Here is a 59,412-nt window from a genome sequence, read left to right as displayed (position 1 = left end):
AGTAACTGCAGATTTATTGCCTTTTAATCGTTATATCTTTCAAAATACAGGTTCCTCATGCACAAAACAAGATATAAATTCACTAAGTTTGCTTGTTTGCACAACTGTCCAAGACCTGCGCCTCCGCAACATTGTCAGTTTTTGATTGTGCGGAGTTTTGTGTTCCATATATGAAGACTGAAGAGTGTGTTTGCCGACACGTGGAGTATTACTCCACCAGATGGCATCCATGACAAACAATCCAGCATATACAAAACTGTTCGAGTGCAATGACTGACAACTTTATACGTCTGCAGCGACAACTATGGTCAAACAATTTGTGTCACCGAAATAAGAGCTGAATATACCGCAAAGTTCATACTTCCCTTACTCTATTCTACAAAACTAAGCAGAAATCTTTGTTGTAATTGAACATAACGTTCTTGGAATGGTTCCCCTCAGTCCTAGTAACACTGCATTCACTGAGCGGCTGGCAACTGTTACATTCCAATCTGTTTTTATTCTCAATAATTTGTATTGCACCTAATGCCGAGTGGCTTGTCTTACAACCGTCTGTCCTAGACAAACACCTCCGACTCATTATCTTAAATTGTTGAGTTACTGGGGGAAATGTGGTAAGTAACCGTCAACTGGGGTTGTAACCAGTTCTTTCAATCGAATTTTATAGATGAGAAGCTGAAACTGAATAATTTGATTAAACGCCTATTTTTATACAATGATATATTCAATGGCGTTGTACATAATAATAATAATAATGATTATAACAATATTAATAATGAAAAGGTACGCCCAGACGAGCTGCATATTGAGGTTCAAACCCCCGGCCCGGTTAATGGTGCTATCATATACCATTTAAGAAAGAAATACTACACACTGCTCTACCCATAGAGCCTTACCAACAAGTGTGTTTAATTAAACAAACCTTGGAAATATAAATGTTGAAATGTAAAACCTTAACAAACATTCAAGAACTATAACCTGCTGTTATAAACAATTATCAAAAAATTTAAAACAATGCCGCGAAATCTCTGAAATACAGTGTCTTAACATTTTTTTTGGATGTGTCAAGTGATTTACTTTTGCGTAGTTCTAACGGCAGTTCATTCCAAAGTTTTGGACCAATAGTACAGAAACTTCTATCATTGAATGTTTTGCACTTGTTGCATGGAACAACATAATGTTGTTAACGACATTCAGAATTTTCGGATGATCTCAAACCTTGTCTACTAGGAATATACTCTGTAAGCAATTCTGTTAAATACAGAGGTGATCTGCCAGTGTGACAGCTATACATGAAAGAAAGTATCTTGAACTCAATTCTTGCTTTCACCGGCAACCAATGTAAGTGATACAATGCTTGTTTAGAACTGTCAAATTGCCTCCTGTTAAGGACAAGTTTTGCGCACGTTTTGAATACGTTGCATCTTAAGCACCTCAGTTAGCTACACCATACAGTATGACATTGCAATAATCCAGATGTGAAATAACTAGAGACAAAATTAAAATTTCAGTGGCTGCTTTTGTTAAGTATTTTCGGATGTTCTTAATTCGTAGGTAATTCAACATGGCTGTACGACATTTACGATGTGCATGATCTTTAAAGTTCAAGGTTTCGTCAAGAAATGCACAGAGATATCTAATTGTGCTTTCACGTTTCACATCATCACCAGCAGTGTTAATGGAATTTGTACAACATTTGTTCAATTGAGGTCTGCTACCAAACATATTAAATTCAGTTTTTGAAGTGTTCATTTTCAGTTTGTTTCCATGCATCCTGTCATTGATTATAACTGCGCACCTTTCAAGGTCTCCGATCGCTTAAACAGATGTAGGACGAAAGCTTTTATTTGCTATATGATCATCAGCAAAACCGTAGAATAACACAAGACAAGGGCACAGCATATTATACAAATAACATAAGGGCTGACCGTTTGCTGTACCGAAAAGTCACGTGGGTTATTGGGAATAATTTTGGCGCGTTTCTTTTTTAGTGCAGTATACATACCTTGACTAGTTCTCGATTTGAACAAAACCGAAAACAGGACACAGTCAGCAATCATCGAACCGGTTCCTAGGAAAACGAAAATAAACCAAACGGTTGGATTTACTGCATCATTTTCAGAATGCCAGGTTCTGACGCTTGGGTAAGAGAGTAATCTTTTAATACTCTTTCGTAATAATGCGATGTTTTTCTTTTAACACTATTTGTAAGTGGTGCAAATAAGGATTAAACTTTCACGTCCTGTTTAAAGTGGGTGGGTGGGGTGAATTTTATTTCTACACTTTTTCAAACGGTTTGTCATGTTCTGTATTGGTTTAAAGGCTGCTTAGATTATGTTTTATATACAGGTTACTTTGATTATTGTTGTCACAATGCTTTCAGAGAGGTACCAGTAGATTTTTGAAATCAAATTAGATCTTTCAAAGACCATGCTGGAAAGGTTTGTTTACACGAGTTGGTGTTGTAAGTGGAAACTATTAGATGGTGTGTTCAATTTTATAAATAATCGATTGCAATCGATTATTTTCCAAAGTGGTCAACTTTATCATCTGTCCGGGTTTATCATCAGTACCAGTACATGCATTAAAACTGTAAAAGAAAAGAATAATTTTATTTATCAAAATGGGTAATGTCTGGCATGACATTTGTAACAGAACTGTACCAGTAAAGCAAATAAATTAAAACACAGGATAAATAAACAGGTATATAGCCAAGGACCATAACTCTGTTCTGGGAAACAAAACTCCAGGGCATCAGGATAGATGGACAGAGTCTATGGACAAGGGTAAATCTAGTGGAGGGAGCACGAAAAGGAAAATAATTTTATAATTTTTCATGAAGGTTCACATTAAGTTCAATGCAGTCATGAGTCAGCTAATTACACTGTGATGTGCAGTTTCTGTATGCATTTCAATTTTTCATATTTGAAACTAAGCTTGTGAGCTAATACCGGTAGTTATTTTGATAAATATGGCAGTTCTGCACTGAATCATATGCGACAAGCTGATGAAACTTTCAGTATGGGGAACCACTCATACTGTGCTGGGCTGCAAACATGTTTTGCAGGTGTGGTGATATTGAAAAATCAAAGCCTTGAAATGTCTGATGGTTGCAGTTTTTTGGTAGATTTATTTTCTGTTTAAATGCCAGTCTATGAATATACATGAATGAGAAACAAATACAAATTTAATGTGCCTCATATCTAAGTGGAACTCTGCTTGACCCAGCTTGTGATGTAACCATGGGCCAGAATACTTTATCATTGATAGATCTTATATAATCTAAATGGTCAGTGCGAGTGGATACAGGTTGAATAAGAACTGCTTGTTCATTGATAATTCATCTGCATTGTTCATGAATGGGACTTTTTTGTGTAGCACTTGAACATCCTTCGGATGTGATTTGGAATCAAATAAAGTTGTAAAAGATGCTTTGATTACACTTTAAGTTTGGTAGCGGGATAAACCCACAACAAAAAATTATATGCATTATATTATATGCAAAAGAGATCTCTGGTAGCTGTTTTTTTGTACTGGTAGCAAAGCTTTGCAAAACATTTTCCCTCGGCCAGGATATACCTAACAGCACCTGCAGCCAGAGACAAAAACTATTAAAACAGCATGCCTCCAGATGAAATAATCTTTCTTTAAAATTGAAGTTTTGGTCATATTATGAACATTAGAATATGAATTTTTGTTTCTAATATATTTTAAAAATTTTAAATCAAGAAAAAAAGATGACCGCATCGGGAATCAAACCCCGGACCGCCGCGGCAATAAAGACATTTTCTGTCATCCTAATCAATAGTGCTATAGCTGAAGTAGTGAATAATGACTTCAAAATACAGGTATTTATAATCGCGACAGTTTACCTGGAGTAAAAGCGTGACAAACGCTTTTCGATTTTCATCGTAAAAAGTAGTAAAAACAGCAAATTCTCATGTGTTTCCATAAAATAAAGTTTGTCAGTACCGGTAATTAAGTTTTAAAGCTTTCTTAAGAAATATATAGCATTTATTTCAAGATACCTTAAAAAAAATATTTTTGTTGTCGAACAATCTGGAGGCATGCCGCTTTAAAATCCACTTATTATTTTTCACTTTGCAATAACTTTGAATCTATTTATTTGGTCTTGTACATTGACAATGATTTCAACTTTCAAACTGACATTAACTTTAAATCCATTAATTTATACTGGTCATTCACATTGACATTAACTAAACCCACTTATTCAGGGTGCATGTACCACGTGACTTTTTCGCTAATCTGGGGTGCCAAAAACATGGCGGATACCTCGGTAAAAGTAACATTTTCTTAAATATCTTTTCACCAACCTCTTTAAATAAAAGGAAACATAGATGAGTGCCATCTCATATGAAAATCCGACACTTGGCTACAAGTTTTTTGTTTCTAAGTCCGTTTGTTTTCTCTAAAAGTGCAACCGCGCAACTGAAGTGAACAAATTTGATGATGTTAAGACGGGGGACATTTTTGCAAGTTTAATTGATGAATCCTTTAAAAGGCCGCAAAAGACTACTTTGCGACACGGATATTTGTACGAGTATTGTCTTGACATATAGACTTTAAGAAATTACAAATTAAGAGCCTTCAATAGCTTCCGAGACTGGATTTATCAAATTGCTAAGCAGGGGTCCGTTTTTCTTGATGCTAAGACGGGGGCTTGATTCAATGATTTGGTAATGGAAGTCTTTTGTATTTCATTAACCCGCTTCATTTAAGTTTGTCCATGTTTATACTGCTTACTATAAGAAAAATCCCGTTGTATGTATGTTAAAATTCAAATGGTCATGACAAATGAAAGCTTTTTACCGACTGTGAACTGTGAAAGTTAACCTAAGGTGAAATACTTAATTTGACTAATTTAATGAAAAATTCACCAACTTTCACTCTATGGTGTCGGCCCGGTAAAGTTTCTCCTTTGCTGTATAGTAAAACAAGCACTTTTGGACATGGATTCAGCGGCGAATTTCACAACAAATTTACAGCATTGAGAGCTCTGTATTGCTGAAGATTAATAATGTCCTAGTCAATAAATCATAAAGAAACACTATCATATGATCAACAATGAACTTCTTTGCTACATATCAAAGTATTCAGTCACTCTTTATGATTTATAACCCACATCTGTCATGGCCGCCAGTCAGGAATAGTTTTTAATCCTTCCGCACAGAAATGTAGTCCTGAAAAAAAAAACACAGACAAAACAGCTGTTAAAGACATAGGAAATGACAAAAAAATGTTTAACAAGTCAAAGTAGAGATGGCTTCAAATCGGGAACTTCAAATTTCAAAGAACTGTTTCCTAGGATACAACAACCCGGAAGTACTTCAATACCTGGGTGACACCCTATCTTAATAGTTTTATTACATTTCCAGGTAGGCTTTGGAAAAATAGTAAGCCTGTTTTTACCGCATTCGTTTTGTCTTCATTGTTTAAGTTAGTTTGCTTCTTTGGTTTAACTTTCGATAACTCTAGCTGAAACAGGTCTCTAATTATAAAAATGTTAACCGTTCTTACTTTTGCTTTGTTTCTTAAGGCAACCACTGAAAATGGTCGAGAATCTGCACAGCAATGTTAATCTCAATTTTTTTTTCTTTTTAGATCATAATTGTGTGCTGTTTTTATCGCTTTTGTTGAAATATATATATCTGAACTGCAGTTTGAAATAAATTATCATACTTTCAAAGCCTTAAGAATGTTATTTAGATACATGTATTGAATTATCAGTCTTATGTGCCGGTAATTTCTTCACATGTGTAGTGAAATCATAGCAAATGTTCGAAGGTTAAAGTTTAAAGAACTTTCTCTAAACCATTGAATTACCACAGAAGAAAACATAATTCGGAGCCAATATTTATCATAAAACACATTGCAGGTTTGATAGACGCAGTGATCATTTTGATACTTAATCATACTATAAAGAGGTCGACCGCCTCAATTGTCGAGTTGTAAGATCTCTCTCACAGACGACCATGATTCGAAGCCCGAAACCGACTATGTCTCTTATGAAAGAAAGTGGACATTTTTTTTAAGAAGATCTGAATATGGTGCCGGTTCTTCCCAGGAACAATGTTAATAATAAAATGTTCGATAAACTGATCACAATATAACTGGCGTTAAATTTCATAAAATGAAAAATAAATAAAGACATGTAAGTTGTGAGTAAGGTAAAATTATTTATGAATGCATGCAAAAACGTTGACACTATCAAGTTTCTCAGTACGTTGTTGCAAAAACAAATGACACAGAAAAAGAATTTAAGCCTACATGTATATCAGTCGGTCTACAAAAAAGATAGAATCGGTTTCGAGCGTATACATCGCAGGCCAGTCCTTCATTCAAACGACTTGGGGCATTTAACAGGCTCAGTAAAGTGATATTCTGTGGGGTTTTTAGGCTATTCGATACAACAAAATGAGAAGTTGGACACCAAAGCATACTGTATGGGAATGATTTAAGGGTCATTGAAACACAGGACCAAAATATCCACCCTTTACGGTCTCCTGCAAACCACAGCATATCAGCTGTGAAAGATGTAAAGTAATCCACATTATGATTATAGTCAAAACAATTTCTAGAAGTAAAAAGGAGATGGACAAAATGTGCAATGCTTAATATGTGCCAATGTAAGATCGTAATATACTAGTAATAATATTATTAGTCTCACCGGGAAAGACGGCCCGCCGCAGTTATAAGGTCCAAGATTTCTGTCACCTCTTTCCCGAAATAAAGCCAAGCAGAAGGCTTTTTCTGGAATTATATGCCTTTCCACATTCCTGGTACACAAATGTCTGAAATGTAAATGCGCTTTAGTACTACATTGGTAATAATATTTCATATTTTTTTAAACCAAAAAGGACATTCCGAACAAAATGTCTTAAAATAAGATATCTGTAAATAACATACACATTTTATGACCAACGAAACCAGTACAAATTCCGAGTTCTTTTGACAAATGTTACTGACGCTCATGTCAGATGCGCAAATGTATTCCATTCAGCCGAAACAAGAATTCAAAGTTAACACGACTGAAATAGAATAAAATATAAACTATTGCTTTTTCAAAAACTTAACAGTATTTGTTACAAAGAATGATATAGACATAATATTTTAGTCGACCTAGAAATGTAGTACATAAAGTGAAAGTTGGTGCATTTTCAATAAAATCAGTCAAATTAAGTACTAAGTAGTTCACCTTAGGTAAAATTTCACAGTTTACACTCGGCGAAAATCTTTCATTTGTCGTAACCATTTGAATTTTACTACACATATAACGAAATTTTTCTTACAGTAAGCAGTATAAACATGGGGAAAACTTAAATGACGTAGGTTAATGAAACACAAAAGACTTTCAATAACTAATCTTTAAATCAAGCCCCCGTCTTAGCATCAAGAAAAACGGACCCCTGCTTAGCAATTTGATAAATCCGGTCTCGGAAGCTATTGAAGGCTCTTAATTTGTAATTTCTTAAAGTCTATATGTGAAGATAATACTCGTACAAATATCCGTGTCGCAAAATAGTCTTTTACGGCCTCTTAAAGTGTTTATCTATTGAATTTGCGAAAATGTCCCCCGTCTTAACATCATCAAATTTGTTCACTTCAGTTGCGCGGTTGCACTTTTAGAGAAAACAAACGGACTTTGAGACAGACAACTTGTAGCCGAGTGTCGGATTTTCATATGAGACGGCACTCATCTATGTTTCCTTTTATTTGAACAGGTTGCTGAAAAGATATTGAAGAAAATGTTACCTTTATCGAGGAGTCCGCCATGTTTTTGGCACCCCAGATTAGCGAAAAAGTCACATGGTACATGCACCCTGTTATTGGTCTTTTTCATTTACAATAACATTAATGGTTGACAATAACTTTTCAACCACTTATTGGTCTTCATGTTGACAAATAGCATTACAACCAGTTATTGGTGTTTCACAATGATGATAACAATAAATCCACTTATTGGTTGGATCTCGTTACTGGTGGACTTTGGGATCAGAATGGCTGCATTGGTTTATACAGCACCTTTGAATACCGGTATATGTTTATCATGAAAAGGATGCTATTTAAGTGTGGTACAAGTCTGTAATATATAGTAATACATGTACATACATGTTTGTAGATGAAAAGAAAATGCACAGGAAAGCACAAGGACAATAATGCTCTTACTTGAATAATTATAAAACAAAATTCCAGGTTGAAAATCAAGGATACAGTGAGCAATATTTTATACTAGTAGTTCTAACATTTTCAAACAAGGCTGAATCATTTTAGCTCAATTGAGATATTGTGATCACCCTGTGTTGGACACAGTCTGTCGTCGGTTGTGCGCAGTCAGTTGTCAACATTTTAGCTGTTAACACTCTAGAGGTCACAATTTTAGCACAATTTTGTTGTCAGAAGCTTGGTCAGAAATTCGCCCAAACTGTGTCCCAGGCGAGTACCGTCGCTTTAATGAGTCATCTGGGGTCATAAACTTGGTCACAAGGGCAATTAATAGGAAAACAAAGTTCACATTTTCTGTTTGATCTTCTTTAAACTTTGTCAGAATATTTGTCTCTGTGAAATATAGACTAAGATAAAATCTGGGTAACATGAAGTGAGAAACTAGATCACTAGGACAAGTTGTGTTCAAAACTAGGTAACCTAAAGGTATTTAACTAGGTCATTAGGTCAAATAATTGAAAAACCTTGTTAACACTGGTCTCGAGTCACATTTTCTGTCTTGATCTTTATAGAAGTTTGGCAGAATGTTTGTCTTTAAGTTCGAAACTTGATTATGTTGGTCAAAAACTAGGTTACTATAGGTCAGATCTTAAAGAAAGACATTGTTAAAACTCAAAGGGTTGCATTTTCTGTCTCGTCTTAATGAGACTTGGTCAGAATGTTTGTCTGTTTAAAATTTTGGATACATTTGTAAATGAGTCACTTGGAAAAGACAGAGTGGCAAGGTTAAATCATAGAAAAACTTTGTTAACAGTTTAGAGGCCACTTTTTAAATTCGGTCATCATAAATCTTTGTCAGAATATTTGTCTGAAATATATGTCAGGGTCAAAAGTGGGGAACCTGAGGTCAGAAACTCTGCCACTAGATCAAATTATTAAGAAGCTTGGTTAATGATCTACCTGATTTACATAAAACATGGTCAGTATGTTTGCCTCTTTGAAATCTGGGCAAAATTACATACTGGTTTATCTGGGGTAAGAATAGATGAGCGATACAGGGCCTTTGGTGCCCTCTTGTTTATGTTACCTCTAGTTTATTTTGAAAAATTGCAGGAGTATGGATTTATCACTATTCAAAATTTATATTGCTGAAAAGTTATGGTAAATATATTTAAATTTAGATATATATATATATATATTTAAATTAAATGAGTATAACTACTGTACCATAAAGTAAAAGTAAAGGCATTTAATCTGATCAGGTCTGGGCCAATAGAGAATTGACTTAACCATTGAATGAAAGATTAAACATGATCACTTGTAAAAACCACTTAAAATGTTTTATTCAGTAACATTTTATATCTTTCAATTACTGTTACATCCTTAAAATAGTTTTCATTTCCATTCTAACAGTAATTATTTCTGTTCGACAGATCAGAGGTTGTAGGTCAATTTCAATGTTGTAAGAGCCAGTTCTTTCTCTACAAACACAGCATCTGTAAAATTTCATCAATAGGTGAAAATCCACGGCCAGTTCCTACTAAGCAGGTTGTTGTTTTAAGATCCAAATCCTACAAAAAAGGCCATTGTTTGAAGACAAATGTCTGTCATAACTTGCCTCTGAATGGGCTTAAAGTTTCTGCTCAAGAGGCTAGCGGATTGGAAGAGTCTGCTAAAGAGGCCTCTGACCCAGTTTCTTTTTAAACAGGCCGATGTCTACAGCTCAGTTCCTGCTAAACAGACCATCATGATAGTCAGTTCAGTAAATAAATGGCTAGAATGTACATTTTTAATAATTAGGATGTATCATTTTGACTGATGTTGATATATAACAGATACTGAAAGAAGTGGCACGCTTAATTTTCTGTGCAGTATACAGATTATACTGATCACTGAAGTTATTTATGTATTCTATCTCAAGGTCACTGAATCATACTTTCACTTAGGTGTAACCTCTGTCAGCGGTGGTATTATATACATAGGATAATGAGTAGATGGTTACTTATTGTAAGTATTGCTGTTATTTTTTTGGGAAAGAATTGAAGTACTGTATTGGCAGGACAACCAAGCATTTGATTTAACTTTTTGCTTAAACCTCATGGCCATGGTTCATTTTCATGCTGTTACAGGCCAAACCAATATTCCCTGTGTTTTGTGTAACATGTAGAAAATTAAGTATTTGATAATTACATTTGTATATTATTTGATGTGAGAAATCCAGTACTGGTATTATTTTACAGCCATATGTGGTATGGCAGTGTTGTCACTGCAGTTTATTAGGATCAAGATCAGAGTTGGCTGACAGTAGATTATCATAATATATATATTGTGACTTATAACTTTGAATTAAAATGATATTTCAATAGTTTTCATACTGCTATAAAACTATTAACTTAATATCTGTAGCGAAGTCAAAGTGGGGGCATTAGGGAGCTGGCCAACTTAATTTAGCCAGATTTTCCTTGGAAATTTTCAACCCCCCACAAAAAAAAAGAATAACACCCCCACCCCCCCAAAAAACAAAACAAAAAAAAAAACAACATGAAATAAACATTCATTGATCCCCCTTTGTGACAGTAGACATCAGATCAAAAGCAGTCCCCTGCACTGACCGCCCCCCAACCCCTTGTTCTATGCCTTCAGTATCTCATTTTAAAGGCATATTATATATAAAGTCATATAATACAATAATATGTGTGGAATGGTTTCTTGCATTTATATATCTAGCATTACTCAATAGGAATATTGGAGAATTGCTTCCAGCTAATCATCAATTTATCGAATATTTAGGGTAAAATGCTGGACATACTAATTAATGATAACATGTGCATCAAGATCTATTCTGAAGTACAATATTACCACTGTATGGGATACCCTAGGGTTTACAAATTTTGTCTGCCACTATGTTAAACTTATGTGTATATAGTTTAAATTGGCCCAGAAATTTGGCATGTTTCCCCTGCAGTGGTTGCCATTGACCATTTTGCAGCTTCTGACTATAGCTGCCAAAGATTTTGATATAAATTTGGAAGGAAACACTGTGACAATTTAGGATGTGTCACTAATTTAGCAAGAAGTTCTAGTTTCACAACCTTCCATCAGTGGTTCCTAGAGGCACAGTTTTCTTGCTGTATTGTGAAAGTTTGCTTCAGTAAAACCTGAGTGATGGCCCTTGACTTTGTCAAATTGTAGCACATTATAAGAGGCTTTATATGCTGTGTACATACACCGAAGATATACTGGCCACTGGTCTTTGATTTAATATGGGCAGGCCTACCATTTATTATTTGGTGTCTTCACTGAAATTTTACTGACTGAATAGTGAACAGTGCAGACAGAGGTCAGCCTGCATGGTCTGCACTGGTTGCAAAGGCAGAATCACTTACCACCAGCAGGCTAAAGGTTTAGTTCCATTATGGGCTTGATTGGTCAAATAACATCACAGTTATCAGGGGCGTCGGAAGGTGTTTGATATTGGGGCCGCGAGGGCGAGGGGGGTGGTAGGTACGGGAGGGGGCATCCCCCTCCTGTAAGGGGGGTAAGGGGGACCTCCCCCTGAAATTTTTTTAAAACGGGATCATAAGTGGCGAGTTCTGATGCATTTAAGGGTACTGAATCGCATCTCAAGTCTCCAGTATTTTCTTACTATTTACATGACTATAAGCAAAATAAAGCTTAATAAACTCTTTTAATTAATAATGTATAACGCAATACAAAGAATGCATGTATGTTTTTTTTTTTTTTTTGTATTTAATGTATTGAACAATAATCATTCATGTTACATTCATTTCTTATTTTTGTTTGAAATATCATTTTTTGAGTAAAACCAATTTATGTAATTAATTCCTTACATCTTAGCGGTGTGATAAATCTTAACACTTACCTCTTTCATTAAATAAAAACATGATAAATTAATTATTTTTCTGAATTTTTTAAGTTAATACCTTAGATCTTTGCGGCTAGGTATAGCTTAAACGTTATATTGACTAATGACATGCCAATTAAAAACATGCTGATTTGTTCATGCGTAATTAAGTTCAATCACGGACACGTGTGTATGACTCCAATTAACACCCCCGATCGTGTCACCGTCACCACGGTAACACACTAATCTGGACAGCGTGTATTGTTTAACGCGAAGCAAAATTTAATATACTATACAAAATATTGGGTCCGCGGACCTGCGACTCCAACTTATGAATTTACAAAAAATCGTTGTTGGGCAAATTATTGGGGCCACGGTTGCGGCCCCTGCGGCCCCACTTCCGACGCCCCTGGTTATGACTGTTGAACTAGTCAAAATTGCAGTATTTCACTTTGCTTTCACAAAATGAGGTTTTGTTTTTGAAATTCTCAGATATTGCTCATAAAACTTGTGTTGTCAATATTAAGTTTACTGTATTTTGCTTATTTGAATACAAGCTGTATATGGTGATAAGATCAAATAGACAAAATTGCCTAATGATGTACAAGTTATGGCCCTTGATCTGGTAAAATATTGCAAAAATTTCACTTAGATACAGAAAACATGCAACATTCAAAAGTTCATTACTATAACAAAAAAAAAGAAGATAAAAGATTGTTTTAAATACAAAAGTAGTCCATTTAAATTATTCTCATGCCAGTCAATCTTAAACAGTTGGCAAATATGAAGTATAAACATTAATAATTTTAATATTTTTTGTTAAGAATTTAACATAAGTATGATATAAGTAATAAATGCACATTTTACTGTAACACAATTTTTACACTATTTTACTACCGCTCCTAATAAAACTCATAAAACCAATTTCTTTTCTACTGCATTTATTACTATCAAATATGAAGTGGACTGTGAAATCCAAAAAAGTTTAATGCTCTGTTAAACATGTGACATTGTGTATGAAAGTCTTCCCTTGTTTATCTGCAGGGTATCCCAGTGCTGGTTGGGACAGCTGTCGTGGCAACAACTGCTGTGCTGGCCAAGATGTTCTTGTTTGGAGACAAGAAAAAGAAGAACCCAGTTACACTACAGGATCCTACTATCAAATATCCACTTAAACTTATTGATAGAGAGGTAAACTGTTTATATTTAATTTCAGCTTGACTGTGCAAAGAATAAATAGAGCTGTCCTACTCACCATGTCCACATTTTGACAAAACCTTTTGAGATAAAGCTTTGAAACTTTCAACACTTTTGCACCATCACCATGTCCAGTTTTAACTTACAAATCTTGGTTAAGTTTTTTGTACCAGTTCATATTTTGTGTAAACTATTTGGCATGTGGCTTTGAAACTTTAAACACTTGTTTATCATCATGATTTCCATCAGTAGGCAGGAGTACATAACTCTGTCAACTATTTTGGCTGAATTATGGCCCTTTTTGAACTTGGAAATTGGTTCAGTTTTCGTACAAGTTCATGTTTTGTCAAACTTTTCGATATGTGGCTTTGAAACTTTGAACACTTGCTTATCATTATGATTTCCATCTGTAGGCAAGAATACATAACTCTGTCAACTATTTTAGCTGAATTATGGCCCTTTTTGTACTTAGAAATCAGTTAAATTTTTCATACCAGTCTATATTTTGCCTAACCTGTTTGCCATATGGTTTTGAAACTTTGACCTCTTGTTTACCATCATAGTCAACATATGCAGGCAAGACTAGGACAAGGACGTTAGTTCAGTTATGGCCTATTTTAGCTCTACGTTTCAAAGATAATGTAGAGCTATTGCACTTGCCCCTGTGTCGGCGTTGGCGTTGCCGTTGGTTAAAGTATTTGATAAAGTCAAATATATCTGTTACTATCAAAGCTATTGACTTGAAACTTAAAAAAGTTATTTACTATCAAAGTCTACACCAGGAGATACAATCCCCATAACTCTGTTTGAATTTTGACAGAGTTTAGCCCCTTTATAACTTAGAATTTTTGGTTAAAGTTTTTGATTGTCAGTATTTCTGTTACTATCAAAGCTATAGACTTGAAACTTAAAATAGTTATTTACTATCACAGTCTACATCAGGAGAAACAAACCCCATAACTCTGTTTGAATTTTGATGGAGTTATGCCCTTTTTTAGCTTAGAATTTTCGGTTAAAATTTTTGATAAGTCAAATATCTCTGTTACTATCAAAGCTATTGACTTGAAACTTTAAATAGTTATTTACTATCAAAGTCTACACCAGGAGAAACAATCCCCATAACTCTGATTTGAATTTTGACAGAGTAGTGCCTTATTAACTTAGATTTTTTTGTTAAAGTTTCTGATAAAGCCAGATATCTCTGTTACTATCAAAGCTATTGACTTGAAACTTAGAATAGTTATTAACTATCAGAATGAAAACTTGTAAAAACAATCCCCATAACTTTGATTTGAATGTTGTGAGAGTAATGCCCCTTTTTAAGTTAGAATGTTTGTTTAAAGTTTAATAAAGGTTTTACTGGCAAAGCTCTAATTTTGAGTCAAGCACAGAGAAAGGTCGAGAGCGCTGTCTTACGGACAGCTCTTGTTGGACATAGAAATTAGTTGTCAAAACTGTTTGATATATGGCTTTGAAACTTTGAACACTTGCTTGCTTTTCATCATGGTCACACATTGCAATATAATGCAAGACTTACTAAATCCAAAAATGCGGTTGCATTGTTTTGTCTGTTTTTCTTCTTTCGTCTGAAAATCTCTGCTAACATTTTGACCCAATGCTACCATCAGTTCTTCGAATAGTCAAGCATGCTGTCTACAAACAGCTTTTGTTCTTTATTAGAGTAATGCATGTCTGTTTGTCCATCGATAATTCTTTTCCTGAGGCAGATAACCAGTTCTATGTATTTTAGAGTAACTGCACATAAATATTTACTATGGTAATACAGGGAAAATTAGATATGATCAAAGTCACTTTCATCCAAGGACTTGGAGGTCAAAGGTCATACAATTAAACTTCAAAGCTGCAGGAAAATTGTCATAAAACTACCATCAGTTGATTGCTTCAGCAAGACCATGTGCAGAGTGCACAACTTGGGGTCACTTGGTCAAAGGTCAAGGTGTATAATTATTAGACCTGAATTCCCTGGTTAGAAACCAAATTTGACTTGCTTTGATCATGCCCTAAACCTTTCCTTACATAGGATAACACTGGTTTGAAACCTGGATAAGTTGTGAGAACTGTTGCTACAGTTGATGTAAAATAAGATTGTTTCATTAAACTAATTGTTTTTTTTCTCTAGGAAGTAAGCCATGACACAAGACGGTTCAGATTTGCTCTTCCTTCTATGGAACACATTTTAGGTTTACCTGTAGGTAAGTGTTCTTTATTCTGTGGAACACATCTTAGGTTTACCTGTAGGTAAGTGTTCTTTCTTCTGTGGAACACATTTTAGGTTTAATTGTTGGCAAGGGTTCTTCCCTCTGATGAACATAATCTAGGCTCTTCCCTCTTTGGAACGCATTCTAGGTTTAACCTGCCCCTGTGTGGAAACCATTCTAGGTTTACCTTAAGGTAAGTGTTCTTCCCTGTGGAACACATTCTAGGCTTACCTGTAGGTAAGTATTCTTCCCTGTGGAAGACAGTCTAGGTTTTACATGTAGGTAAGTGTTCTTCCGAATCCCTGTATGGAACACATTCTATATTTTACCTGTAATGAAGTGTTCTTTTCTGTGTGAAACACATTCTAGGTTTCTTGTGCCCCACTATGAATGGTGGGGGCATATTGATTTGGTCTTGTCTGTGCGTGCGTCCGTTCTTCAGTCCATGCATCCGTGTGTCAGAAAAGTTTGTGACACGCCTAGCTCAAAAAGTGTTTGATACAAACTGATGAAACCTTGCACGAGTCTTTATCATGATATGAACTTGCGCACCTCCTATTTAACGTCTGGCTCCGCCCCCTATTTCCAGTCATGGCCTCTGAAATAGCCAAAAATGCACATTTTCACCTTATGATGCGCTGTTTTTCGCTCATAAAATAAGTTTAGTGTGTTCAATATGAAATACAGTTTAGCAATAAATTTATATAGTTATATTCACAGAGTTCTATCTTGTATCCAATAATCATACATTTCAAATTCCTGAATGATTTATTAAACCACATCTATTAAATGTTACTTCTGCTTTTGACCAGAAGGTATGTAAATATTTACAACAAAGGTTGAAGTCTTCAAACTCATTACAATATTTACACAATGGACTATTTTCAATGTTCCGCTGAAACAGATTAGCATCTGTTGCTGTTATTCTATGTATAGTCTTATATTTTATTAAATTGCTTTATTTGATTATCTACTACAACTTTATTTAACACATAGTAAAAGGATTCCCATTTGATATTATTTGAAAATAGCTCTCCCCAATAGTTGTGTTCTTTTCTGTGTGGAACACATTCTAGGCTTTACCAGTTGGTAAGTGTTCTTTTCTGTGTGGAACACATTCTAGGCTTTACCAGTTGGTAAGTGATCTTTTCTGTGTGGAACACATTCTAGGCATTACCAGTTGGTAAGTGTTCTTTTCTGTGTGGAATACATTCTAGGCTTTACCAGTTGGTAAGTGATCTTTTCTGTGTGGAACACATTTTAGGCTTTACCAGTTGGTAAGTGATCTTTTCTGTGTGGAACACATTTTAGGCTTTACCAGTTGGTAAGTGTTCTTTTCTGTGTGGAACACATTCTAGGCATTACCAGTTGGAACACATTCTAGGCATTACCAGTAAGTAAGTGTTCTTTTCTGTGTGGAACACATTCTAGGCATTACCAGTTGGTAAGTGTTCTTTTCTGTGTGGAACACATTCTAGGCATTACCAGTTGGTAAGTGTTCTTTTCTGTGTGGAATACATTCTAGACTTTACCAGTTGGTAAGTGTTCTTTTCTGTGTGGAAGAAGTTCTAGGTTAAATGATTAATAGGCATATTGATCCGACTATTGTCCAAAGATACCTTTGTTGCTTTACTTTCTAAATGACATGTTCTTAAAGTGCATTTATAATTGACATTGAATTGCATTTGGTGCGGTTTCACCTTAAAGTAGGGTCGAGTTTCTCTGTCTTCGTAATGGTCTGATGCTTATAATAATACTATATTTCTGTGGAAGACATTTTTCATAGGCCCAGAGCTTATGATTTCTAATAATTTTTTCCCTGATATTTTTAGGTCAGCACATTTACCTGTCTGCACGTATTGATGGTCAGCTGGTCATCCGTCCATACACACCTGTATCTAGTGATGATGATAAGGGATTTATGGATCTTGTAATTAAGGTAACAACTGATTTCACTTGCTCCAGCAACTGGCTGTGATAATCTGATTTCTCAGTTTGTAATGTACTTCAGTGGAGCCAATGCGGCCAAGTGATTGATTTTGCTGACTTAGAAAAACTTTCTCCTTACATCTGTGGGTTGAAGAAACACTCAAGCCTTCTGTCTGAAGTTTGGCTTGGAGAAGGTTGGTGGTTCTACACAGTGGCTGCCTGAATGATTTGGTGGACACTCTGGGACTTGCTCCGCTGAGCAAAGCAAAAAATATCCATAAAATTTTACTTACTACACGCACCTTGAAAACAGTGACTGACATAATTTAGGTTTTTAGCCCACCATCATCAGATGGTGGGCTATTCAAATCACTCTGCGTCTGTGGTCCGTCGTCCTTCCGTCCGTCCTTCCGTCCGTTAACAATTTCTCGTTATCGCATCTCCTCAGAAACTACCTGGGGGATTTTGACCAAACTTTGTCAGAATGATTTATTGGTACCCTGGTTGTGTCCCCCTGAAAATCAGACTGGTTCAACAATTTTTATACGCCCGTTTGAAAAAATTCAAGAATGACTTTGTCCGGAGCATATCTTCTTCATGCATGGAGGGATTTTGATGAAAGTTGGCACAATTGTTCATCATCATGAGACGGAGTGTCATGCGCAAAAACCAGGTCCCTAGGTCTAAGGTCAAGGTCACACTTAGAGGTCAAAGGATACAAGAATGAAAAATTCAAGAATGACTTTGTCCGGAGCATATCTTCTTCATGCATGGAATGATTTTGATGTAGCTTGGCACAGTTGTTCACCATAATGAGAGGGAGTGTCATGCACAAGAACCAGGTTCCTAGGTCTAAGGTCAAGGTCACACTTAGAGGTCAAAGGATACAAGAATGAAAACTTTGTCCGGAGCATATCTTCTTCATGCATGAAAGGACTTTGATGTAGCTTGGCAAAATTGTTCACCATCATGAGACGGAGTGTCATGCACAAGAACCAGGTCCCTAGGGGTAAGGTCAAGGTCACACTTAGAGGTCAAGGATACAAGAATGAAAACTTTGTCCGGAGCATTTCTTCTTCATGCATTGAGGGATTTTGATGAAACTTGGCACAAATGTTCACAAGCATGAGACGGAGTGTCATGCGCAAGAACCAGGTCCCTCGGGCTAAGGTCAAGGTCACACTTAAAGGTCAAAGGTCAGATACAAGAATGACTTTGTCCGGAGAATTTCTTCTTCATGTATGGAGGGATTTTGATGTAACTTGGCACAATTGTACACCATCATGAGACGGAGTGTCATGCACTGGTCCCTTCTTTTGAATTACTTCCCTTTGCTGTTACTATAAATAGCTTATATTGTAACTTTTTCATTACAAGTCGTAGGGAAAAATCGAGACCACTTTTCTGTAGTACAACATGCATGTTACATCCAATTCTGAGGTGTATTTTGAGCTATCTCTACCTGGTAAGGATTTTTGTGTGGACTTGTAATTTTTTTTTCTCGATTTTTTTTTTTTTTTTTTTTTTTTTTTTTTTTTTTTCTCTTTAAAGATTAACTTCCCTTAGTTGTTACTATAAATAACTTACATTGTAACTTTTTTATAATTGACCGTAGGGAAAAACCAAGACCACTTTTCTGTGGTACAACATTGATGTTACTTTCAAATTTTGGGTGTATTTTAAGGTATCTCTACCTGGTAAGGATTTTTTTTGTGGACTTAGAAAAATAAAAGAATTACAATAATTTCTAAAAAAACAACATTGTAAACAACTAGAAAATTAAAATTCCATTTGCAAATACAGGTGCTAGTGTAAACAGATTTGCTGTGACGGGCGTATATTGTGACATTCTGGCACCCTTGTTTAGTAAGTTATGGCCCTTTGTTTATTTCTATAATTTACATAGATTTATATAGGGAAAAACTTTGAAAATCTTCTTGTCCAAAACCACAGAGCCTAGGGCTTTGATATTTGGTATGAAGCATCATCTAGTGGTCCTCTACCAAGATGATTCAAAATATTTCCTTGGGGTCTAATATGGCCCCGCCCCGGGGGTCACATGGTTTATATAGACTTATATAGGGAAAAACTTTGAAAAACCTCTTGTTCAAAACCACAGGGCCTAGGGCTTTGATATTTTGTATATGACATCATCTAGTGGTCTTCTACTAAGATAGTTCAAATTTTCCCCCTAGGGTCAAATATGGCTCCGCCCCGGGGGTCACATGGTTTACATAGACTTACATAGGGAAAAACGTTGAAAATTTTCTTATCCAAACCACAAAGCCTAGGGCTTTGGCATTTGTAATGTAGCATCATCTAGTGGTTCTCTACCAAGTTTGTTCAAATTATTCCCCTAGAGTCAAATATGGCCCCGCCCTGGGGGTCACATGGTTCATATAGACTTATATAGGGAAAAGATTTTAAAATCTTCTTGTCAATAACCTACAACATTCAAATTTGGACCACATGTATGGTTTTGAGTGGCAAGATGAACCTTGACATGAGTTGACCTTGATTTTGACCTAGTGACCTACTTTCACATTTCTGTAGCTACAGCCTTCAAATTTGGACCACTTGCATAGTTTTGTGCACTGAAAAAAACTTTGACCTTGACTTTGACCTAGTGACCTACTTTCACATTTTTGAAGGTACAGGCTTCAAATTTGGACCACATGCATAGTTTTGTGTTCCGAATTGGAATTTGACCTTGATTTTGACCTACTGACCTACTTTCACATTTCTCAAGCTGCAGCCTTCAAATTTGGACCACATGCATAGTTTTGTGTACCGAAACAAACTTTGACCTTTACATTGACCTAGTGACCTACTTTCACATTTTTGAAGGTACAGGCTTCAAATTTGGAACACATGCATAGTTCTGTGTTCCGAAATAAAATTTGACCTTGATTTTGACCTAGTGACCTACTTTCACATTTCTCGAGCTACAGCCTTCAAATTTGGACCACATGCATAGTTTTGTGTACCGAAATGAACTTTGACCTTAAGATTGACCTAGTGACCTACTTTCACATTTCTGTAGCTACAGGCTTCAAATTTAGACCACATGCATAGGATTGTGTACCGAAACAAACTTTGACCTTGACATTGACCTAGTGACCTACTGTCACATTTTTGAAGGTACAGGCTTTAAATTTGGACCACATGCATAAAATTGTGTTCTGAAGTGTAATTTGACCTTGATTTTGACCTAGTGACTTACTTTCACATTTCGTCCTTGAAATTGATCTAGTGACCTACTTTCACATTTCTAAAGCTACAGCTTTCGAATTTGGACCACATGCAAAGTGTTGTGTACGGAAATGAAATTTGACCTTGAGCTAGTCAGTAAGTCTTGAAATTTGGAACACTCAAAAATGGCACATTGGTGGGCGCCAAGATCACTCTGTGATCTCTTGTATGAAAGATGTAACAACATGTTGATGGACATGCTTAGACAGGTTTGAATTTTACATGTACATACTTGTGAAAGCCAGTGGAAAATGAAAAATGTGAGTAGTCTTCCCATGCACCCATAAAAAGTTTTTCAAGTTCAAAAAAGGAAATGGAAATAACAGCGGTTTTCATATTTCCAACTTTCAGTCTGTACATTCAAATTTCATTGATGATGTTTTACACATTGCGAGTACTCCATAGCCTTGTGTTTAAAATTTTTAGCTTGTTATACCCCCACAAAACGAAGTTTGGGGGGTGTATATATGAGTGAGCTTGGCGGTCGGTCGATCTGTTGGTTTTGCATGGTTTCCGGATGATAACTCAAGAAAGGCTTGACCAATTTAAATAATTTTTGGTACACAGGTGTAACATCAAAAAATACAGGTCAAATTTGAATTTGGGGTCAGTAGGTCAAAGATCAAGGTCACAGTGACCCTGAACAGTTAAACGGTTTCCGGATGATAACTTGAGAATGATTGGGCCTAGGATCATAAATTTTGGTACACAGATGTAACATCATGAAATGCAGGTCAGGTTCGACTGAGGTCTGTAGGTCAAAGGTCAAGGTCACTGGGACTCGGAACAGTTAAATGGTTTCCGGATGATAACTTGAGAACACTTTGGCCTAGTATCATAAATTTTGGTACACAGGTGTAACATGAAATGCAGGTCAAGTTCGACTTTGAGGTCTGTAGGTCAAAGGTCAAGGTCACAGGGACTCGGAACAGTTAAATGGTTTCCGGATGGTAACTTGAGAACGCTTGGGCCTAGGATCATAAATTTTGGTACACAGGTGTAACATCATGAAATACAGGTCAAGTACTACTTTGAGGTCAGTAGGTCAAAGGTCAAGGTCACAGTGACTTGGAACAGTTAAATGGTTTCCGGATGATCACTTGAGAATGCTTGGGCCTAGGATCATGAAAATTGATAGGGAGGTTGGTTATGACTAGCAGATGACCCCTAATGATTTTGAGGTCTGTAGGTCAAAGGTCAAGGTCACAGGGATTCAGAACAGTTAAATGGTTTTAGGATGATAACTTGAGAACGCTTGGGCCTAGGATAATAAATTTTGGTACACAGGTGTAACATCATGAAATACAGGTCAGGTTCTACTTTGAGATCAGTAGGTCAAAGGTCAAGGTCACAGTGACTTGGAACATTTAAACGGTTTCTGGATGATAACTTGAGAATGCTTTGGCCTATGATCATGAAAATTGATAGGGAGGTTGGTTATGACTAGCAGATGACCCCTAATGATTTTGTGGTCAGTAGGTCACAGGTCAAGGTCACAGTGACCTGGAACATTTAAACAGTTCGGACAATAACTTGAGAATGATTGGGACTAGGATCAGGAAACTTAATCTGGAGGTTGGTCATGTCAAGCAGATGACCCATATTGATTTTGAGTTCCAAAGGTCAAAGGTCATTTAAACCTTTTACGGACAGTAACTTGAGAACGCTTGGGCGGAGGATCATTAAACTTCATAGGGAGGTTGATTATGACTAGCAGATGACCTCTATTGATTTTGTGGTCAGTAGGTCAAAGGTCAAGCAAGTTCGGCTTTGACATTGGCTTATTTCTGTGACAAGGCCATATTGTGGGGGTATAATTCGTCACTCCTGTGACAACTCTAGTTTTACGAGGTATTGTCGTCATTTGATTGTTGATTTGGCGATGATTAAATTTTTTGTTTAGGTCCACCTTTTCCCAAGAACTAGAAGAGCTACAGCTGTGAAACTTTGTAGTGATATTTCATTTATTTTAATCCCAATTTATCATGACTGAGCAAAATGATGATAAAAAGTCTTTTTTTTGCAGGCAGTATTCAAAGAATTTGCACTCCTTGCTTTACTCAAATTTGTACTTTTTAAAGAAATTTATATTAAACAGGGATTCATGTATGTGTATATGATACTTCAGAAATGCACGTTTATTTCTCGAGCAAAAAAGTTCAATTTTAGCCCTGAGTTTGTAAAAAGTGCTATTTTTTTTGTTTTATACAAATGCATTTTGAAACACCAGAGGGGGAATTGATTTAGGTTTAATGAAATTGTGGTAACCCTGGAGACAGTTGACGACCCCTTAGGAAGTATATATTTCTCTTCTAGGTGTACTTTAAGAACGTGAACCCCAAGTTCCCAGATGGAGGTAAAATGTCCCAATACCTGAACAACATGGAAATTGGAGATTACATTGACGTCCGAGGGCCAAGCGGACTACTTGTCTATGATGGATGTGGTAATACAAAACTGTCAATATTTTATCATTTGGCAAAACCATTTTTACATAGACATTTTAATTTCATTATTTCTAATTTTTTGTCCGTCCATTTGTCAAGTCGTCCGTAGTCAACAATTGTGTTTAAACAACATCTCCAAAACTACTGAATGGATTTTGATGAAACTTGGCCTTATTGTTCCTTGGGTGGTCCTCTACCAAAATTGTTCAAATGGTTCCGCTTGGTTGCACATAGGGGCCGCCAGAGCTAAAAATAGAAAAATCTTCAAACGACATCTCCTCCTAAACCAATGGTCCGATTTTGAAATAATTTCACCTAAATGGTCCTTCTGTCACCCTCTACCAAGATTTTTCAAATTATACCAATTCGTCAAAAAATATGGCTGCCAGGGGGCATGGTCGCTTTTCCCTATATATTTTGTAGTGTACTCCAGTCATGGGGATCAGGATGCCTTGATGAAATACACTACAATATACAGGGCTTCTGGAGTTTTAATACACCAGCAGTAGTATTCTTAAGAAATAGAAGACGACAACGATATCAGTTGTAGTACTCTGTATTAAATGCAATATTGCATTATAACTGACATATAACAAATAGGAATCCTAAATCATTAAATAATCGTATGCATGAAGTGTGACAGCTCTCAAATGGGACAGTTGCCTTAGTAAATAGTAGACCTTATTCCTAAAAACTATACTGGTAAAATCCTAAGTTTAGGATTTTATTTCCTAAACTTCATACTAAAAGGTAGGTTTCTATTTTGTATATAATTATACCTATAGTTATATTTGAAAAATGCTGATTCATTGATCCTAATGTTTGTTAACCTTTATTTAGGAAAGATTCCTATATTACTTACTAAACAATGATTTAGGATTTGTATGGTAGTTGTGTTGACAAATGAATTCAAATAATGGCGCCTTCACAACTGTTCTACCATTGAGGCACGTTGCTCTGTTTATAAGCTTTGATCCTTTTAGGATTTTAGGAGAGAAGTCTCAACCAGTCATATTACATTTAGGAATTTTCTAAGCCAATCAGAGTTGGGTAGGAAATCGCTTCCTAAAATATGCTAAGCGGGTTACCAAATAAAGTTACGAATAACATGACATACAACAAAGTGTGAGCAACAGTACACAAAGACAACATACCTCTTATGGTATTAAATCAAATGATAAAGAACATTTGAGTAGATAAATGTAATTTATGCAATAAAACAGAGAATGCCGGTGATTGAAAGTTCCAAATTCATACCGCAACAGACCTAACAAATAGTGCGGACTTCTTTCACAAAAATGAACAAGACTGTGAACCTGTATTTGTTTAAGACTTTACTAGATGAAATTTTGTTTTTCAAATACTTAAAAACAAATATTGGAAAGTGTTATCATCATAAAAATGGGTCATTGATGTTCATTTTCTCATTATTTTTGAATGGTTGAATATTCTTGCTTTAAACTGAGGAATATTATCTAATAAGAAAGCAGATATTGTCGGTCATTAATGATATCTTTTTTAACTCCTCATCATACTTTTGTAGGTGAATTCAAGATCCGTCAGGATAAGAAATCTGATCCAAAGTCTGTGACTGCCAAGAAGATAGGTATGATTGCAGGAGGGACTGGCATCACCCCAATGCTACAGCTGATCAGACAAATCCTCAAGGACAAAAAAGATAAAACTGAAATGTGTTTGCTCTTTGCAAATCAGGTAAAAGTTACCTTCTCTTTTGCTGGACTTGAGGAATCCTGATACGAGTTTTATTCCATTTTTCAGCAATATTTCATCTGTGCAACTACAGTCAGCTAATCTAACCAGTGTTTCTGGATTCTGTTTCAGTACTGAAGAAAAGTAAAATGACAACTTACCTACATGAGTCAAGAGGTATTGGTGAAATTACTTAACCCTTATCATGCTAAACATGATTGATTATGTCTTTGCCACCAGTGTAGATCATGATCAGCCTGCACATCCATGTAGTCTGCTCAAGATATGCACTATTTGCCATTCAGTCATTATCTTTTTGGTATGCCTCCCTTTTAACAGCTAATGGTGCTGTCCAAATTGAAAGACGGACAAGTCCATTATAGAAATTATGCAGGGTAAGGGTTAAGGTGGTGATGAGCAGTTTTTAGCTCATCTGATTTTTTGAAAAAAAATGATGAGTTATTGTCATCACTTGAGCGGTTGTCGGCGTCGGCGTCTGCGTCGGCGTTGCCTGGTTAAGTTTTATGTTTAGGTCAGCTTTTCTCCTAAACTATCAAAGCTATTGCTTTGAAACTTGGAATACTTGTTCACCATCATAAGCTGACCCTGTATAGCAAGAAACATAACTCCATCTTGCTTTTTGCAAGATTTATGGCCCCTTTTGTACTTAGAAAATATCAGATTTCTTGGTTAAGTTTTATGTTTAGGTCAACTTTTCTCCTAAACTATCAAAGCTATTGCTTTGAAACTTGGAATACTTGTTCACCATCATAAGCAGACCCTGTACATCAAGAAACATAACTCCATCTTGCTTTTTGCAAGAATTATTGCCCCTTTTGGACTTAGAAAATCAGTTTTCTTGGTTAAGTTTTATGTTTAGGTCAGCTTTTATCCTAAACTATCAAAGCTATTCCTTTAAAACTTGCAACACTTGTTCACCATCATAAGCTGACCCTGTACAGCAAGAAACATAACTCCATCCTGCTTTTTGCAAGATTTATGGCCCCTTTTGGACTTAGAAAATATCAGATTTCTTGGTTAAGTTTTATGTTTAGGTCAACTTTTTCTCTTAAACTATCGAAGCTATTGCTTTAAAACTTGCAACTCTTGTTCACCATCATAAGCTGACCCTGTACAGCAAGCAACATAACTCCATCCTGCTTTTTGCAATAATTATTGCCCTTTTTGGACTTAGAAAAATCATTTTCTTGGTTGAATATTATGTTTAAGTCAACTTTTCTCATAAACTATCAAAGCTATTGCTTTAAAACTTGCAACAGTTTTTCACCATCATAAGTGGACACTGTACATCAAGAAACATAACTCTATCCTGCTTTTTGCAAGAGTGATGGCCCTTTTTAGACTTAGAAAATCATGGGTAGGACAATATTTCTATTATACAAAAAAAATCAGATGAGCGTCAGCACCCGCAAGGCGGTGCTCTTGTTGTTTGATTTGGTATTCTCTGTATATGGTTATGATATATCCTGAAAGCCACATGTTTCAGTTACATTAACATCTGAAGAATCAAGTGGGAATTGCAAGTAATTCTTGAGTTCTACCAACTGGGCCAGCCAGATGAGCTTGGGACTGACTTTAGATTAGGCATAAAAAAAAAAAATTGTTTCCGGTAACATGCTAAAACAAGAGGGTCATGATGACCCTGGATTGCTCACCTGAGTAATATGAGCTACATGTTTCAAATGTCAAACTGATGATAAAATATTAAAGCAAAAAAGTGCAGTTTTGAAACTTTTTATTAAAAAGTTGAAACATATTCTCCAAGGCCATAAAAACATTTAGGGTCGGCCAAAAATTTAGGGTAGGTCCGATACCGGAAACAATTTTTTTTTACGCCTTACAGCAAGATGAATTTAATTGGAGTTTGATTTTATAAAAGTACAGTTTTGAAAGGGGTACAAAGTTGGATTCAATAGTCAGAGATGTAGGTGTGAGGTTTTAACATAGTCCGCCAACCAAGAAAAAATAGAAATACAGTTTATAGAAAATATTGAAAAAAAAGAGTAGAATAACCCAGTTTGATTGATGATCTAATCAGTGATTGTTAGAAATCCTGGAAACTGGTCAGTTGTGGTTTAACTAAGAAGTCAAGAATACAGCTGGTGTGAAAAAACCCCAAAAAAACTTGACGTTAAAATCTGAATTATATTGTATCATATCTGTGTAATTTAGACGGAGGATGACATTTTGTTAAGACCTGAGCTTGAGGATTTACAGCAGACGTATGGAGACAGATTCAAACTTTGGTACACTTTAGATAGACCTTCAGCAGATGGTAAGAAACCTTAATGTAACTATTTATGTTGGAAACAATTACACTCTCAACATTTGGCTATTTGTTGCAAGTTTGATGTCAGTTGAGATGAAATAGAAACCTGGAATGTATAATATAAGTCATATTCAAATCAAAATTCTAACTGGTCTTTTATCAGAGTACAATCCAAATGAAATAGCTTGTGAAAATCAACTAGCATGCATTTTGAAATTATATTTACTTCTTATCTACAGGCAGCAGGCGGGTGAATGGAAAGTTGCATTGTATGAAAGACATTATCTCTCCTATGATACATAAAATGTTACACATTTTTTCCTTTCACTATTACAGACTGGAAGTACAGTAAAGGGTTTATCAGTGATGTGATGATAAAGGAACACCTACCTCCAGCAGAGGAAGGATCCATTGTCCTCATGTGTGGACCTCCTCCCATGATCAACTTTGCCTGTATTCCTAACCTAGAAAAACTTGGATACAATTCGGACATGAGATTTGCTTTCTAGGCTCTCTTCACAGTCTGAAGCTTTGGTGCATTTCTAGCTACATGAAGACTTTCTCTTAAATCATGGAACAAAAATAGAAAATGAGAATTTATGAAGATAAAACTACTTGTGAAGTCTTTTATTTTTGTGGGGGTAAGAGGGACATATTTACATTGATTTTGGAGTTGCATCGGTCTCTGAAATCAAAATCCAAGAAAGAAGTAAAATGTACAATTTGAGATATAGGCAATTAAGTGCTTGCAAAAGGCTGTTTTTACCAAAACTGTGAAATTTATTGTGGATAAAATTGAATGATTTCATGGTATATGAATATTCAAATTTCGAACAGTTCAGTTCAGTTTTAGATAATGAAAATTGTAAGAGTGCAAGATGGGACCATTATTTCCTTAGTTGTTGAGGCAAGTTTAAGTATAATATTGGTTGTGACATAGTTAACGATATTTGAAAGTATTGTAGGGTGTATATGAAGTCAGCAATGTATACTGGACAATATCACACAGATATAGAACTGTTAATGTGATTTAGTTGAGACATATTTCACTGTTCAGCATATATTATGTGAGGGGATTATTGTAGGAAAAATTTCAAAATGATTATTTTTACGTATAATTTCCACTCTTTTTTTTTTTTTTTTTTTCGTAAAGAAAGTCTCTTGTTCAATAGAAAATTTGCTTTCCTGGTACCTACAAAGTTGAAGTCTCATCCTACAACAGAGATGTTAAACTGTTTAACTAGTATACTAAAATGCATATTTTGATCAAAGCAAAAAGAAATCTTACGTTGCAATTTTCATACTTAAAAAAGGTACTTTATGTTACATCAATCAGATTCTATATCCCTGTAATTGTTTAGATAATTATGAAATTTTGACAGTCTAGTCTATGTTAATGACACCATACGATGAAAAAATACCTCCCATTTAAGGCAGATACTCTCTAACCATGTAGAACATTTTCTTTGTAAATAAATTTCTGCAGAGCAACAGCCTCTGTACTACAAGCGAACTTCAGTTTTCTTGCAGTTACACTGTTACATGCATTCAAGTGCTTCATTCACTGTGATAGCTTACCCGTGAATACAGGGTGCTTTGTTATATACTTAACCTTTAGCCTGCTGACTGCAAGTTCTGCCTTTGCGACCAGTGCAGACCAAGATCAGCCTGCACATCCGCCCCTTCCATTTTGTCTAAATTGAATGATGAGCCATTCCATTTTAGAAATTCAGCAGGGTAAAGGTTAAATTATGCTACATGTAGTTTGTATGGTATATATTATTGTGTGAATGGTCAAATAGTGGTAAATAAGGCTATGTGATATTTAATGTTTTGTACCAGAAGAAATTGCAAATGATTATTGTACGTCCTATGCTGATTAAAAAAAACTGACAGAACTAAACTTCACATTTTGTTAAGTTCTCTAAAGTTTTGAAATCATTTAAGAATTTGGGAATCAGAATTTTAACAAATTTATTATTTTACATTGTACTTTAATTGCAACAATAAAAATGTGTGCTATACTTTATAAATTAATTTAATTATCTAATTTGATAAATGAATACCTCTATGTAAGCTTATTTTGTATTTTTATATACACAGCTGCTACAGTAAGTTCAATATTAAATCTTTTCATATTTCAACTGTGTTCCTGTTCTTTGTCTGTATAATAGGGGTTTTACATAACTAGTAGTGTTTCTGGATTCTGTACCAGTATTAACTTTTCTCCCCACACATAATTGACATCTACTCCACATGAATCAGAGGTGAAGAAAAAGTGATTTCAGACATTTTCTAAAAAGCTATTAGTAGTTGTGAGGGACTGGTTTATTTTTATTTTATGGTTGTGCCATTCCCAGAAACAACCATTCTTGCCAAAACCACAGTTTCATGCCAAAAAAAAATAGTTTCACAATATTGTCACTACAGGGCACAATGGAAGTTTTTCTTCTTCAAGAGGTAAATTTATGTAAATGTTTTCATAGCCCTCCCCTTGTACAGACACTGTAGGGAAAGGTGCATCTTTATGCAGTCTTTCAGTCTATCCTAAAAATTGCCCAGATTACTTGTGTTCTGGAAAATTGATATCCAAGCCTGAATGACCTACAGGCATTATTTGAGGCACAGACACTGGGCACATGGGAAAAACAAAGAGAACTTTCATAGTCTTACTTGGACTGCTTCCTCGCAATAGAATTCTACTCTCCTTGGAGGAACTGGAACTTGGATGAGCTATTGATTGATCTTAACCAGTCAGACCTCCAGTGGGCCAATGAGGCCTAAATAAACAGGTTACAAATTCAGTGTAGTTCCAAATTTCAAAACAAGAGGGTCATGATGACCCTGGATCGCTCACCTGAGTAATATGAGCTACATGTTTTAAATGTCAAACAGATGCTCAAATATTTTGAAAGTAGGTCAGTACGTCGCATTCATGGTCACTGAAAGTCAGTGTTAAGATCGGTGTGCAAAACTGTATATGTCATTCAATTTCAAGGCTGTATCTTAAAAACTGAAGTAGGTCAGTAGGTCAAGGTCACAGTCAAGTGAACCCTTATTAATAATAACTCGTATAAAAACTAAGTAACCCCGAGGTGGGGCTTTAAATGAGCTCTGGGTCATGATTTCAACAATCTTGGTGAAGGACCACTAGATAGTGCCACCTTTCCGTTTCAGAGAACATTTATGTTTTTCCAACAGACCTCTGTAAATTCATGGAACAATGGGGCGGTTCCAATATTGATGGGGATCATATTTGGGACAATCTTGGTAAAAGTCCACTAGACACTGCCACATACCAAATATTTAAGCTCTAGGTCTCTGGTTTCAGAAAAGATTTTTGAAATTTACAATATAACCGTTGAGGGAAAATAAGCCCCGCCCCCTGGTGGCCAGGTTTTTTTAGCTAAATAGAACAGCTTTTGTTTGTGGATACAAAGCAGCCTAAGTCCAAAACGAGGTCAAGTTCAAGGTCAAACTGAGGTCAGGTGATGTCTGAAGATGAGGAATGGTCACGGGATACATCTGTATTAGTATCAAGTCATTCTAGTTAGGGGTATTTATGATAGACGAAACGTGTCCAATTTGGTTAACCTCGTACGGACGGACAAACGGACGGACAGTACAATCACTATATGCCTCCCGCATCAGTAGATGCCAGGGGCATAAAAATGAGGCAGTGGTTTCTTCAACCAGTGGCTTGTGTACAATGATTTACATTGGATCTTCTGGTGGTCAGGAGGAAAAATACTAATACATTTTCATCATTTACTTAAAAAAACAAGATACATAAGTATCACAGACAAATTTCAATCAACAGTACACAATAAATTATAATAGAAAGTGGTGACAGCAAATGTCTACACTTGGTTTCATAGCAGTAAAAAGATACAGAAAGATGTACAAGTTTTAAGAAGCTATAATGTATTCTTTCATAGTTTTAATAAATATGGAGTATTCAAATTTGTTAAAACTCTGAAAGTGACCACTGGTAATGTTTTCATGCATTTTTCACTTCTCTTATATCTCCATGTTGTATACACCTTTCACATCTGTGTAAATGGACGTTTTCGAATTTGTCACCTTCCATGTTGAAGCGAACTACGCAGCATTCTTAATATATTCCTTTACAGAAGAAAACAAATGAGCCGTGCCATGGGAAAACCAACATAGTGGCTTTGCAACCAGCATGGATCCAGACCAGCCTGCGCATCCGCGCAGTCTGGTCAGGATCCATGCTGTTCGCTTTTAAGGTCTATTGGAATTGGTGAAACTGTTAGCAGACAGCATGGATCCTGACCAGACTGCGCCGATGTGCAGGCTGGTCTGGATCCATGCTGGTCGCAAAGCCACTATGTTGATTTTCCCATGGCACGGCTCAAATTTGTGAGAAATAGGCACATACTGTGTATTCTTCAGGAGCCCATGGAAATGGGTCAGAAGCGTTTACAAGAATGTATTGTAGTAATAATATATCACAGTATTGTTTCAGGACGGATTGACATATATCTTCATACAGTATTTCAATATAGTAATAATAAATATCCTTGTTTTGCATAAATATGTCTTTTCATTTCAGTAACTCTTTAAATGCAACATAAAAACTTTCCTTCAACAACTACATACTGTATCTTGATTTTATGCAGATACATGTTGCCTACAAAATTTCTTTTTTCTACATAATATTCCTTTTTACAGCAACAGATTGGTTCAGAGTTTTAAGCATAGGTAAGCAGTTTGGTAGCAGACAGTAATTGTTGGACACAGTCGATAAACTCAAAGTTGGTGTCCTTGATTCTTTCCTTGGCGTCGGCAGAAGACACATCCATCAATAGATGGTAAAGGTTCGACTTGAACTGTAATGGAGAAAATACAGGAGCATCATGAGTTAAACCTTTTTATCATGCAGAAAATCAGATGAAGTCAATATTGCAAATTATTGCATACATCTTTTCAATTCCCATTTACTTACAATATTACACTGACGTGCAAATTTCATGTAAGTGTGTTTTCATTTGATTAAAAAGTTCATTAACTTAATATGTTCATTATAAGTGACATTTTCAATATAACTCTGGCTAAAGAACAAGTTGTTTATCATTTATATAATAATAATTATAATATGTGTAGATACATAAATGAGCCGTGCCATGAGAAAACCAACATAGTGGGTTTGCGACCAGCAAAGCCTATTGGAAATAGAGAAACTGTTAGCGAACAGCATGGATCCTGACCAGACTGCCCGAATGCGCAGGCTGGTCTGGATCCATGCTGGTCGCAAAGCCACTATGTTGGTTTTCTCATGGCGTGGCTCAATTATGTTAAATAAAGATAATCTGAGATCTGAGTCTTTTGAAAAATACTATGCTCTATCTCCACAACAATATTTGCCGTTAAAACACCTTTTTATACATGCGCGTTTAGTGGCAAAGTGTAAACGCAATACGGCCCCGGAACTGATATTTCAAAAAGAAATTTTATCAATGTGAAAAAAACAAAGCAGACATTCCTGTGCATTTCATAGAAATTTCATGATGTTGCAGGATAATACATTAGTTTATTAGTTTTTACAGGTTTTATGCTAGAACAGCGTTAGCGCATGTTCATTTCGTGATATAACATCTTTAGAATCCCTATGAATACGTTGGTACCCTCGGCCTACTGGGCTCGGGCACCAACCAGTCCCTCGGGATTCTGCAGATGTTATAACAAGAAAAACATGCATTATCCATACAATAAAACAAGAGGACCATGATGGTCCTGAATCGCTCACCTGTCCCAACATGACCCAGTTTTGAACTGAGTATGACGTCGTTTTTTTTCTATTATTTGACATAGTGACCTAGTTTTTGAGCTCATGTGACCCAGTTTTGAATCTGACCTAGATATCATCAAGATGAACATTCAGACCAACTTTCATACAGATCCCATGAAAAATATGGCCTCTAGAGAGGTCACAAGGTTTTTTCATTATTTGACCTACTGACCTAGTTATTGATGGCACGTGACCCAGTTTCAAACTTGACCTATTTATCATCAAGATGAACATTCTGACCAATTTTCATGAAGATCCACTCAAAAGTATGGCCTCTAGAGAGGTCACAAGCTTTTTCTATTTTTAGACCTAATGACCTAGTTTTTGACTGCAGCTGACCCAGTTTCAAAATTGATCTAGATATCATCAAGATGAACATTCAGACCAACTTTCATACAGATCCCATGAAAAATATGGCCTCTAGAGAGGTCACAATGTTTTTTCATTATTTGACCTACTGACCTAGTTATTGATGGCACGTGACCCAGTTTCGAACCTGACCTAGACATCATCAAGATGAACATTCTGACCAATTTTCATGAAGATCCATTCAAAGGTATGGCCTCTAGAGAGGTCACAAGGTTTTTCTATTATTTGACCTACTGACCTAGTTTTTGAAGGCACGTGACCCAGTTTCGAACTTGACCTAGATATCATCAAGATGAACATTCTGACCAATTTTCATGAAGATCATGTGAAAAATATGGCCTCTAGAGAGGTCACAAGGTTTTTCTATTTTTAGACCTTCTGACCTAGTTTTTGACCGCACGTGACCCAGTTTCGAATCTGACCTAGATATCATCAAGATGAACATTCTGACCAACTTTCATAAAGATCCCATGAAAAATATGGCTTCTAGAGAGGTCACAAGGTTTTTTTATTATTTGACCTACTGACCTAGTTATTGATGGCACGTGACCCAGTTTCAAACTTGACCTAGATATCATCAAGGTGAACATTCTGACCAATTTTCATGAAGATCCATTCAAAAGTATGACCTCTACAGAGGTCACAAGGTTTTTCTATTTTTAGACCTAATGACCTAGTTTTTGCCCGCAGCTGACCCAGTTTTGAACTTGACCTAGATATCATCAAGATGAATATTCAGACCAACTTTCATACAGATCCCATGAAAATTATGGCCTCTAGAGAGGTCACAAGGTTTTTCTATTATTTGACCTACTGACCTAGTTTTTGAAGGCACGTGACCCAGTTTCGAACTTGACCTAGATATCATCAAGATGAACATTCTGACCAATTTTCATGAAGATCCATTGAAAAATACGGCCTCTAGGGAGGTCACAAGGTTTTTCTATTTTTAGACCTAATGACCTAGTTTTGGACCGCACGTGACCCAGTTTCTAACTTGACCTAGATATCATCAAGATGAACATTCTGACCAACTTTCATAAAGATCCCATGAAAAATGTGACCTCTAGAGGTCACAAGCAAAAGTTTACGCACGGACGCACGGACGGACGACGGACGCTGCACGATCACAAAAGCTCACACTGTCACTTTGTGACATGTGAGCTAAAAACAATGATATATTTGTGGAAATGTCTATCTGGTAAATTGTGTGTAATAACCAGTTTATAACACCTGAATTAAATGTGATCTGAAAAATAGCAGAGCAGTAATTGGCATTATTTCTACATTTAAGTGCATTCTTATAAATAACATTTGTATATTTTATTTGCATATGTGATAAGACTGGTATGAGCACAGTTATCACATGTTTGGTATATACATACATCAGTGCCCTCGGCATGCTCCTCACTGTAAGTTTCATCAAACTCTGTCATCTTCAGCTTCATACTTCTCCTCTTTGTCATCAGGAACAAAGACCAGTCCTCCTATCAATTTTATTGTTAAAATTTTAAATATATGCATTATACACATATAAAATATTTTTGTAGCTCTAACAATATCATGAGGAATGGAAGTTTTACCTAGATCCTTAGATACTGTTATGAATCTTTTATATATCAAGTTCCATATTTTTATTTCAAACAAAAATTCACTTACAGATCAACTTATTCTTACTTTCTTACAAGTAAAAATACTTTGTCTGACAATATAATTTAAGCAAACCAAAAACTAAATTAGATTTTTTGTAGGCATTCTTACCAGCTACTTTAAAATTGTTGGTATTCAATTAAATGCCACCAAAAACAAATTTCCATTTGTTTAATGTTTGAAAATTGAGATAAAAAAATAATATCCCTAGCAGATAGCAATTCAAAATCAAATAATTTCACGATATCACGTTTTTTTAACTAAAAGATAATAAACTTACCTCTAGCAAAGGCTCATCTTGTAAAGTCTCGGATCCCTGGAACAGAATCTTCTCTTTATCCTGTGTATCACTGTTCCACTTGGACCATGAGAATGCGAACGCCGAGGCAACAAGAGCCATCTGCTCATAACACCATTCCTCAATCACTGGATGCTAAAATATTCAATAATACATGGAAATCATTATAAGTCAGAAACTAATTTCTGTGAATGTTTAGGCTGCACTGATTCACACAAAATCCGACTCCAATAACATGAAATTCCCAATTTTTTGGTCCTTCAATAAACAAGAGGGCCAAGATGGCCCTAGGTCGCTCACCTGAGAAACACACCATAATAGTGTAAACATGTTTGACCTAGTGATTTTATGGAAAGAAATATTCTGGCCAATTTTCATTAGGATTGGACCAAAAATGTGGTCTCTTGAGTTTAAACAAGTCTTTTCTTTGATATGACCTAGTGACCTAGTTTTGACCCCAGATGACCCATATTCAAATATGGCCTAAATTTCATCAAGGCAATCATTCTGACCTGATTTAATGAAGATCAATTGAAAAATACAGCCTCTATCACAAACACAAGGTTTTTCTTTGATTTGACCTAGTGACCTACTTTTTAACCCCAGATGACACATATTCGAATTTGACCTAGATTTCATCAAGGCAATCATTCTGACCAAATTTCATGAAGATCAATTGAAAAGTACAGCTTCTATCACATATAAAAGGTTTTTCTTTGATTTGACCTAGTGACCTACTTCTTGACCCCAGTTGACCGATATTCAAACTTGCCCTAGATTTCATCAAGACAATTATTCTGACCAAATTTCATGAAGATCAATTGAAAAATACAGCCTCTATTGCATAAACAAGGTTTTTCTTTGATTTGACCTAGAGATCTACTTTTTAACCCAAGATAACCCATATTTGAATTCAACCTAGATTTCATCAAGGCAATCATTCTGACCAAATCTTATGAAGATCACTTGAAAAATACAGCCTCTATCGCATACACAATGTTTTTCTTTGATTTGACCTAGTTTTTGACCCCAGATGACCAATATTCGAACTTGACCTAGATTTCATCAAGGCAATCATTCTGACTAAACTTCATGAAGATCAATTGAAAAATACAGCCTCTATCGCATACACAATGTTTTTCTTTGATTTGACCTAGTGAACTACTTTTTGACCCAAGATGACCCATATTCGAACTCGACCTAGATTTCATCAAGGCAATCATTCTGACCAAAGTCCAAGATCAATTGGGAAATACAGCCTCTATCGCATACACAAGGTTTTTCTTTGATTTGACCTAGTGACCTACTTTTTGACCCCAGATGACCCATATTCGAACTTGACCTAGTTTTCATCAAGGCAATCATTCTGACCAAATTTCATGAAGATCAATTGAAAAATACAGCCTCTATCGCATACACGAGGTTTTTCTTTGATCTGACCTAGTGACCTAGTGTTTGACCCCAGATGACCCATTTTTCGAACTCGGCCTAGAAGATTTCATCAAGGCAATCATTCTGACCAAATTTCATGAAGATCAATTGAAAAATACAGCCTCTAGTGCATACACAAACTAAATGTTGACAGACGACAGACAGACGCTGGACATCGCGCGATCACAAAAACTCACCTGAGCATTGCTCAGGTGACCTAAAAATGCTTTTTTTGCCCATATGACAATTTTGAAAATCTACTAGCTTTAAGACAACATTATTCAGGAAAATGAAACTACTTTTTATGAAAATTGCAGCTGGCAAAAAATTCACAATGGAGTACTGAAATGAAAATGTAACTTAGAACTACTGTTGTGAAATTATTAATTACGAAGTATATCTTGTCATCTCCTATTCTGTGTTGCATTCAAAAAGACAAAACTTTCTACACTGAACTTTTTTCTTTATAAGATACGATATCAATACTGTGCCTAATGTACAATTAAATGATAAAATTCCAAGCTCCCTATAGAGAAAAGATTCATCTTTAAATTTATTGCAGCTTTGAATTCTCATTCCAATATTACAAAACTAAGTTTTGGGTCTTTTTAAGAATGCAATTAGTTAATCTGAATTTTAAGTTCCGAAACAGCCAATCAGATGCCTGAGACTGAGACTTGGTTCCAAACTACAGTCTTACAGCCTCTGTCCATTAGGCTGAGACTTGTTTCCAAACTACAGTCTTATAGCCTCGGTCCTTGAAGCTGAGACTTGTTTCCAAACTACAGTCTTATAGCCTCGGTCCTTGAGGCTGAGACTTGTTTCCAAACTACAGTCTTACAGCTTCAGCCTTGAGGCTGAGACTTGTTTCCAAACTACAGTCTTACAGCCTTGGTCCTGAGAGGTGTTTCCAAACTACAGTCTTACAGCCTCTGTCCTTGAGGCTGAGACTTGTTTCCAAACTACAGTCTTACTGCTTCAGCCTTGAGGCTGAGACTTGTTTCCAAACTACAGTCTTGCAGCCTTGGTCCTTGGGGATGAGACGTGTTTCCAAACTAGTCTTACAGCCTCTGTCCTTGAGTATGAGACTTGTTTCCAAACTACAGTCTTACAGCCTATATCCTTGAGGCTGAGACTTGTTTCCAAACTACAGTCTTACAGCCTTGGTCCTTGAGGCAGAGACTTGTTTCGAAACTACAGTCTTATAACCCGGGTCCTTGAGGCTGAGACTTGTTTCCAAACTACAGTCTTACAGTCTATGTCCTTGAGGCTGAGACTTATTTCTAAACTACAGTTTTACAGCCTTTGTCCTTGACGCTAAGACTCGTTTCCAAACTACAGTCTTATAACCTCGGTCCTTGAGGCTGAGATTTGCTTCAAAACTACAGTCTTACAGCGTCGGTCCTTGAGACTGAGACTTGTTTCCAAACTACAGTCTTACAGTCTATGTCCTTGAGGCTGAGACTTATTTCCAAACTACAGTTTTACAGCCTTTGTCCTTGACGCTAAGACTTGTTTCCAAACTACAGTCTTACAGTCTCGGTCCTTGGCATAGAGACTTGTTTCCTAACTACAGTCTTACAGTCTCGGTCCTTGGCATAGAGACTTGTTTCCAAACTACAGTCTTACAGCCTTTGTCCTTAAAGCTGAAACTTGTTTCCAAACTACAGTCTTATAGCCTTGGTCCTTGAAGCTGAGAAATGATACTGAAGACTTTAAAAAAGATAAAACCACATATTTGTTACAGTAGTGCTTTTCTAAGATCTAAAATGAAACAACCAGGGTGATCTTGAATGTTGTTAATACAAGTTGTAAACAAACATATAAAAAATAGTTTTATTCTCAAGATTTTTTTGTTTCATTATTTCTATATCTGATTGGTTTAGAGTAGATTTATTTTAGCCATGCTAAAAATCCCTGTTGCTGAACAGGATATCAATTAGATCCTCGAACCGAACAGGTAACACAATAATTAAGAAGATGCAGCATTTTGGGGAGGCTGGAGCAACAGTAAACCTCACTTCTATTTTGTACTAATCCTTGTCAATGAAAGGTCTAGCATACAAAATGTACTCCCTGGACAAACCAGTCATCGTCGAAATTGACCTCCTGTGTGAAAGAATGCATTGTTTTTTTTGTTTTCCCAAACTACCTTATTTTGCATTCCTCAAATTTTGTTTCACTATAAAACTATCATTTTAGAACAGACTGAATTTCACTGATATTGATATTGTGCCATTCTATGACATGAAATCTCAACAAAGGAAATTACTGTTAATTCATAATTTTAACATGTCTGAGACATTGCGGAATGATACTAATTTCACTTGAGTAATGGTTACATTTTACTTGGACTTTATCATAGACTCCTTGTGTAAAACCTCAAATTTTAAACTAAATGTAAAATCAAAGTATTAAATCCATATAATATTTCAAAGAAACTTCGAATATTTGTAGTATGTAGCATCATTTGGGGCATGTGCAGTCAAAACTGAAATATTGAGAAATTCATTTTTAAAGTAATTATATTTTCATTGTAAAAATACTTCGTTTTACCCAAGTGGAAACTGACAGGTACTTGAAAATGCAGCTCTCTGATGGGTCATTAGAACCCCTGATGTCATGATAAAGTTATGAATTTTATAAGCTACTAAATCCATACACTCATTCATGTGCTCACAAAACAGACATTGCAGACAACCAACAATTTAATGCCAATGATCTTGAATGATTTCACAGTACACGATATTCTTTATTAGTTTATGCTTTTCAGTGAATTACTGGAATACATCAGTGAAATGAAATCAGGATTTTCACTGTTTCAAAGCAGTAAATATATTATTTTTATTTTTGACTGACCAAGAGTACGGAACTACACTTGAATGCAAAGGAATATGAATTTGAAATATATTTGTAATTAAAAATTCTTTGCAAAATATAGAATTTAATTCAATGAAGATATAGATGTATATAAATGACTACACGATCACCCAAGTATACATGCCAGAGTAATAAGATGTATAATAAATCTGGAAACTTCAAAGAACAATTTGAGTTTTTTTAACATAGATATAGTGACATTACAACATTGCGACATGATGGCGCAATGCATGTGACAAGGCATGCGTAAATTTTGGTTAAAGGCATTGAAAATACATAAAATGAAGAGAATTTGTTCAGTGTAAGATCCATATATGTTTCACTCATGAACACTATAATTTACATTTTCACGAGTGGCACAATATTGGATATAGTGTTCACTCAGTGGTAAATATATTTAGTACATAGTAAACAATTTTATCTGCCCCTAAATACCCCTCCTAGATCTGGTAATGTAGGAGAAAAGCAGAAACAAGACTGGCCAACTGTAGAGTACTATAATTTCACTGAGGTATAACTAAGACAGAGTTGCAAAGGATAAATAATCTAATACGTTAAGTGAGGACCTGTTACAGGACAAGCAAGACAGGCCTTACCTTATCTAAAGGTCGACTGTCCAATATTTCATCCTAGTGACACAGAGGTAAGCTTATAATCTATGAAAAGTTCTTTAAAACTATCCATGTATAAACAGATATAAATTCACTAGTTCTGAAGATAAAAATGAGATATCAGTACAGATATTAGTACAAGAGCTGTCTCCATAGGATGACACATGCCCCCAATGGCACTTTGAATGAACAGTTATGGCCGATGTTAGAGTTTAGGACCTTTGACCTACGGACCTGGGTCTTGTGGCGACATGTCGTCTTACTGTGGTACACATTCATGCCCAATAATTTTAAAATCCATGCATGAATGACAAAGATATGGAGCAGACATGCCCATCAATGCACTATCATGAAATATGACCTTTAACGTCTAAGTGTGATCTTGACCTTTGAGCTACGGACCTGGGTCTTGCATGCGACACGTCGTCTTACTGTGGTACACATTCATGCCAAGTTATTTGAAAATCCATCCATGGATGACAAAGATATGGACCGGACACGAATGCACATCATGAAAAATGACCTTTAACGTCTAAGTGTGACCTTGACCTTTGAGCTACGGACCTGGGTCTTTCACGCGACACGTCGTCTTACTGTGGTACACATTCATGCCAAGTTATTTGAAAATCCATCCATCGATGACAAAGATGTGGACCGGACACGAATGCACATCATGAAAAATGACCTTTAACGTCTAAGTGTGACCTTGACCTTTGAGCTACGGACCTGGGTCTTTCGCGCAACACGTCGTCTTACTGTGGTACACATTCATGCCAAGTTATTTGAAAATCCATCCATCGATGACAAAGATATGGACCGGACACGAAAATTGCGGACACACTGACAGACCGACAGACCGACAGACGGTTCAAAAACTATATGCCTCCCTTCGGGGGCATAAAAACAATGAACCTCCAACATGTGTGCTATGCATGTATGTTTTTTAATGTAAAGAATATGTATACCAACAAGTGTTTATTGTAAGCACACAAAAACAACAACAACTATTAGAAACTAGATGCCCACAGGCAACATGTCGAGCCCGCCAGCTGTCAAAAGGACTGGGAGTTGCACATGACACTCTGTCTCATTGTGGCAAACATATATGCCAAATAAAAAAATGATTGCAAAAATGTACAATATAAGTTATTTATAGTAACAACAAAAGGAAGTAAATCTTAAAAAAAAAATCTAAGTCCGCATAAAAATCCTTACCAGTAGAGATAGGTCAAAATACACCTCAAAATTGGATGTAACATGCACGTTGTACTACAGGAAAGTGGTCTTGATTATTCCGTATGACCAGTAATAAAAAAGTTACAATATAAGCTATTTATAGTAACAACAAAGGGAAGTAATATTATTCTAGGTTCTTGCGCATGACATTCTGTCTCATGATTGTGATTGTTACATTAAAATCCCTCCATGCATGGTCAAAAAACTGGGTTTAACTCATTCGTATCTTTTGAACAATGAAAAATCAATCTGAGTGTGTACCATGTCAAACACCGCTTCTATTAAACATATTTTAATCAACTGTGTTGACTTCGATCAACAGCGCAATTCATACTATAATGTAGAATCGTTAAAAGGGTTGTTTGATCAAGTTCCTGCCGACAAAATTTTGCAATTTTTGAAACAAATAGGCATATATCATAAAATCTGAACTTTATTTGATTTTTACTTACATGTTTTACATTTTTATGCTTGCAATTGTCTTTTTACGCTATATATGTATATACCTTTTTACTTTAATAGTTTTATAGAAGCTTTACAATTAACGTAATTCATTTAACTTGTTTTCTCGGCGATATATGACCTTTTTGTGTCGATTCGCCGTAAAACCCAACTCATTCATTCATTCATTTTAACTAAAATTTTGCAGTTTCGAGTAAAAATTACATCTAATTTGTTTACATTCCTGCCTTTTTTTGTAACATTTATCGCAAAATCTGTAATTCTGTTTTTTTAGGGAAGGTGGAGTGTGGCAGGAATGACTTTTTCTAGCCTTATCTTACACATATATCCTAATATATACTGTTTAAAACAACAGTGAAAGTTTGTTGTATAGCTAGCAGTCGGTATTCTGAACCTTGTAATAGTCTTAATATTATTGAAACACTGTTAAGTTAAATAAGCATGTGCACTTTCAAATGTAATTTTGCTTATAACTTTATTATAGATATTAGTGCATTTTGCTAATTACAGTATTCGTTCTACTTAAATTTATACAATCTTATTTTGGGTAATAGGTTTACACTATCATGTACTTGCTATACTTATGATATTGAAATCACTCAGGTGTAACTTTAGCATACTGTCATGTAAGGGTTGCTACAAATGTTTACATAAGCTTGACCATTCTTCATGTATTGTTAATGATACAGGTAACAATTTCACTTTTATGAATTTATTGAACACTCCATGTGTACTGCAATTTTTCTGCATGGGTTTTTCATGCGTTTTATCAATGCGAGGGTATATAAGCCCTGATTTTGGCAGTCTCTGTGCTAGTGTTCACAGACTCTCGACAGGTAACTTCTACCTTTAGTCAGAGCCTAGCCATTTTCCCCTTACTGTCTTTGGGTATATTTTTTCCTCTTGGACCGGGATCTAAATTTAAAGACAAAATTATTTAAAATTAGTTAGCTTCGTTAGGTATAGGGCTTTATTTTCTGTAGGTTATAATTATGGCTTAGTTGTTTGAATATTGTGAACTGAAAATGTATAAACTGTTACTGATGTATTTTGTCTATGATGTAAAGCGATCCATGTGAAAATAATAAAATACATCTTGAACCCGGTAAACCGCTTTTGTGTTCCTTGTAGTTTAGTGAATTTTAAAATCTAACAGAGTAACCTGGGCATAGTAGTAAATACTGTTACACAGAATCCAGGAACACTGGTTAGGGGGGGCCTCCGTGGCCGAGTGGTTAGAGTCGTTGACTTCAAACCATTTGCCCCTCATCGATGTGGGTTCGAAACCTCATTTGAGGCGTAGAATTCTTCACGTGAGGAAGCCATCCAGCTGGCTTACGGAAGGTCGGTGGTTCTACCCAGGTGCCCGCTCGTGATGAAATTATGTACGGAGGGGCACCTGGGGTCTTCCTCCACCATTAAAGCTGGAAAGTCGCCATATGACCTAAAATTGTGTCGGTGCGACGTTAAACCCAACAAAAACACTGGTTAGGTTAACTGACCGCCGTTACATGACAGACATACTGTTGAAAAAAAGGCGTTAAACCCAAAACAAACAAACAAAGAGACATTGGCAAACGTGTTCATACGTCGGTGCACATAGATCCTTGAATGAAATATACTAGTATTTGAAATGGCATCAAACTGGATGTATTGTAATAACTGTTTTGTTAATAGAATTTTTTGAAACTTTATTCAATGTTTGTTGTCGTTCACCTCTGATCCATGTTGGGAAGCTGGCAGTTACTTGCAGAGAACAGGTTTGTACTGGTACAAAGAATCCAGGGACACTGGGTAGGTAAGTTTACATAGTTGAAATTACTTGTTCCATTTGGACAATTGTGACGTTTTATTTAATACTAAACCGCGATGCACGATGGTATGATGACGAACAAGCGATGGCACGATGATGAAACAACGATGGTACGATGATGAAATCGCGATGGTACGATGGTGAAATGTCGATGTAATATCGAGTTTTTAACATCGTACCATCGCGTTTTCATCATCGTGCTATCGCGTTTTCACCATCGTACCATCGAATTTTCACCATCGTGCTATTGCGTTATCATCATCGTACCATCGTGGTTTCACCATCTAGTCCAACTTGACGCGATTCTAGGAAATATTAAGATACTGTTTTTCATATGGGCAATATAGATTATCAAACAATCTGAACGTCGAATTATTTTGACTATTTCAGCATCGTACCATCGCCTTCCGGTTAGAAATGCGTAGTCCCGTACACTTGTATTTTTGTTAACAATAGATAAATGTATCTCGATGTATTTTGTGAGAAAAAATTAACCATTTAGATTCTGCTGTGATGCAAAATGTTCAGTGCTCAGTTCATTAAAATTAAAATCTTAAAGGCCACGTCCTTTGTATTTTATGTATGCATGAAAGTAATTAAAAAGTTGGGTGTAATAGTCACATGGTATTATTCAAACTCGGCTTATTCTTGTTAGGATGTAGAAGGTACATAGTGCAGTGTGAAAATGTGATTGTATCAAGCCTGCATTTTACTGACACATATACAATACCGCTGCGCATGACCACCGGAAGGCGATGGTACGATGGTGATAACGCGATGGTACGATGGGAAAATGCGATGCTACGATGATGAAAACGCGATGACCCGATGGTGAAAATGCGATGGTACGATGATGAAAACGCAATATTACATCGAGATTTTACCATCGTACCATCGCACTATCGCGATTTCATCATCATGCCATCGTGTTTTCAACATCGTACCATCGTTCATCATCGCGCCATCGCGTTTTTGTCATCGTACCATCATGCATCGCGGTTTAGTATTAAATAAAAAGTCACGATTGTCCAAACGGAACACCGTATGAAATAAATGTGCTGTTGAAAATCTGCATTAAGCCAAATAAAAAAAAAAAAAACAGACTCGACAATTTTTTATGATACATACATTGTGAATAAAGATTCACTGACCGATTTCTTATAGACACATTACGAAATGCAATAAATTTTAAGATAAATGTCTGTATTTTGTACTTTAACAAGACATTGCAGACAGCAAACACCTCGCTTGCTGAACAAAGAAAACGAGGATAATGGGAGACAAAAAAGTGAAAACAAAACAGGAAAAGGAAGAGCATGTGGTCATTGATTGTAGAATTTTTATTGTATTATGATAAAGATTCAGTGGCTGTTTCCTTACGGTCTATTTGTGATACGTAATGTTTATAAATGACATGTTTTTTCGTACTTTTAATATATAATTTTGCAGACAACACACCCTGTGTCGCTAGTCAAACAAAGAAAACAAGGAGAAAAACGGAGGCAGGAAAAAGAAAAAGAGAATATGGAACAAAAAGGTACAAGAAATAAGATTATTGATTAGTAGTATAAGAATTGTTTGTTCTGAGCCAATCTGACCCCATTTGACCTTTTGACCCTTGGTCAGGACTGGTCAATGCCGGACAATTTAAAATCCACAGGTTTTAAACCCAGTTAAAACCAACTAAGAAGTTTTAAATACATATGATATAAATGAGTTTACAAAATAAAATATATTGTTTGAAAGAAAAAAGATTTACTGATAATATAAACCCCCATTATGTTATAACAAAAAATGGGAGAAAAATGATAAAAGCTACCTGTTCGTCTTGTGGGAAAATGAAAGCAAAATTTGTTAAAAGTACTATCAAAGCAGGTAATTTAGATATTCATAAAGCAATGTTACCTTTATTACCTAAAAAAGGTTTAACACTTCCAGGATATAACTATTGTGGACCAGGAAATCCTTTAGATAACGGACCTCCTGTCAACGAACTAGATGCAGTATGTATGAATCATGACTTTTGCTACGACTCAGGACTAAGTAAAAGTGAATGTGATAAACAAATGCTTTCCAATTTAAATAACACTAAATCAAAAACATTTGGAGAAAAGATTGCAAAACATTTAGTTGTAAAACCAACTATCAAAACGAAATACAAACTTGGGTTGGGACAAAAATCAAAAAACGGGAAAAGGGGGTAGAGTATACCCCCGGAATCACATGGAGTGATGAATTAGCAGAAGAATTACACAAACCAATTAAAAGGAAATTTAGGAAACGAAGAGTGATAGTTAATGATATTGATGATACTTGGTCAGCTGATTTAGTTGATATGCAAACCTTTTTCAAAATATAATAAAGGAGTAAAGTACTTGTTAACCGTTATTGATATATTTAGTAAATATGCTTGGGTTATTCCATTAAAGAATAAAACTGGAGAATCTGTTACAGAAGCATTTGAAAAAATAATTTTAAAAGGACGATTACCAATAAATTTATGGGTGGATGAAGGAAAAGAATTTTATAATAAAAAGTTTGAATCATTTTTGAATAAAAATAAAATTAACATGTACCATACATTTAATGAAGGAAAGGCTGTAGTTATTGAAAGATTTAATAGAAGTTTAAAAAGAATAATGTGGAAATATTTTACAGCAAATAATACTTATACTTATTTAGATAATTTGCAGGATATGGTTGATAAATATAACAAAACAAAACATTCTAGTATAAAAATGACACCAACCGAAGCCAGTAAAAACTTAAATAAAGGTACTGTTTACTTTAATTTATATGGTGATTTAAAGATACCAAAGAACAAAGCAAAATTTAAAATTGGTGATCGAGTTCGCTTAAGCAAACTTAAAAGACATTTCGAAAAAGGATATACACCAAACTGGACAGAGGAAATATTTATAATTTATAAAATTAATAATACAAATCCCAGAACATACACTATTAAAGATTTAAATGATGAAATAATTCAAGGTTCATTTTATGAACAAGAACTTTTACCTACTACACAAGAGGTTTTAGAATAGAAAAAGTTATTAGACGAGACTATAAGAAAAAACAAGCTTTAGTAAAATGGAAAGGTTACAATGAAAAATTTAATAGTTGGGTGTCATTTAGTGAATTGGAAGAAATTTAATTTAGAAAATAAAAAGTTTAATTATATAAATGAGCAATAAAAATCTAATTTCTAATAATGGAATAGAAACAATAGATCAATTAATTATTCACTTAACTAAACTAGCTGCTGCTTACAGAAAAAGTTATAAGTTTTGTGGAAGAGTAAGTACTGGGTTATATATTACAGCAGGTGTCTTTGGTTGTTCAGCTGCATTAGCACTTGTTCCAGCTATTCCTGTATTTGTAGCAGTTGCTGGTGCTGTTCCATCAGTAATTACCATATTTACTAACAGACTAAAACTTGACGACAAGAAATTTATTTTAAAAACACATCATCACAAAATAAAACAACTTATAACAAAAGCACGGATTGGAAAAGTAAATAAAGAAGATCCAAATAAAGTTTTTCAGGATATTTTTACAATACTATTAGAAATGCAGAAAGAAAAAAATTATTCAACACCTCTTGAAATGCATATGAAGGAATTTAAACTTAACGGATATAAAAGCGAAAAAGAAGAAGAGATGTATTAACTTTAACTTTAATTAAAGATTTTTTCTATAAGTATATTATATAAATGAGAAAAATTATATCAGTTGAAGGTAATATTGCATCAGGAAAAAGTACGTTTTTAGATATTATTAAAGAATATAATCCTAATTTTAATATAATTCCAGAACCAATTCACGAATGGCAAAATGTTATGGACTCTGATTATAATTCATATAACCTTTTTGAACTTGCTGCTCAAGAACCTTCCAAATATTTATTTCCTTTTCAGCTAACAACTTTAAATAGTCATATAAAAAAAGTTATCTTCTGCTAAACAGTTTTTATGGTGTTTTTGTTCTTGAACGTTGTTATTTAACTAACAGTAACGTTTTTACAAACAACATCACGACAACAGTGTTATAAATGACCCCGAGTGGGCAGTATACAATCTTTTCTTAACTGATCATATTATAAAACCATACGGAAAAAAACCCAATTGATGGATTTGTTTATGTTAAAACCGATCCAAAAATATGTTTTAAAAGACTTCAAAAAAGAAACAGAACGGAAGAAAACAAAGTTGGTTTAGATTATTTAGAAAAACTACACAAATTACACGAAGAATGGTTAAACAGAATGTCTCAAGAAGGTATTAAAATTTTAACAGTTGATAACAATTTAGAAAAAAATGACTTTAAAATCTTATTCAAAAGATATAGATAATATAAACAAATTTCTCAAATCAATATAATTTCATTAGGTGCGTTTTTAAAGATTTTTTTCTATAAGTATATTATATATAGATGGTTAATAGAAAGGTAGATAGAATGATTATGCCAAAATTATCTAGCACTTTAGGAGAAATAATGAATCCAGACAAAAATTCATATAAGAAAGTTCTTAAAAGAAGAAATGTTATTAAATCAAAACTTGATCAAATAGTTAGCGATGAATATAAAAATCATGTCATTGATAAATTACAAAATGTTATAGATCCTTATCTTTTAAAAAATAATTCATTTGAATGGAACTGTGGTTGTCTATTAACTGAAGAAGAAAATGCTGAAAGATTATGTGATTGTCCCAGACCAAATAATATTCGAAACAATCCTAAAAAAGTTATTGTAACCGACTGTGATACTAATGAAGAAAAAACATATAAAAGCAATTATGCAGCGTCTAAAGACCTTGGTATTAATTCTGGGTTAATAACAATGTGCTGCAAAGGAGAAAACCGAGTAAAATGTCCAATGTGGAATAACAAAAACTAATGGAAAAAGATATAAGTTTAAATATTTTAATTCTTCTTAAAGATAATTTAAAACTTATTTATTTTATTATTTTTTTAATTATTTTTTTAATCCTCTTTTGCTTAACGAATTTTATTTTCTAAATATAATATATAGATGGAAATCGAGAGATCTACAAAACAATATTATAAGAAATTTGAAATTAAAATTACATATAGACAAGATCCAAAGAATCAATTATATTTAACTATAAACGACTCTTATGAAATACTTAAATCTGAACTTAAAACTTTAAAAGGTATAAAAATAAACGTTGTTTTAAAAATAACTTTTGCAAAAATGGATAAAACTGATACAATATATAAATCAGCTTATTTTCAATCAAAGGCTTTAGAAATTATTAACACAAATGAAATAAAAAAAACTTTACATCAAGCTTTTGATGAAATAATAAATAGAATTGGTAATTGGATTTCTGAAGGAAGTGGCTGGAGAATAGAGTCAGTTGATGCTCATTATATAAATAGATATAAGTATAGTCCACTGGCTGCTTCAAGTTATTTAGAATTACCAAAACCATTACAAAATCCAAAGAAAGGATTGATAAATATAAAGAATGATGATAAAGTGTGATATAATGGTTTAAAGAATCCATTATACCAAATACTTCTTAGGCATTCTTTTCAGATAGCTTTTCGGTCAATCAGACCTAGAGATTGCTTCTTATGTATGAGTCAGAGTAGTTGCGATTATGTTTCAAAATGAATTAGTAGTACTTGTTAATTAGCTGGAAATTCATTAGTAAAATATTTCATTGCATTACTGCTATTTAAGGCGGAATTCCGTAAAGAGATAGAATAAAACATTTTTTACGAGTTTAAGTGTAAGATTTAAGGACAAGTGTGTGCACGATAAATACATTTTTTTTTCAGGATAGAGATATCTGATATTAGAATTATTTTTGAGCATTTACGAAGAAACTAACATTTTGCATTTTACAAAAAAACGAATCCCGAGTAGTAATTAGAGGTTTACGGAGTTTTTAACAGTCCTGACTTTAAGACGACGACGCTTTGTTTACTAAAATAAAATAAAAACTATAAAAAATGAAAAACAGAAAACAGGAAGCCAGATTTGCATACAAAAGAGATATTTATAAACATTCTATTGAGAGATTCTAAAAGGCATCCTTATGTAAAGTTCTTAGACAAACGAAACTTTTGACAATGTTAAATAATTGCTTGTATCTTCATTAAATCGAGGGAATGCACAACAACAAGACTTCCTGGAGCTACACTTCAAACTTTCTATCAAAAGGACCTCCTGGAGACGGGCTAAGCTATTACTCAACAATGAAGGCTATAATAATGCGTGGTGACACACGAACATATTTCATGGCTTTTTGGAGAAAACTGACAAGTTGATGGGTCACCACTCTTACTAATTCGACTATAGCAACTGCGGTGTAGAGATGTCAACCATGGGACGGGAAATGAATGATGTCACTTTTCACGTAAAAACAAGTATCGTTCCGAAAAACAAGTATCGTTCCGATTGTTAAATATGATTCTAGAACATTGTTTCATTTTTAGTATATACTAAGTTGTAGATTTTTATTATTTCATTATAATATAAAAACAGGTTACGGGATTTTTCTTATATTACTTTTGCATCTTTAATCGTATTTTCTAGAGATTTATGACCTAATATATTTCTTTATATCAGTAATTAACATTTTACGCAGGTCTAACTATTTCATGAGTATTTCCTTAATGATAATATTCTTTTCGACAGGTAATTTCTGACAGTTATATTGTGTACAAAAAAAATTTTCATTTTTATTTCAGTTACAATCTTGAAGGTAAAACCCCTGTAGGCAAGGGAGGAAAAAGTGCATAAGTGTATCTAGTTTTTGTTTTTTTAAGTATTGTAACAATATTATGAAGTTGTGTTTCGCTAGTAATGCATGTTTTATTGCAGTGTTTTATTTAAATTAAATGGGTTTTTGACTTCAAAACGCAAAAAAAAACAATCTAGGACAAAAACAAATTGAATATTCAAGGACTGAATCAAAAATCGTGTTTTATTTTATTCATTGATTGGTACATTATATCATGCATTGATCTTATATATTCTTGATTTATGTATTCATTGTGTTCTATTCTACTTAAGGCATTAATCTTCAGTATTACGGCTAAAAACTTTAAAAATAAAATTACGTATAATAATCAGCCGGGTTTTTAATGTATTTGCCTCATGTTAAATTTGTTGATTGCCTCATGTAAATTTTTTGTTTTTGTTTTTATTTTTATTCTCTTTTTAGATAATTAAAAGAAAAAAAACTACAAGAAAGGGGCGAGTGGATATAATGGTTATAAAGAATCCATTATACCAAATACTTCTTAGGCATTCTTTTCAGAAGTTTTCGGTCAATAATAATTTCATGTACTTTAAGAATATATTTCGCATTCCTTTTCACACTTAGCTTTACGGTCTAGGAATTTAGTCATGTGCATTAAAAGAATGACAGGTTTACATTATATCGCCCATTTTTAATGCATTGTCCAGCAAAGCATGTTTCAAAATTACTGATTGTTTGACAACTGACTAACTGGATAAATGACAGGGTAATTATAAACACCCGGTTTTTTGATCACGCCGCATGACTCAAGTCACGAATCATTTCTTTCATAAGCAGAAGTTTTGAGACAAAACTTCAGTATCATACTGGTACTCAGTTAGGTTAGATGCGTATGTTCGATACTAGCAAAATGAATTAGTTAGATAAAGACCGAGGCAATTAATGTTGAAGTAAATATGTCGAAGAATAGAAGTCTGTTAATAACTTTGAAAATGTTAGTAAAACTGTTTTTAGACAATTATGAAGAAAGGCATTGATGTATATATTACCTTAGAACTTAGTACAATATTAAATAGTAGTTTTTATAGTGAACAGTTGTTGTTAATGTAGTTAGAATAGTGAACCTAGACCCTGTTACACCACAAAAGAAATGTTTTAGATGGTGTCATTTAGCTTACAAATTTCCTGTAACAAAACATTTTGAAAGAGTTTCAAATTATAAAAACCATATAAACGATCTTGATTATACTGGAATTAAATTTCCTGTAACATTAAATCAAATACCTAAAATAGAAGTTTTAAAATGAAATAATCATTTAATATTTTTGGTTTATGAAGAAAATAGTATTTGTCCATTGTACATATCAAAATATCAATACGAAGAACACTGTGATATGTTATTAATTACTAATAATAAAATAACTGATGATGACTGTAAATCACCAGAGACCCCAGTCCAACATTATGTTTGGATAAAAGACTTTAATAGATTTAAAGAATAACAAAACAAAAAATACAAAAAAGAAACATTTTTGTGAATCTTGCCTGCAAACATTTTACTCAAGAAAGAATATTAAATGAACAAAATACCAAACTGTTTAGCTATTAATGGTATTTCCCAAAGGGGTTAAAAATGCCAAAAGAGGGAAGTAAAGTACAATTAAAAAATTATCATAAAGGTTTGCAGTACCTTTTGTAATTTTATGCTGATTTTGAATCAATAACTAAAAAAGTTTTAACCCGCTTTAACCCATCAACTGAAACTTCATTTACTGGACCAAAACGAAGTCCTTCGGAAAGTTACACTTTACCATATCAAAATCATATAGATTGTGGTTACGGCTATAAAGTTGTTTGTTGTTACGATGACAAATATACTAAACCAACCCAGATTTACAGAGGACCCCCAACGCAGTTTATAAGTTTATAGAAAAAATGCTTGAGGAAGAGGAATATTGTAAAGAAATATTTAAAGAACATTTTAACAAAGAACTAAGAATGTCTAAAAAAGATGAAAGTGAAATTAAAAAAAAAAAAAGTTTTGTCATATCTGTGAAAAAGAATATAAGGAAAATGAAAATCCTTCCGGATCATTGTCATATAACAGGAAATTCAGAGGAAGTGCTCACTCAGAATGTAATATTAAATTTTAGAACTAACACACAAATTCCTGTTATTTTTCATAATTTTAAAAGGTTATGACGGTCATTTTATTATGCCAACAAATAGGAAAATTCAAAAAAGAAAACAATGTTATTCCTAACATTATGGAAAGATATATGGCATTTATGATTTCTGACTTGGTCTTTATTGATTCATTCCAGTTTATGTCTCAATCATTGGATAACTTACTAAAAAATATTTTCCCGAATTTAAATACTTATCTCAAGAATTTGATTACATAGAATTATTAAAAACAAAAGGGTTTATCCATATGATTACATGGATTCATTAAAAATTCAAAAGAAACAGAATTACCTTCTAAAGAAGAGTTTTATTCAATTTTAAATGAAACACACATATCGACAACGATATAACATGCTAAAAATGTTTGGAATAAATTTAAAATTAAAAAAATGGGAGAATATCATGATCTATATTTAAAAACTGACGTATTACTTTTAGCTGATGTATTCGAAAATTTTAGAAAATTATGTTTAGAGTACTACAAATTAGATCCTTGTCATTACTTAGTAGTCCTGGGTTAGCTTGGGTGCGATGTTAAAATGACTGGAATTAAAATTAGATTTAATAAACTGATATTGAATATGTATCTTTTTATTGAAAAAAGGGACTGAGAGGAGGAAAAGTTATATTTCAAACAGATACAGTAAAGCAAAAAAATAAATATAGAAAGATTATGATCCTAAACTTGACAGCAAATACATTATGTACCTCCGACGCCAATAACCTTTACGGGTTGGCTATGTGTCAACCTTTACCCTCTGGAAACTTTAAATTTATATCCGAAAAACAATTCAAGAAATTAATTGCAAAAAAGGTAAAACTAACTTTTTAGTTGAATGTGATCTTGAATAAACAAAAGAATTATACATAAAACCCACAACGATTATCCTTTAGCTCCTGAAAAAATTAAAATACCAGACGAATGGGTTTCCAATTATAGTAAAAATATAAAAAACAAAATTTGAAATAGGAAAAAGTAATGTAAAAAAATTAGTTCCAACTTTAATGAAAAAACAAAATTATGTAGTTCATTATAAAAATCTTGAACTATATACACAATTAGGGTTAAAAGTAACAAAAATACACAAATATTAACTTTTGATTCATCTCCTTGGTTAAAAAAATATATTGATTTTAATACTCAAAAAAGATCTAAAGCAAAAAATTCATTGAAAAAGACTTTTTTAAAATTAATGAACAATTCTGTATTCGGTAAGACGATGGAGAATTTACGCAAGAGGATTAATATTAAATTAACTCATGATGAAAACCTTTTATTAAAATATATAGCCAAACCTTCATTTGTTAGTTCAACGATGTTTAACAAGAATTTGTTTGGTATTCATAGAATAAAAGAAAGTTGTTATTAAACAGACCTTGTTATGTTGGAATGTGCTTTTTTAGATTTATCAAAATATTTAATGTATGAATTTTCATTATAATTATATTAAGGAAAAGTACGAGGTAATTGTAAATTATTTTTCACTGACACTGATTCATTATGTTATGAAATTAAAACCAAAGATGCATGTGAGGATTTTTATAAGGACAAAGATTTATTTGATAATAGTGATTACGATAGTAATTCAAAATTTTATTTCGATAATAATAAGAAAGTAATTGGAAAATTTAAAGATGAAGCTGCCGGCATTCCCATTGTTGAATTTGTCGGATTAAGAAGTAAAATGTATTCATATTTATTAGAAAACGAAGTTAATATTAAAAAATGTAAAGGAATTAAAAAACTTGTTGTTAAGAAAACAATAGTTCATAAAAATTACAAAGATACTTTGTTTAATTCAACCCAAAGTAATCACACCTTTAAAGTTATTCGTTCTGATAAGCATAATCTTTCCAGTTATGTTATAAATAAAACATCTTTATCATGTTATGATGATAAAGATATATTCTTGATAATGGATTGATACATTAGCTTATTCTTAAATTAATTCTTAAATTAACTCTTAAATTATAGAACCATAAATTGTTAACTGAATATTTTTAACGTTTAAAGAATTAATATAAATAACATCATTTATTTTAAATTTATTAGCATAATTAATAGAAATAGATTCATTTTTTTCTGTTATTTTTTACATCGTAACTTTGAAGAATTACATTTTCTTTATTTTTTTTAGTTGTAATTTAGCTTCTCCTTTATCTAATTTAATTGCATCAACAAGAATAATTAAAATGCAATTAAAACTAATTCTTACATATTGCCATTTTGAACTAAACCAGACTAGCATTTACAGTTTTCCATTGAAATAATCCACTATCGGTATCTTCGGTATAACATGTTAAGAACAATGGAGGTTTTCTTATTAATGTTTTTCTATTTTTCTTTCTATTTTATTTACTTTTTCGTTTATATTATTGAATATTCCCATTATATTAATTATTCCAGTTAAATAAAAACATAGTTTTAATAAGTTTTAATTAAAACTATTGTTTTAACCTTTTTTATTAAAATGATTTACAATAGTTTGTTCATTTACTCTTTGTTAACTTTTAGTATTTTATACAATAAATCATACAACGGTACTTTATCCTGTAACATTTTAATGAAAAATAAACAATAATAACCACAAAGTGTACTTGTTTTGTCTTGATATTGAACATTGTTGTATTTTACATTTGGTATATACTTAATTACTTCTTTCGGCGGAGGAAGTCCAAATGGGTCAAAGTACATATTATTTAAGTAACAAACCCGATGTGTTCCAGGACCAACAGAGTCATCTAAATTTATAATTCCACACTCGTTCTTTACTTTTAATTTTGGTAAATTATTTCTACTAAATACACCCTTAAAGTTTTTAATTTTAATTGTTTTACCCATTGTTCAATTTCAAAGTTAGAAATTGGTTTGTTTATAAATTTTATTTTTTTTTTTACTATAGGAATTCGTCTGTAAGGTCTTTTCTGAGAATCAATCTGTAGTCCCTTACCACTTAACAAAGATGTAATAAAAGGTATCCCTAGACTAGCAGCCAACATACCTAAAAACCCACCGTCTTGTTTCTGTTTTTGTGTTAATTTAATCACTCCAGATCCTACTAATTGCTTTCTTTGATTAGGTGTAAGATATGGTGATATCATATTTCTCTTATCATTAGCTACTGAAATCATACCATTCCCAAGTAACTTACTGACACCAGTACTGGCCAGCCCAGAGAGGGCTCCGATGCCTAGAGGGGCTAATATTTTTGGAGCTATTTTTGCTGCCATTGGAAGAATTGTTTTTCCTAACAAACCAGCCAAAGCTCCTTAAAATCCGCCATTTTGACCTTGACTGGACATTTGTTTTTTTGAAATTTTAATTTCTAATCCCTTCTTATTTGCAACAGCTTTTTTAATTTGATTAATTTGTGTTTTTGTTAATAATAAAGGGAAGTTTCCATGTAATTGTTCATGTTTTAATCTAAAAGTATGTGGAATTTTATTATTATAAGCTTGTGCTAAATTTTTCTTTTGTCCATCTGTTAGGTTAACTTTATATTCAATATAATTTGATACCATTATATATAATTTATATTTATTTATTTAAACAATTACAAGTTCATTTCCAGTAGTATTAATTTCAACTGTTTCCTCATATAATACAATTGCGTAAACACAAATATTAGCTGCTGGTGGAATATTTAATTAATTGTCAGCTGCAGTGTTATTTGAATTTGACTTGGAGGTATAATATTAGTTTCTAAACCCTGAAAAAATGAATAATTATTTAATGGAATTTTAGCATTTACCTCATTACCACCTTGGATTAATAACTTCCTAGTAGCAAAACCTTTATTATATTCAGCTTGGTCATCCCTACTTTCAGCAACAGTAGTAGTATCTAAAGAGATAAATTCATTTGTTCCAGTTGATTTTGCATAATCTTCAGATAGTTCAACCAAACTCTTTACATTTACTACCTTATATAAATTATTACAATCATAAACAATTTTTCCATTTTGTTTAACCACTAATTGATCAATTAATGAAGCTGCATTATTAATTAAAGCAATTTGATCATTACCATCATAAATATTACCATTAGTAAGCTTATTTACTTTAAAACTTACTTCAAAATAACCATTAAACCAATCAAAATATGAGCTTCTATCATTAATTGTAAAGTGATATCCGTTTTTTTGTTGCTTAACATTATTTCCCAGGACAGATATTAAGGCTGTATCTAATTGAATAGGAGTTAATTCATATCTTTCACAATATTGTTTTGTTCTAAACATGTATATATTATATATTATTTTATTTTTTTTTATTAAAGTTAAAACTTTAGTTTTTATTTTAGTTTTTAGTTTTTATAAATTAATCTGTTAATACGTTTTTGTTGAGTTGAAGTTCCAGATCCTGACAATATTCTATTTATTCTCATATGAATATCCTCCTCCTTATTATTTTTATTATTTTTACTGTTATTCTTTTCTTGTAATTCCTTAGCAATTAAATTACCAACTGCTGGAGCAGGTTTCTTTTTAAATTTTTCAACAATTTTCGCTGCAGCTAAATTTCCAACTTCTGTTCCAACCTTTTTTGTTCCACTTTCAAGTGCTGCTTTTCCTGCTGTTTCCAAAGCTTTTTTTCCAGCTGTGCTAATTGAAGATGCAACTCCGCTTGAAAACAATTTCGTTAAAGTGTCAAAGATACCTGTTCCGTGTATGATTTCTTCTTTGGTCTGAGCATCAACATAAATAAATATTCCTTTATTTTTGTCATAAACTTTCTTGTACATTATATAAAACTAAAATTTATAATTTCATAATTAATTAATTTCTTTTAAAATTAGTGTAAAACTTGTTTCAACCCCATTAAAATTAATTATTCTACCAAATACATCTGTAATATATATTCTAATTGAATTTATAATATATTTATTAATTTCAGAATACCCGACTCTGTTTGGTTCTTTTGTAAAAGGATAAGCTCTTGTTAAATCTGCAGTACTTAAAGCATAGACAATATCACTGAAATTACCATCAACAAGTGAATTATCAATAAGATCACAATGAATATAAATTGTATCCACAGAGTTAGTTATATTTGGTGTTGTAGTTCCCCATTCAGTATTTTCCTTTTTTTTTTTTTCTTAAATCCAAGCAATGTATGAAAATTTGACATTCTTAAATCCAACATAAAATTATCATGAATTGAAATCAAAATCTTAAAACTACTTAAATCAAATTCCAAACTTATTGGAGCAATGTCTGATTATCAAATTCATAATCACCATTACTTATTAATGTTTCCCTGATATAATTATTAATATCTGTGTAACTGTAAGAACCATTTGTAAATATAATATCTTTCCAATCCTTACCATTATTATAACGAATTCTTTTATTATCATATTCATCACTAATATTATGCCAAGAATAGGTCATAGTGTTAATACTATCCAAACCAACAACATAAGTTTTATTTTTATCTAAAATTAAAGAACGACTAAATCTGATTGTAAAATCACTCGGAGTATTTTTGTTATCATCTTTAACTGTTTCAGAACTTAATACTATTTTTTGTTTCCATTTATTATATAACTAAAATTTAAATTCAAGAAAAATATTTTTATAAACATTTCATGTTCTTTTGGTAAGAGTGAATTCATTTTTAATAGTTTATCAATTATGCTAATACCTTCATTTTTTAGTTCTTCATTATTATTTCCTGCATCAATCGAACCACAAATTAACTCCAACTCATTAACCAATTCTTCTGGATTACATGGACAAACGTCATAACCTTGTCCTCTAATTACTTTTTTAAATTTCATAGATCTTTTATTGATAGGTAATCCTGACTTTCTGTTTAATTCTTTGAATATTTTTCTAGAATGAATTGAATGTTTTTTTATTATTGTTATATCTTTTATTAATCAAATCAATCAAATCATTATCTACTTTAGTGTTAATTACTTCTTTTCCAGTTCTTTGATCCTTAGCAATTAATTTGTTTTGACTATAAAGTTTATTTTAGTTAATAATTAAATTACCATAATGTCCATTTGGTGAAACTTTATATGGGTTATGATATCTATATTCCTTTCCCATATATTTTCCTTGTTTTAGAATATCATTGATTACTTCTCTTATATTTTTTATAATTATCCGACATTAGCTATAATTGCTTCCTGTTGCTTTAAATCAAGATCTGTGGGATTTTTCATTCTGGTTATTGCACCAGATTCATTACCCAATTTTTTTATTTTCTTTGTTACCTTTTCTATGATATCCTCTACTTCTTCCCTAGTCATTTTTTCATCAGGATTTTCAGATTCAGTGTGAAAAAATTCAAACACTTCTTGCGGCGTTCCAATATTGTTTTTACATCTAAAAGATCTAAATCAATTTCTTTATTTAATACCTCCGGATCAAATTCTTTTGGTCTTGCTCCCAACTCTTCTTCTTCAGATTCTTCAGTTGTATCATCAGTTGTTTCAGTTATTCCCATCTTTTTCTTCCATAATCTTCTAATCTCTTAAGTTCATCTTGAGGAACCCATCCAACAGGTTTCATCTCCCCAATCTATCGATGTGGAAGTTGGTTTTAAAGCTTGTTGTTTTTTTAGATTCATCTTGTATTCCTCTAGTTAATTCAGCAATACCTTGTGTCAGATCTTCTGATATACTTTTTGGAAGTAGCGCTAATTGCTCCTTATTCCAGGTAATGCTTTTAACTGACTTGATAATTGTTCTTTTTGACTTTCTATTTTTTCAGTAATTGGCTTATAAATTTCAGTTGTACATATCTCGATTTGTAGCTTTTTTAATTTTTTCTCTCATTATTTCTTCTCTAAGATCTCTCATCTTTTGCCCGACTA

The 59,412-nt window shown here is 33.8% G+C and overlaps 2 protein-coding genes and 1 long non-coding RNA gene across 4 annotated transcripts; 2 read left to right on the top strand and 1 right to left on the bottom strand.

The window, feature by feature from the left end:
- Positions 1–1,986: 1,986 nt before the first annotated feature.
- Positions 1,987–28,235, top strand: LOC123536164 (NADH-cytochrome b5 reductase 3-like). 2 transcript variants are annotated; one of them, XM_045319080.2, is made up of 8 exons: positions 1,987–2,144; positions 13,094–13,240; positions 15,387–15,459; positions 17,298–17,404; positions 22,963–23,092; positions 24,637–24,806; positions 26,997–27,099; positions 27,430–28,235. In XM_045319080.2, exons 1-8 carry the CDS (start codon positions 2,124–2,126, stop codon positions 27,600–27,602), a joined length of 924 nt encoding a protein of 307 aa, XP_045175015.2. In that variant the 5' UTR covers positions 1,987–2,123; the 3' UTR covers positions 27,603–28,235. The 2 variants fall into 2 exon arrangements, with proteins under 2 accessions (XP_045175015.2, XP_045175017.2); XM_045319082.2 differs by lacking the exon at positions 1,987–2,144 and adding an exon at positions 10,075–10,191.
- On the top strand, positions 20,820–21,811 carry LOC128550141 (uncharacterized). The gene is made up of 2 exons (XR_008368127.1): positions 20,820–21,379; positions 21,520–21,811. It is a non-coding gene; the product is annotated as an uncharacterized LOC128550141 (long non-coding RNA).
- A 2,612-nt stretch (positions 28,236–30,847) lies between the features above and the next one.
- Positions 30,848–40,233, bottom strand: LOC128550139 (dynein axonemal intermediate chain 7-like). The gene is made up of 4 exons (XM_053528552.1): positions 40,133–40,233; positions 35,208–35,360; positions 34,663–34,764; positions 30,848–31,949 (listed from the first exon to the last, which is right to left on the bottom strand). The coding sequence occupies exons 2-4, from the start codon at positions 35,325–35,327 to the stop codon at positions 31,812–31,814; spliced, it is 360 nt and encodes a 119-aa protein (XP_053384527.1). The 5' UTR covers positions 35,328–35,360; positions 40,133–40,233; the 3' UTR covers positions 30,848–31,811.
- Positions 40,234–59,412: the final 19,179 nt, after the last annotated feature.

Source organism: Mercenaria mercenaria, chromosome 17 (assembly GCF_021730395.1).
Source record: "Mercenaria mercenaria strain notata chromosome 17, MADL_Memer_1, whole genome shotgun sequence".
In the NCBI taxonomy this organism is placed as follows: Eukaryota; Metazoa; Mollusca; class Bivalvia; order Venerida; family Veneridae; genus Mercenaria; species Mercenaria mercenaria.
The sequence above is the reverse complement of the archived record's forward strand: the minus strand, read 5'-3'. Positions and strand labels throughout refer to the sequence as shown.

What these genes read in the sequence shown, in the direction of transcription:
- LOC123536164 (XM_045319080.2), top strand. Translation starts at nt 2,124, where the DNA reads ATGCCAGGTTCTGACGCTTGG. An exon ending in CATTTTAGGTTTACCTGTAG is followed by an intron (nt 15,460 to 17,297) that starts GTAAGTGTTCTT and finishes TGATATTTTTAG; the next exon opens with GTCAGCACATTTACCTGTCT. An exon ending in AGATAGACCTTCAGCAGATG is followed by an intron (nt 27,100 to 27,429) that starts GTAAGAAACCTT and finishes TCACTATTACAG; the next exon opens with ACTGGAAGTACAGTAAAGGG.
- LOC128550139 (XM_053528552.1), bottom strand. Translation starts at nt 35,327, where the DNA reads ATGGCTCTTGTTGCCTCGGCGTTCGCATTCTCATGGTCCAAGTGGAAC. An exon ending in AAGATGAGCCTTTGCTAGAG is followed by an intron (nt 34,765 to 35,207) that starts GTAAGTTTATTA and finishes TAAAATTGATAG; the next exon opens with GAGGACTGGTCTTTGTTCCT. An exon ending in AGCATGCCGAGGGCACTGAT is followed by an intron (nt 31,950 to 34,662) that starts GTATGTATATAC and finishes TCTCCATTACAG; the next exon opens with TTCAAGTCGAACCTTTACCA.